Source organism: Vigna angularis, chromosome 1 (assembly GCF_016808095.1).
Source record: "Vigna angularis cultivar LongXiaoDou No.4 chromosome 1, ASM1680809v1, whole genome shotgun sequence".
Lineage (NCBI taxonomy): Eukaryota > Viridiplantae > Streptophyta > Magnoliopsida > Fabales > Fabaceae > Vigna > Vigna angularis.
The window spans coordinates 54543879-54615967 of record NC_068970.1 but is presented as its reverse complement, the minus strand read 5'-3'; the positions used below and the strand labels follow the sequence as shown (position 1 = coordinate 54615967).

At 36.5% G+C, this 72089-nt stretch overlaps 4 protein-coding genes and 1 long non-coding RNA gene across 6 annotated transcripts; 3 read left to right on the top strand and 2 right to left on the bottom strand.

Annotated features, from left to right (window-relative positions):
• Positions 1 to 5063: 5063 nt before the first annotated feature.
• On the bottom strand, positions 5064 to 6451 carry LOC108318763 (pentatricopeptide repeat-containing protein At1g55890, mitochondrial). Its single transcript, XM_017556180.2, has one exon. It carries the CDS (start codon positions 6387 to 6389, stop codon positions 5247 to 5249), a length of 1143 nt encoding a protein of 380 aa, XP_017411669.1. The 5' UTR covers positions 6390 to 6451; the 3' UTR covers positions 5064 to 5246.
• An 18900-nt stretch (positions 6452 to 25351) lies between these two features.
• LOC128195329 (uncharacterized) lies at positions 25352 to 29917 on the bottom strand. Its single transcript, XM_052872590.1, has 2 exons — positions 26355 to 29917; positions 25352 to 26174 (listed from the first exon to the last, which is right to left on the bottom strand). The coding sequence occupies exons 1-2, from the start codon at positions 29915 to 29917 to the stop codon at positions 25352 to 25354; spliced, it is 4386 nt and encodes a 1461-aa protein (XP_052728550.1).
• A 16896-nt stretch (positions 29918 to 46813) lies between these two features.
• LOC108341120 (uncharacterized) lies at positions 46814 to 47676 on the top strand. Its single transcript, XR_001833285.2, has 2 exons — positions 46814 to 47069; positions 47378 to 47676. It is a non-coding gene; the product is annotated as an uncharacterized LOC108341120 (long non-coding RNA).
• A 5571-nt stretch (positions 47677 to 53247) lies between these two features.
• LOC108336294 (uncharacterized) lies at positions 53248 to 55571 on the top strand. Of its 2 annotated transcripts, XM_017572700.2 has the most exons (4): positions 53248 to 53367; positions 53510 to 53640; positions 53733 to 53903; positions 55122 to 55571. In XM_017572700.2, coding segments are annotated over exons 1-4 (387 nt in total). In that variant the 5' UTR covers positions 53248 to 53366; the 3' UTR covers positions 55206 to 55571. The 2 variants fall into 2 exon arrangements, with proteins under 2 accessions (XP_017428189.1, XP_017428197.1); XM_017572708.2 differs by lacking the exon at positions 53248 to 53367 and having other exon boundaries at positions 53420 to 53640.
• Positions 55572 to 57803: 2232 nt separating this feature from the next.
• Positions 57804 to 62138, top strand: LOC108320835 (constitutive photomorphogenesis protein 10). Its single transcript, XM_017552421.2, has 4 exons — positions 57804 to 58153; positions 58248 to 58321; positions 61118 to 61265; positions 61858 to 62138. Exons 1-4 carry the CDS (start codon positions 57952 to 57954, stop codon positions 61953 to 61955), a joined length of 522 nt encoding a protein of 173 aa, XP_017407910.1. The 5' UTR covers positions 57804 to 57951; the 3' UTR covers positions 61956 to 62138.
• Positions 62139 to 72089: the final 9951 nt, after the last annotated feature.

Sequence of the window (72089 nt, the reverse complement as noted above, 5' to 3'; positions counted from 1 at the left end):
TGAAAAGATTCGTCATGTGCTAGGAAAGTTTCTAAAATATCAACATTCAAACCATGAAAAGTTTCCACAGTTTTAAGAGTGACCTGGATACTAAGTGGTATTCCAATTATCCTGCCCAATTGTACTATTTTGGTAACATAACAATTAAAGTTAAAGAATTTCAAGTTAGAAAAACCTCACATGAATACTTTTGAATATAGCTTGTTCAATATAATGAAAAATTATATATATGCGACTAATATATTTTGTATTATTTACTTTATTTATAATAGAAGAAATATGAGAGTCCAAAATACGAATAAAAGATAATAATAAATTAATTAAAGATAAAAGATCAATATATCTAATATTCATTCTCAAACTGATGCATATAAATTGTATGTAGCAAGCTTGATAGTAATATAATCAGTAAAGACTTAGTGAAAATATTTACTTATGCACTCGGGTGATACCAAATTGTTAATGATTTATGAAGATGACATACAAGACGAAATACCAACCCAGAAGATTCCTCCTGAGAAACAAAAAGGTCATTGTTGAAGAGCCACCACGATTATAATAAAAATAACAAAAGTCGTCTTTACCATTGGAGAATAAAGCATATATGGACGGGACAAACGCATGAGTGAGAAAAGAGAGATAAAAAGAGATAGCAGTGGAAGAAGCCGTGAATGAACAGGAGAGAGAAATCTTAAAAATTCAAGATTCTCCAATCAAGGTACCTGTTAAGACTCCGGCAAGTGTACCGAATCGTATCAAGTAATATAAACGGTAAGACCAAGTATTGTTTTCCTAGAGACTCATTGGCCTAGACTTTCATGTGATTTGTTGATTATTTAAGACTTGAGAAACGAAAATTGGCGTTTAGAATGCAAAAACGAAAATAAACATGCATGCAAAGATTGATCAATTGACCTAGAAAATACGCAGTTGAATGATATGGATGAATTGTGTTGTTAGGGTTTCCGATTTCATCTTATCCACTCTCATATATTTACGAATTCTACTCCTTCATTAATGTTAATGCCACTCTCTACTTTACCCTAAACCTGATGTCTCGGTGAAAAGAGTTTACTCCTAATTACTAGCTTACAATGTCTTGTCTTCCTAGCAATTGATCATGCATTATATTCGCACAGAAGCTTAAGGCAATGGGTCCTCTTATCCCTATGTCTAGGTAATATTGCTCCCGAGAGAATTCCCCCATGTCTAGATTTTCCCGTATGTGTCCATAACAACAAAATCAAATATCACGGTATTGAATGAATTAAACAAAACATTGTTAACACCCTGACAAGTGTACCAGATCGTATCAAGTAATAAATAAACAGTAAGTCCGAGTATCGTCTCCCAAAGGACTCTGAGGCCTAAACGTTCATGTGATTAATGGAAATCATGAGATTTGAGCAAACAATAAGTTGAGTTTTAAATGCGAAACAAAAAGTAAACATGCATGAAAAGGTTTTGATCAATTGGCAAGAAAAAGATATGGATGAATGGTGTTGTTGGGGTTTACGGTTTCATCCTAATCCACTCTCAAATATCTACTATTCTTATTAAATTCAACTTTGTTATCAATGTTTATGTCACTTTCTAGTTTACTCTAAACTCGATCTCTCGGTGAAAAGAGCCTAATCACAATTACTAGTTTACTATGTCTAGTCTCCCTAGCAATTATTCATGCAATACACACAAAAGCTTAAGGCAACTGATGTTCCTATTCCTATCTCTAGGTAATATTCATTATCAAAAGTATATGAATAAAATAAGAAATTCGATATAAGAGAGTTTCAAAGAATTATATTGTTTTTATTTTATTAGGCTTGAATCAGATTAGGTCCATGAGACAACTTATAAATACAGAGCTAAGACTAAGCCAAGGTACGTTCCATCTACGCCTCACTGATACCTAAAAACATTCAATTGTTGAATTATGAAATCTAAACTTATATTTTGGATTGTATAATTATAAACTATGTTCATTTTATATAGTTTAGAACTATATTTTGAATAATCTAAAATGTCAATTATTATTTAAATAATAGTTATTTTCCAAAACAATAAACATGTAACGTGATAGTATATTTTGAAATATTAATTTTCATCGACAGATGTAAAAGATGTGTTGTGTTTCGCACTATTGAGTATAACTTTGTCAATATGACGTTGACATGAATATTTGATTAACCTGATTTCAATATAACTAACATTTTGATAGGTCTCCGTTTTACACGCTTGATTGTTTTCCATTATCATTACAACAATTCAATAGTAATAACTTTTCTATAATCAATTTTTTAGGATTAACTATCAGAAATATTCTTTAATGTGGCATGATATTAAGGATATATATCATGTTGATATGGAAAATATATTTTTAGACACTAAGTCAGAGGAATTGAATTAATCTTTGAAATAATGGTAGATGTTTTGATATTTATATATTTAAATTGATTAGAATTTTATATTTTGACATAATAAGATTATAATATGTTATGAATTTAGTTTTAATAAGTATTCATTGAATTTTTTTTCTTGTTTATAGTTTATATGATTTTTTTTGTTTAATAGTTAATGAAAAAAATGTATTGGATTCTGAATGATATCAATGTGTTTTTTTATAAAGTTCAATTATTTTTTTTTACTTCTTTTAGTATGAAATGTGTATATGGGAGAGAACTTCGTTTTGGTTGGATGAGGTGTGACCAGATAAAATTTTGGTTTTCTCTCGAAACTTTCATACAGTAGTTTACATATTGATTTGAATATTCAAGAAAAAAAATGAGTGGTTTTATATTTTTTGTATCGTAATAATATTGAATCTTTTTCTCATTCACCCTTTCATTGTTTTTATTGTTGTCGGAATAGTTGTAGAAAGTTTTTTACTTTAGATTTTGTTGTTTAGTTTATAAAGCGTCTTTTTAGTCTTTTACTTAAAATTACAATTATTATTGTAATTATTTTAAATGATTTGAAGGATGAAAAATCGTAATACATTTCAAAATCTAATCTTATGTAATTTTTTAAATTAAAAAGTTAATACATATAAATGAAAATAAATCCAAAAAACATGATATTGGAGATGTCTCACCTTCAATTAAACTTAAAATCTCTTTATTAAGAACCAATAAAAGCTAACTAAGATGATACTTTTTTATTCTCCTTAATAGTCCCATCATCCCCTTTATCCTTTTACATTCAAATTAAATTAGGATCATTCATAGCCAAATAAAAAAATAACAATTAACCACATATATACAAGATGTTATCGAGCTGAGATGCCGTAGAAAAAATCATCCTGGCCTTCGTTAAGAACATGATTTAGATAATCAGAAGATTAAACACCCTAAATAAAACATTACATAGGAGATCCAAGATTAGGCCTAATGAAAATCAATTGAGGAAAAAAATGTAACATATGTAAAAGAAGACATTATCACTACTACAAAAAAGGTACATAGATAGCGCTTTTTTTTTTTATCATCATTGCATTTATAAAGCACTATCTATGTGTGCGCTATCTACTGTCAGCCACCAATAGATAGCGCTTTGGTGGTTAACAAAAGATAGCGCTTATTTAAAAAAGCGTCTATTGGTTTAATTTTTTTTTTAAAAAATAATTTTAAAATAAAATAAAAAATGTTGATTCTATTACGTACAAACCCACACTATCTATTGGTTCTATTATATACCAAAAAATATAAAATATTGAGAAAAATATCACAAATGTCACAAAAAGAATGTTCATTAATATCGTTAAGTCGTCTAGTACGTGTCATGACAATACATTAGTTTATAAGATAATATATAGGTTTAATACATCATTTGGTCCTCTCTTTCGGGGGTTTGGTTTAAAATGATCCCAACTTTGGAAAAAGTTCACTAAGGTCCCATATTTCATTAAAAAATGTTCAATATGATCCTTTTTGTAGACGCCATTAAAATCCTAACGGTGCAATTGCTAGCATGGCGAAACTTCAATGACCTGTTTACTTCGATGCTTACGTGGCTCTGTGAAGTCATTTTAATGTGTAAATATTTAAGAAAAAAATAAAATGAAGTAAAATAGGTTAAGTCTGGGTTAAATTAAAAAACCCTTATCTGATTCTGCTGGGTTGAAGTAAAAAACGTCATTTCTGGGTTTTTCGTTCTTGTGAAACTGGTCATTGCTGGTGATTCTGCTGCCGATTCCTTCAAGGTGTAAGTGGAACATCGTACGTAAGTGAGGTAAGTGGTCCTAATCTAAACCTAATTAGTTGATGTTCTTGTTTTGTTATTTGAGGGTTAGGGTTTAATTTGATTTTGTGTTAAATATAGGTATTTTCTTCTATTGACGATGATTTTCGGGTATAAAAAGTTGTTGTTTAAATATTTTATGATGAGTTGTTTTGTAATGCATTGTGTATTGTGTTTTAAATATGTGTTTTAAATATGATTATAGTTGTCCGGTTTTGGGTTATGGAAGACAATGTGCAAGATTGTCGACTTTTGGTGTGCATAGTGATCCCATTGTTGTTAGTTTAAGTAATTTTAGTGGTCCCCTTTGCATTAGAGTTGTAGGGATTCAGATGTCAGGGAAAAGGTTTGAGGTAGTGGCCTACCATGGTGGGAACTTGATAACATAATACTCCTTTAAGTATACATGTGGAGAGATTGGTTAATGACGTTGATCTCGATAAATGGAGTTTTTTATTATACCAAAGTAGTAACAAAAGTGTAAGCATTTCCATAGGAAGGCAGTAACAAAAGAATATAGAAATTAGTGTAAGAATTTCCATACCAAAGCAGTAACAAAAGAATATAGAATTAGTGTAAGCATTTCCATGCCACTGATATTTGTATATTTCATAGGCGATGAATCAATAATATTTTTGAAATATTATATTGTCATATGGTTATAAGAAAAACATTAAGGGTGAACGACATGTAACCCGGCAGGTAAGGCCTACTTCTATATTTTTTTATGGATTAAATTCATGCCTATTGTTCCTTTTTGTTACATCGGACTACAAAAAGAAGATGAAGAAGAGGAGTTTAGAGAAAAAGAAAATAAAGAGGAAGAATTGAGAGAAAAAAAGATTCACATTAAATAAATAACTTGTAATAAAAGTCACTCTGAAGAAACCAGTTACTAGGCTCACATTGCCAAACAAAAGCCATTATTGACAATTTCTCAATCACCATCATAACAAAACCAATCAAATTGCAAGACGAATAATAAAGTGCATCTAAGAACTAACATAACTCTACTCTGCTTTAGGTAAATTTAGCCTATTACGATAGTACTTATGGGTTTTCCATGCCTCCACAAACTCCTTCGCCTTCGAAATCAAGCCTTTGTTCACCAGCTTATCCACCACAAGTTGCAGCAACGATACATCAACACGGCCCCGTTTTTCTAAAATCTCCCGGCACAACTTAACTGTGGTCAACAAATCACCCTTCTCACGCAGGAAGGGAACAAGGATAGAGTAAGTGTTTTTATCAAGGTCAAAATCAAAGTTTGCAATCATACCTAAACATTTCTTGACCTCATCCAAGTCACCGTTATTCAAACAACATTTGATGACAGCATTGACGACAGCTTTGATGCAAAAGAGGTCAAGCTTCACACCCACCTTCTCCATTTCTCTAGAAAGCTCATCAACTTCATCCGGTTTATTCTCCCTGAACAAACCCACCAACTTAGAAGAATAACTCCTCACGTCCGGAGTAACATTCTTAGCAACCATTTGCCCCCACACTTTCTCACCATCCTCAAAACTACCCTTTGAATACAACCCATCAAGCAAAGTGTTAAACGTAATGGAATCTGGATTCACACCCTTCTCCTCCATCTCCTTAAGAACTGACAGTGCCGAATCAAAGCAACCCTTTTCACAAAAGGCCTTAATGAGAGTGTTGTACGACACCAAATCAGGCTCGATTGAGAGCTGAGTGGGGAGGGTCTTGAAAAGACCATCCACGACGTTGAACTTTCTGGAATGGAGGTATGCGGCCAAGAGGGCATTGAAAGAGAGCACAGTGCGGTTGCACTTTCGCTGGGGCATTTCGTCGAACACCATGCGGGCGTGTTTGGCCATGCCAGATTTGCCATAAAGAAATATTAGGCGCGCAGAAAAACCCTCGTTGGAAATGTCGGAATACTGTTTTTGGTGTTCGAGGATGTCGCAAACCCACCGAAAGCGCTTGGCACCGGCGAGACGCCGCACTGTCTTCTCGTAAATCCCCTTTTTTTTGCGGAACCGGTCAATGTCGGAAGCTTTCTTGAACTTCTCCACCAACCTCTTTAACTTTACTTCTTTGTATAAATCTTCCGAAATAGACTTGATGCTCACTGTTGCTGGTTCTGCGGCAGTGCAAAAAGCACGGTGAAGAATGCGATACATTTTGGGATAAGCACTGAGAAAAAAAAGATCTGGTGCTCGTACCACTGACAACCCTACGTAATGGAGTCATTGTTTTTGTAAATGTTTTAAAGTTGGGCTTGGAGAACATTCGGCTCTATTTTAGGTTTTTCCTTGTGCACCTCCAAATTCTTGAGCATCTCCCCTTTTTAGAATATGCTGAGGAATTGGGTGTCCTAGAATTTTATAGGTAGTAAATCCTCTGTTTTAGCTCCTTATGATTGTGAACAATTAAAAAGATTTTGTTTTTATGGCTTTTATTTTCTTGCATCCAAAATTTTTCTTTATGAACAATGTATATAGTAAACTAGTAAATATAACGCGTGAACTTAAAAGATTTTTTAAATGATCACAGGAGGAATGGTTACTCAGAGGAACTCTTTTAATTTGTTAAATTTTTGGAGGAATGATAATAAAGAATGGGTTGTTGAAAGTATGAGAGCAGTGTTGGAGAGAAGAGGAAAAAGGAATGGAGGTGAGGAGTTGTGGTTGAGAATAAGGTGTGAGAGGAGTTTGCATAGGGTACATTCCAGAGGGGGTTTCTTTTGTTGTATAGATATTTATGTATATGTTGGGTGTGGGTTCTACATAGGAAGGAAAAAGGGAAGAAGTTATTATTTATCATTGACTACAAGGGTGGAATACTCTCTGCTTGGAAGAATGTGTAATTTTTTTTACTAAAGTAAAGAAGATGTGTAGGGTCCACCACTATTTATTGGTATTTTGGAAGGTTGTAGGCAGAGGAGTGAGTTCCTCATGGTTCTTGATTGGAAGAGTGAAAGCTATGTTTAATTTTCCCATATACATATGACTTATATATAAGGCACGAGTACTTATCAAGGGAAGAAGAGAAGAAATGTTAACTCACTGAATGGGGCGTTAACGTTGAGTGATAATTTAATATATAGAAAAGTGGAATATTTTACTTGGTTTTGACGTGTACTTGTCAGGGAAGGGAAGAAGTATGGATTAAACTGGTATGTATTTAAGTGTGGGGTCACGGGATTAGATTTTTGGGAGAGAAAGAGGTCCTCTGTGCTGAAATCACGTACCAGCATTGTTGGAAAAATATAAATACATAGATTTTCATTTACGGGTAGCGGAAAAAGTAGAAAGAAATTGTTCTTATAATTTGTATAGTATGATATTGGACCCGCGGGTTGGTATTCAAGACGGATCGATTTATTCAGATTCAATGTTTGTTAAACCAAGCTAAACGATATTGGGTTGCAATTGGGTCAGTGTTTAAGTGATTGGGCTAATAGTCCAACAGAGAATAAAATAAATCAAGTATATCTCATTAAAGATATTTATAAAGGTGTTTATGAACAACCAATCGAATTTCCAGCGTTTAAAGTAAGTTTGTTTTTATTTTTTGGGTTAAATATGTTTTTGTCCCTTAAGTATCACGCGATTTTGGATTTAGTCCCTACTTGAAACTTTGATTGTTTTTAGTCCTCATAGTTTTGAAACTCTTACTATTAATCCTTAAAATTGGACGACGTTAACTGTGGCAAACGATAAGACCACGTCTTATGCCACCTTCTTTCGTTATTGTGTGCCATGTTGTTTTTCTTCTTCTTTTTATCCTTTGTGACTCCATCGTCACTTCCACCTTCACCTCCTTCATCTCTACCCCAGCGTCTCCCTCCGCCGACGACGCATCCTTCGCGACCTCCATCGACTCTGCTTGCTCCTCCACCGTCTACTCCTTCGACTTCATCCCTGTCATCAACCACTCCACCATCGAGTTCTCCTCCCTCGCCTTCCTCTAGTTCTCCTCCCTCACCAGGTTCTCCACCATGCCACCTAGTAGCGGTGGCGTCGGTGACAACACTCTACCCAATATATATATATATATATATATATATATATATATATATATATATATATATATATATATATATATATATATATATATATATATAACTAAATATATATATATATAACTAAATATATATATATATATAACTAAATATATATATATATATATAACTAAATATATATATATATATATATATTTAGTTATATATATATATATATATATATAAAAATATATATTTAATGTAAACTACATCCACTTTATAAAAAACATATTGAATAAGTATATAATAACTCTCAATCCATGACTTATTCCAACCTTTTGAATTGAATTCTTGAATTGCTATCAAGCTGCAATAAATTGTGATTCAAGATCTGAAAAGATTCGTCATGTGCTAGGAAAGTTTCTAAAATATCAACATTCAAACCATGAAAAGTTTCCACAGTTTTAAGAGTGACCTGGATACTAAGTGGTATTCCAATTATCCTGCCCAATTGTACTATTTTGGTAACATAACAATTAAAGTTAAAGAATTTCAAGTTAGAAAAACCTCACATGAATACTTTTGAATATAGCTTGTTCAATATAATGAAAAATTATATATATGCGACTAATATATTTTGTATTATTTACTTTATTTATAATAGAAGAAATATGAGAGTCCAAAATACGAATAAAAGATAATAATAAATTAATTAAAGATAAAAGATCAATATATCTAATATTCATTCTCAAACTGATGCATATAAATTGTATGTAGCAAGCTTGATAGTAATATAATCAGTAAAGACTTAGTGAAAATATTTACTTATGCACTCGGGTGATACCAAATTGTTAATGATTTATGAAGATGACATACAAGACGAAATACCAACCCAGAAGATTCCTCCTGAGAAACAAAAAGGTCATTGTTGAAGAGCCACCACGATTATAATAAAAATAACAAAAGTCGTCTTTACCATTGGAGAATAAAGCATATATGGACGGGACAAACGCATGAGTGAGAAAAGAGAGATAAAAAGAGATAGCAGTGGAAGAAGCCGTGACTGAACAGGAGAGAGAAATCTTAAAAATTCAAGATTCTCCAATCAAGGTACCTGTTAAGACTCCGGCAAGTGTACCGAATCGTATCAAGTAATATAAACGGTAAGACCAAGTATTGTTTTCCTAGAGACTCATTGGTGTCGCAACCGGAATCGCGACGGGACGACGATCCAATAAAAAGAAGAATAAATATTTTGAAAAGAGATTTTGGAGTCGCCACCATAGTTTATTCTGGAAAACTACGGAAAAAAACCATAAAATGATAAGGCATGGTCGAAATGAACCAGATTCCTGGTTCGGGAGTCGGTTACGTGTAGGGAAGGTATTAGCACCCTACAACGCCTGCCCTAAGGCAGTACCTTTAACTAAATGTGCGAATGTAGATGTGGTTTTCAAAGTATTTAACTTCCCCTTAAAATAAAACTCAAAAGAAACAAACAATATTTTTTTTAGCTTTTTTGGCCCGACAAGGATTAACCTTGCTCCTACGTATTCTCATGTGAGAAATCAGGGTTACGTAGTTCTTTTAGAAAACTGCTTGAGAAAATTGTTTGGAAAATTGTTTGAGAAATCGTTTGGAAAATGATTTGGATTTTGGGAGAGTGAGCCTGACAAGGACTGGCCTTGCTCCTACGTATCTCCACTTTTGGTGGAGAATCAAGGATCACGTAGTTCTACAAGGCGATATTGTTGAAATATGGATGTTTTGGTTTTTGAAGACTTTTATATTTTTTTGGTATTTTATTGTAATATCTATATTTTTGCGTAATGAGTACTAGGCTGATGCGTACGATCGCACGAGCACCCACACGGCTTTTTCCTTTATTGTTTTGCGTAATGAGTACTAGGCTGATGCGTACGATCGCACGAGCACTCACACGGCTTTTTTCTCTTATTGTTTATTTGGGCAATAAGTACTAGGCTGATGCGTACGATCGCACGAGTACTCACACCGAAATTTATTATATTAAATGTTTTTTTTTGTGTTATATATATTTTTTATTATTTACAATTTTATAATTTTTGTTCATCATTTTTTTTTGTAAATTTTATGTAAAACGATGAAACAAGTTTAACAAATATAAACAAAACAAAGGGGCGGGTACTATACAAGGAATAACAATCGTAAAAAACTAAATAAAAATCAAGGAACAAAAACAAGAAAGGTCAAAGAGCAGCGGAATGTAGGAAAGAACGGGGTACCGAAGAAAGAACCTTCATTTTTTTATCATTTTTAGACATGGATCCGAGCCCAAAAGAAAGGACAGGGGTGCGCGGGTGAAATATGAGGTATGCAGGTGAAATATGGGGGTGCATTGAAGTATCTGGTTGTCCGGCCCAATTCATTTTTTTTTGTTTGCAAAGAGTGGGCTTAAGCCCAAATGAAAAGGGGTGTAAATATGAGTTGTGCCTCAACAGAAAGAAAGGTAACAAAACACGCTAGGCCCAAAGCCTTTCTGTTCAGAAAATCATTAGGGATTCAAATGAATTCCCCATTTTCCAAAACTTAGGTCTCTTTCTTCTTCCCTTCTACCGATACCAAACACTGCAAATTGTGACCCAAGGTGTTGCGAGCGCAGCCTTCCACCGCCGAGACTATCGCTAGGTTGGACACCCACCGTCATGACCATCGTCGGCCGTCGCTGGAGCTCTTCCCCTTTTCCTTTCTCGCGTGCGATTCTCTGACACCGGCGATCAAGGGAGGGGTTCGCCTCCGCCTCAAGACCCTACTCGCGCCGGTGCAACTCCCAGCTACCGTCTCCGCTGTCTCTTCGAATCTGGCCACCACGACCCAGCCTTCACGTTACCGTTCCTCTCCCTTTTTTTTTTTTCAAGTTGCCGGGTGGTTTCCATGTGTAGGTCGAAGAAATAAATTTGAATTTGAGTTCGAAATTGGATGGTGGATGTTGTGGGAAGTAATGGAATTGGGAGTGAAAAAAAAGGCAGTGGTTTATTACGGTTACGGGTGTTGGGGTCGAAAATGAAGAAGAAAAAGGAGTGAATATGATGGGCTTGGCAGGAGCGTGATGTCCACTCCGGCGAGGGACGCTGCGGGTGATGAAGATCCAGCGGTTGGGAAACACGGTGATGGGATTCAATGGGGAAGCGATGGTATATGGAAATACGGGTGATCAGAACAGAGACGTGGGACCGGCTGGTGACGAAGGCAGAGGCGTATGGTTTCTCAGGAAATCTCCTTGTTGAGTGAGTGAGAATAGTGTGAGAGAGGGTATTAATTGAAGATTGATGTTGGCCGTGATGGCTGCGCAGTGGGTGGACAAAAATTATGGAGGTTTGGCCATGGGAATAGGTGTTTTGAGATGAAAATGAAGATGAAAAAGGATGAAGATGAAAGTGATGGCCGTGGGGATGATAATGGATGAAGATTAAGTTGAGGTTGTGAGAGGATTCAAAGGCCGAGGTTTGAGGACGGAGAGGATGCTTTTTTTTGTATGCAGGTGAGTGTACGAGGGAGGATGATGAAGGTGATCATCCCCACTAGCCGTGGGTGTGTTTGATGGATGAAGATTGTTGTTGAGGTTGGAGTTCGGCCGTGAGGTCAGGAAGAAGAAGCAGAGGGAGCCAGTGCCCCCCAGGTATTGGAGATGATGGAGAAGAAGTTGAAGCTGTTGGTCGAATGGTGATAATGAAGATGGTGGGTGTTGGGGACCTGAAGGAATCGGAGATGAAGGCAGAGGAAGATGTGGGATTCGAAGGAGGTGTTGCACGGAAAAGAAAATGGATTTGGCAGGGGCGTGTGGTTGAGCCGAGGGGTGGCAAATGAGTATGGTTGATGATTGAGGGAGGGAGAGTGACACACCGGGGGAGTTCTCGGTGGTTGGGAGAGCGGTTCCAGTGGAGGACGAAATGGTTCAGTGAGGATGAAAACACTGTTCTATTATCTTTGTCATCCCATTTACTGTTTCGATTTTAATGTTGATCGTAGGAAATGGACAAAGACGTGGAAGCCTATTTTTGATCGAAATGGAACAAAAGAAGCGGATAAGAGTGGGTCCGGGGAGATGATGATGATTGATAACAGTGAACATAAACCAAAATCCACAACACCAAGAGCAATCAAAGACAGTCGTAGGCAAACCTAGCAACTTCAACAGACATATATGCATACGTGCAAGAGCAAGCAAACAACTCATTAAAACAACATTACTTACCTCTCGAAGATCTGTTTACTATGGTAAGCTTGCGTTTCCAATGAATCCCCTTTTCCCTTGAGTGGCCGACTTCTCCCTTCTCTTTGCTGTGAATAATGTCACTGGTTGCCTCCCGGATGACCTCCCTGTCCTCGTGTCCTTGGTGCCAATGGGGTTTAGAGTTCGGCCATGGTATATAGCTAAAGATGATGGTTGAGGGGAGATGATCTTGTTGAGTTAGAAAAGCGTGAGGTAAGGATGAAGAATGGTGAGCTGTAGCCGGTAACCGTGGGCGTGTCGGTGATTGGAAATGAAGGGAAACTTGAAGATTCAGTCCCTGGTCAGTGAAAAATTGGGAGTGGAAGGAAAGGGTGGCTGGAAGGGTGTTGGTAGTAGTGTTGGAGATGAATGTGATGATCTTGGTCGTGGTGGTTGGAGCTTCTGTCTGTTTTTTTTTGGTGAGGACGATAGGTGTTAGAGATGAACATGAGGGGAGTCCTCTCAGAAGATGAAGACGTTAGCCCCCCCTTTCTTCTCTCCCTCTTTTTTAGTCTTGTAGTGGACTGCATCTTTACAGACCTGCCAGACGGAATCTGTACAGAGGTGCAAGATGGGCAGTGGCAGAATGCCCGTGGTAGACAAACGAAAGTGCCAAAAAAGATTCTCTTCCTATTTTAATCCGCATAAACCCATGCTGTGAGTGTCCTTGGTCAGCAGCCTTCACTTTCGCCGCGTGGTGTGCTTTCATGTGCCTTAGTAGCTTTTCAGACGGTTAATGGCGAACACGGCAGCTGAACGTGGGAATCTTCGCTGTAAAGCCGCAGCCGCCATCTTTTTGGACGTTCGGTCAAAACGGAAAACACAACCGAAAACGAACGACCTTTGGTACCACAAAAACGAACGCTCGGGCAATTCGTACCGAAAACGAACGTTCGTTTATTTACATGAACGAACGCTCATACCGAGCGCTCACGAGGTGAAACATGGCCGAACGTAAACAGTAGCCAAGAACGAACGTTCAGAGGATCAACCAAAGAAAAACCGAACGCTCACCTTCTGGGAATAAAAATTTAAGGACGAACGCCCGAGATCACGAAACCACAACGAACGAACGCTCGAAATTGTCCATGCTCTGGACGAACGCCTCAACACGCAAATTGCCGAACGCTATACAGGTCCTGGCATGAAAACGAACGCTGGCCGCACGATCGTCCAAAAGGTATGAATGGCCGAACGGTAGAGTATGAACAAATGAGGACGAACGTCAATAGAGGGAAGGACGAACGGGTTGAAACGAACGTTCGCATAAAGGCGAGGACGAGCGCTTCGAAACAGAGGACGAACGTCCCAAATTAACACATGGCCGAACGGCCAAATAGTGGAATACCGAACGCTCAAGCAGTCGCTTCTGGGCGAACGGTCGCAGAAAGAGTGGGGAAGGACGAACAGTCACTGTTCGGACGAACGTCCACAGCAACAATGGGGAAGGATGAACGGTCACTGTTTGGACGAACGGTTTCAGCAACGGGAAGAAACGAACGTTCAAAAGAGGACGAACGCTCACTGTTTGGACGAGCGTCCATGACAACGTTCAAAAGAGGACGAACGCTCATTGTTTGGACGAACGTTCAAAAGAGGACGAACGCTCGCAAGCTTGAATACTGGCCGAACGGTCGAATAGTGAAAAAGGACGAACGGTCGCATGAGGGAGAGGACGAACGTTCAAATGGTGAACGTTCCAGGATGACCGAACGGTATGGGACGAACGTTCCACAATTGGAGAACCAACGCTTGGGTCGAACGCAAGCCAAGAACGAACGTTCAGAAGGTAAAGTTCTTATTCTGGCCGAACGCTTAAAAGTTACCGAAATTCCAAAAACCGAACGTCCTAAACCGAACGCTCACGGAGAATTCCAAACAGACCGAACGCTTGAAGAACGGTTTACTAATAGGACGAGCGTCACAATACCCAAATGTCGAACGCTCGGTCAAAACATAAAACGAACGAACGCTCACATTGTATGAACGAACGCTCTAAAACAACTTAAAACACTGCCCTCAATAAGTTGAACGCTCGGTTAAATGAACGAACGCTCAAACCAACGAAACACACGGACCGAACATTCACAAACCAAAACGAACGTCCACAAACAAAGAACGAACGTCGCAGGCCGAAAGGGCGAACAGTGAAAAGACGAACGCCATAGGACGAACGCCAGAGGACGAACGCCCTCAGTGGAGGACGAACGTTGTTGTGATTATTATGATTTTTTTTTTTTTTTTATTTTTTTTATTTTTTTTATTTTTTTTATTTTTTTTTTTTTAGAAATAAATTTATTAATCAACCCGGACGAAATTGAGTGTTGACAGCTGCCCCTCTTTACTTAGGTTTTACTAGATCATATGATAAACAATGTTTTCATATTATCAAAGTAAAAGATAAGTAAAGATAGAAATACTAATTTCGTCTGGGTTCCAAGATAAACAAGAAAAAAAACAGAGAGTAAAACAAACGAACAAAGCTTGAGAAAATTGAAGTGGCAACCTCGCGGTGGGTAAATGAGAATTTTGAGTTTGATTGGGTTCGACCATTACCATGCAGAGGGTCATTTGGAAGATTTGGACTGACCATTGCCATGCAGAGGGTCATTTTGAAAATTTGGATTGACCATTGCCATGCAGAGGGCCATTTAGAAAATTTGGATTGACCATTGCCATGCAGAGGGCCATTTTGAAAATTTGGATTGACCATTGCCATGCAGAAGGCCATTTTGAAAATTTGGATTGACCATTGCCATGCAGAGGGTCATTTTGAAAATTTGGATTGACCATTGCCATGCAGAGGGCCATTTTGAAAATTTGGATTGACCATTGCCATGCAGAGGGTCATTTTGAAAATTTGGATTGACCATTGCCATGCAGAGGACCATTTTGAAAATTTGGATTGACCATTGCCATGCAGAGGGCCATTTTGAAAATTTGGATTGACCATTGCCATGCAGAGGGTCATTTAGAAAATTTGGATTGACCATTGCCATGCAGAGGGCCATTTTGAAAATTTGGATTGACCATTGCCATGCAGAGGGCCATTTTGAAAATTTGGATTGACCATTGCCATGCAGAGGGTCATTTTGAAAATTTGGATTGACCATTGCCATGCAGAGGGCCATTTTAAAAATTTGGATTGACCATTGCCATGCAGAGGGTCATTTTGAAAATTTGGATTGACCATTGCCATGCAGAGGGCCATTTTGAAAATTTGGATTGACCATTGCCATGCAGAGGGTCATTTTGAAAAAGTAAAAAAAATGTACTGACCATTGCCATGCAGAGGGTCATTTGGAAAAGTAAAAATGGGCTCGACCATTGTCTTACAGAGGGCCGAGATACCAATGACAGAAAGCAAAAATTGGGCTCCACCATTGTCTTACAGAGGGCCGAGATACCAATGGCAAAAAAGCAAAATTGGGCTCGACCATTGTCTTACAGAGGGCCGAGATACCAATGACAGAAAGCAAAAATTGGGCTCGACCAATGTCTTACAGAGGGCCGAGATACCAATGACAAAAAGCAAAAATTGTTTGATTGTTTTGAAAATTGAAAACTTTGAATTTGTTGAAAATTTTTTTTTTTTTGATTTTGATTTTTCTTGAAAATTTTGAAATTAAGAAATAAGGTGTTGCATTTGTACAAGTATATGGAATCTTGATACCTCAAGAGAAACTTGGTTGATGAAAAATTTGATATTTGGAGAAGAAAAGTTTGATGAATGTTGATTTTTTTTTTCTTTTTGAAGGAAGAAAATTTGATGAATATACATGGAGGCAAATTCAAAGTTGATGAAAATATGTACATGATGTATTGGAAGATTATGAACCTATGACACATTTTTTCGAGAGTCAATTTGTTTCCTTTGAAATCATCCAATTTATGACGATCTAGACTTCCAATTTCTTTTCAATGGACGTCCAAATTCTAAAGTCAACTGTGCAAAATGAAGCTTGTGTGCCACGCATTTCTTGACGAGATACTAGTGTGTACATGCTTGATATCAGGGGTTGGAAAAATATGTGGAGGATGATTGGGAGGATTTGGAGAGTACCGGGTTGGCTACTTGAGCCTCTTACTCCTTAAAACGGCTACAAAGGCCATTGAAGTAGTAGATACCCAGAAGCTGCTCTGGAACATGGTAAAAGCCTTGGTATGGACGAATGTATCTGTGAATTGAGAGGGAATAAGTCAGGAATCAGGGAGTGAGAATATCATGTGGGATTTGCAAATTGCCCCAATTTTGGTGGTTTTAGATTTCTGAAGTTCGGGGCGAACCAAGATCATGCAAGGCCCAACAAGGGATGCCCCAGTCTTTGTATGAGCTTTGAATATTCAGATGAAAAAATTTGAGATTTAACAAAATTGCTCAATACTCTGAATGGGCTGAAGCATATGAAAGTCACGCCTTGGTTTTGGGTATGAGTCAATTAAGCGAGGTTCCACAAGAAGTTGCCCCCCATTTTGGGTATACGAATGATAAGATGGACTCAAAATCATACAAAGCCCCAAAGTGTCTGCCCCTGTTTTGAGGGTGTATTTATGAATTTCAGTACGGACAAATCTGAGAGGCCCAACAAGGGATGCCCCGGTCTTGGTACGAACTTTGAATATACAGATGAAACAAAATGTGAGATTGACAAAGTCGACCAGTATTCTGAATGGGCCGGGCCGAAACATATGAAACTCACATGGTTGCCCCAGTTTGGAAGAACAGGCGTAAAGGTTATGAAGAGCTTACAAAGTTGCCCCAAGTTTGGGACTCGGGGGAAGAGTTTGGATGGGACTTGAATGTGTTCAGGAATTTGTGATGGATATGGAAAGAATTGGCTTGAAAAGATTGCCCCAAACGGTTTGATCTTCCTTTGTATAAATTTGATCAATAGGGAGTTCCCTTCATCCGAGGACATTTTTTTTTTTTATCATCATTCATTTTTTTTTTTTTTTTGACTGCATTGTTGGTCATTTTTGTCTTGTCTCAAAATTAAGCTTTATGAAAATTTAAACAACCAGTATTCAATCTGTGTGGACTTTTATTGGGCTGGTAATGTGGCTTGGGCTAAAGGGTGTTGAAAGAAAAGATATAAAGGCTCAAATAAATTTTTGTGGGTATTTTTTTTGAAAAACAAGGGTTACCATCTGCGCTTGTATAAGTTATTTGTCAAAACTGTTTTGACTACTTTGCCCTTTCTCAAATTTCATTCTTTGCTTGCCATCACTTTGTGATTCTTTGTATTTTTGCTTCACTTTTGAGGAATTCACTTCATTTGATCACTAAGTGTGTTCTTTTGCAATCTGAGTCGACTTCTACCGTGATGGTGACCCTTGTTTGTGTAAAATTTTGAAAAGAAATTTCTTATTGGCTCAAATTGGGTATCAAAGGATATATTTTGTTTTTTTTGTTTTTGGATGAAGAAAGATGGCCACACATCATTTCAAATTTTGATTGCTTTATTTTCAAAAGATTAATTAGGAGACAAGACTAAATGATCTAAACAAGAGTCATTCATTTCTTTTATTTATTCATTTTTTCCTTGTTTTTGTTTTGCCCCTACGGATTCAGGAATCTCCCAAATGAACGCTAGTGGAGGTAAAGTAAAATCTGCCCCAGTGTAAAGCTCGGTGTTTATCATTTGGGCTCAAGAATATGATTGGGCCAATCTCTTGGTATAGTGAGGGTTGAAGGACGATGATTTCAAGCAATACACACACAAATATCCCTTAAGAATATGTGATTTGATCATTTGACTCCAGGAGATTATGACATCCATTATATTTTTTTTGAAATCTCATAAAATGGATGATTTGCATTGAAAACAAATGACTCAAGCTTTCGCATATATTTTTTTGTTTTATGCATGAAGAAAAGTAAAATGAAAATGATGATACTAGTTGAAAAACATGTTTTTTTTTTTTTTTTTTTTTTTTAAGAGAAAATTACGTATGGTGGCCAGTGTGAAAACTGGGCTTGGGGGCCAGTGTGAGCTGGGCTTAGAGGGCCAATGTGAAAACTGGGCTTAGGGGGGGCCAGTGTGAGAACTGGGCTTAGAGGCCAGTGTGAAAAACTGGGCTTGGGGGCCAGTGTGAGCTGGGCTTAGGGGGCCAGTGTGAGCTGGGCTTAGGGGGCCAGTGTGAGCTGGGCTTAGGGGGACAGTGTTAGCTGGGCTTAGGGGGCCAGTGTGAAAACTGGGCTTTTGGGGCCAGTGTAGGAACTGGACTTTTATGGGCCAGTGTGAGCTGGGCTTTTGAATTCTGAGAACTTGTGATTTGAAAAATATTTGCCAGTGTGAAAACTGGGCTTAATGGGCCAGTATGGAAGCTGGGCTTGGGGGCCAGTGTGAGAACTGGGCTTTTGGGGAAATGGGATTTCTTGGCCAATGAAAAATGGAATTTTATGAGTTGTTGTGGAAATTGAAATTTTTTTGGTGCCTCTGTAGAATCTGGGCCTTGCGGGTCAATATGGAAACTGAGCTTTGCAAGCCAGTATGGGAAATGGGCATTCTGAGCCAATGTGGAAATTGAAATTTTTCGGCCATTGTGGAAACTGGGCCTCGCGGGTCAGTATGGAAACTGAGCTTTGCAGGCCAGTATGAAGAATGAACCTTTTGGACCAAAGGAAAATAGGCTTTGTGAGCTATGCAAGAATGATATGAGAATATTTGATTTAGGGAAATGTTTGAAAAAAGTTTTTTTTTTTTTTTTTTTTTTTAACTTTCTGACACAGGAAAATCCAGATCGGATCAGCCCTGAGGAGAAGTAACAATGAAGGAAGTTGGACTTACCAGGCACATTGACCCAATGGATCAGATGACCTGAGCCGTGAAAGCTTGACAGAGGAGGGTTACAAAGGAAAATAATTTTTTCATTTTTTCATATTTTATGGAACAAGCTAAAGAAAATCGATTTTTTTTTTTTTTTTATCAAAGGATTTCAGAAAATTGAAATTTAAAGAAAGCTTCACAACACTCTCGACCCAATGGGCCCAAAACTATTTTTCTTATAGCCATGACAAAAATTCTTCAAACAAGGTAAGAATTCCTCTATCCTTATTTTTCAGCACAAAATATCTTATTCACACAAATCAAAAGAGAGATCATGAATTCGAATAAACAAAAACATGTATTTTTTTCAGTAGTTCAGATGCACTGGGTTCCAGAGAAACCACATATGGCAACTGGGCCTAATGGGCTCGGAAGCTGTTCATCTTTCATTTTCAATTTTTGACAACAAATTCAGAGAAAATCACACAGGACAATTTGGATAAATGTATAAAACATCATTCAACAGCAAAAATGTGAAAATAAAATATTTTTGACATATTTTCAAAAGAAGTAGACTCGAGAGAAAACCACGAAGGCCATTGGGCCTAATGGGCTCGAGTATTATTCCCTTCTTTTTTCCTTTTTTTTTTAAAATGCAGAAGAAGAAGGAATAAAAATCAAACAAAATGGTGTGATGTGAAATTACAAACATGCCAAAATAATTCTTCACTCAAATTTATATTTCAGAAAGAATCGGGTCCAAAGAAGGCTAACATGGTAATGAGGCCCAATGAACCTGAAAAATGTCCTTTATCAAGCAAATGAAGAACAATTTTGAACACTTCAAATTTTACATCACTCCACTTATTATTTTTGAAAATTTTCCATTTATCATATTTTTTATATTTTGTTTTATTATTTTTTTTTTTTTGGTGAAATCAGATCATCCAAGAAGTCTTGAATTGGGCCGGATCGACCCAACAAAACCCTACCCGTTTTCAGATTTTCAAATTTTATTTTTTACTTTTTTTTTTTTTTTTTGAACTCAGAAAGACCCGGACCGACACCAGACGGTTGTAGTGACCGGAACTGTAGCTACAGTGGATTTGCTCAGCTATAAGTCGAGAGTTCCTCCGCGTTGGGCGACATTTTCTGATTTCGCTCTCTCTCTATCCTTCTCCCTTCCTCTCTTCCTCTCTCTTCTTCTCTTCCTTGAGCGTCTGGATTTCTGAGAGGAGCCTCTGCCCCCATGTGCTTTCGGAGGCGTCCCTGTGCTGCGACGAGCTTCTGTAAGCCCTTCCACTTCCAGGTAAGTCTTCTGAGCTCTTCGATCTTCTTTCTTTCCGTTATGCTGTTCAGTTTTTCTTCCTTCCATCCTTCCTTCTCTGCTTTTCTGTTTTTTCGATCTTTCCTTCTCTGTTTTTTTCGTTTTTCTTTTCCTTTACGACTTCTGGTTTATTTTTTACTCTCTAACTTTCTGCATCTGCCTTCCTTTCTTGTTCCCTTTTCTGTTTTTTCTTTTCTGCTTTCCTTTCCTGCAAGCTCTTTATTTTCTTCTGCTTTCCGCTTTGTCTGCTTTTATTTCCGTCTTTCTCTTCTTTGCTTTTCTTTCTAAGTCCTCTTTTCTCTTTTCTCTTTTTTTTTTAAATTTAAAAAAACTTAAAACACTTAAAAACACAACTATCCTAAACTTAAGGGGTATATAGGCTGGAAACCAGACGTTAATCTCCCTTCGATTGAAGGTATGGCAGAGACAATCGGGTAGAACAACGCCACGTACCCCATAAAATCAGAAAACTTAAAAAGAGAAATAATTTGTATGAACCGGACATGGACCAAATGGACAAGGACAAAAGGACAAGGACAAAAGGACATAGATCCGTTTAGGACCCTCTTGCAAGGACCGTGAAACAGATCCGAGACCAGACACTGAAATAACAAAGACTGACCGGACAAAATAAACTAAAAGGAAACAAAAGCGAATAAAGAAAACACAGAAAATGCTTTTTTTGTTTTATGCTTTTGTTTTGTTTTTGTTATTTTTATTTTTTATATTTTTTTTTTGTTTCAGAAAACTTAGAGAGGAAAGATGAACGAGATGGAGATGGAGAGGTACACCAGTCAGCGGTGGAGACCTACTGACGATCAGGTCAAAATGATGACCCAAATCTACAATTACGGGGTCACACATCCCAGCAGAGCCCAAGTCGTCGAGATTGCATCTCGACTAAGGGCTTTCGCAGATGCCACTGAATACAATGTGCACTGCTGGTTTAACAACCACGGCAATCGGGTTAGGCGGTGGCAAGCGGAGATAGACCCTACTGGCACTCAGTTTTCACAACTGCCGCTATACATGTATGGTAAGCACCCTGATCATCTCCATCTTTTTTTTTGAAAATTTTCTCCTCATCTTATTATTGACAAATTTTTTTGTTTTTTTTTTTTGGTTTATTATTTTTTTGGAAAGAATACGACTGGGTGATCATGAGGGCGCCGAGGCTGCTGGACTTGTTCCCCGTTCCGATCATCATTGACGACGACAGGGACGGACGACAAATCGCTCCACCCATGCTTCTCACATTCCGGACCAGAGCTCCCTCGACGGAGCTCTCCCTCAGACCACCGCAACCAGCTCGGGAATTTTTTCGCTGAATTGTTGTTTTTTTTTTTATTTTTTTTTTATTTTTAAATTTTCATGGTCTGTAATATTAACGATCACCAGTGATCGAACCCCGAACATTGTTTATTTTCCTTGTTTATTTGCTGCTTTTTTTTTGCTTTTATTTGAAATTGTAACCTTGCGTTTTTTGTTATATTTGCTTTTTTTCTCTTTTTTTTTATGCTTTTTTATTTTAATGTTAAGATCGTATGAGTGTATTTAAATTGATGTCATTGTTCAAAAAAATATCTCTCACCTTACTGTAATTCTGCTCCAAATGATGAAGTAAAATTAGATTTTTATGGTTTACTTTGATTTCAGTCTAAACAAAAATTTCTAATTCAAACAAAATGATGGAAAACCGGGCTCAAAAGAAAATAAAATTATTTACAAAGAAAAAAAACAAAAAAAAAAAAAAAACCTCAAATAAAGTGAGATCCGAAGTGAATGTCATGATCAAAAGTTTTGAACCATTATGCGTATGAGACAATGAAATGGGAAGAGAAGAAAAAGGAACTCGTAAAACAAAATGAACAAACTGAAATTTTGATGACTCTTTTTTTTATTTTATTTATTTACTTATTATTTTTTTATTTGTTTTCTTCCACGACATCCTTGAGGTCCGAGTTTGTGCTCAATGGAATATACCCGTGATGCTTTAACTATTATTACTTTCCTTATTTTACTTTGAAACTCAGTGTAATATGAATCGTGTCGAAGAGCAAAAGATGAAAAAGTCGGATAATTTTATTGAAAGAAGTAACACAGAATACAACCAAATTTTCACAAAACAGTGTTAATATCCCTTAGTAGCATCCCCTATCTCGGAATCATCATGCGTAAAACTTTTTTACCGCATCAGAATTGACCGGTAAAGGTAACTCCTCTCCGTCCATCCTTGTGAGAATAAGTGCCCCTCCAGAGAACGCCCTTTTTACTACGAATGGCCCTTCATAATTTGGTGTCCATTTGCCTCTGAAATCCCTTTGTATGGGCAATATCTTCTTTAACACCAGTTCGCCTTCATGGAAATCCCTTGGATGTACTTTTTTGTCGAAAGCCTTTTTCATCCTTCTTTGATACAATTGCCCGTGGCACACCGCTGTCAGTCTCTTCTCTTCGATGAGATTGAGCTGGTCAAACCGAGCTTGAACCCACTCAGCTTCCTCCAATTGGGTTTCCAATAAAATTCGTAGAGATGGGATTTCCACCTCAAATGGAAGCACTGCTTCCATCCCATACACCAGCGAGAAAGGTGTGGCACCAGTGGACGTTCGTACTGAAGTACGATATCCATGTAAAGCAAAGGGAAGCATTTCATGCCAATCCTTATAGGTGACCACCATCTTTTGCACGATCTTCTTGATATTCTTATTAGCAGCTTCTACTGCCCCATTCATTTTTGGACGATAAGGAGAAGAATTAAGATGATGAATTTTGAACTCCTCACATAACTCTGCCATCATCCGGTTGTTCAGGTTGGTGGCATTATCAGTGATGATTTTGTTAGGCAACCCATATCTGCAGATCAACTCCCTTTTTATGAATCTGGTCACCACCTTTCTAGTCACGTTGGCGTAAGAAACGGCTTCGACCCACTTGGTAAAGTAATCGATTGCGACCAGTATGAAGCGATGTCCATTTGACGCTTTTGGCTCTATAGCTCCAATAACATCTATTCCCCACATTGAAAACGGCCATGGTGCAGACAACACGTTCAAAGTCGTGGGCGATACATTGATATTGTCTGCATGCATCTGACATTTCTCGCACCTCCTTACATGTGTACAACAATCATTTTCCATGGTTAACCAGAAGTAACCAGCTCTCAGGATCTTCCTCGCCATGGAGTGTCCATTCATGTGTGTGCCGAACGTACCTTCGTGCACTTCTTTCAATATCAATTCGGCTTCTTTTGTATCTACACATCTGAGGAGAATCATGTCATGATTTCTCTTGTATAAAATGTCCCCACTCAAAATAAAGCTACCAGCCAACCTTCGTAACGACCTCTTATCGTTTTCAGATGCTTTTTCAGGATATTCTTGGGTCTTAAGATAGTGCTTGATATCGAAGTACCAAGGTTTACCATCCACCTCCTCCTTGATGAACTGGCAATATGCTGGCTCCGTATGGCTCTTCATTTCAATCACTGGTAATTCTGTATTCGGGTCAACCTCAAACATGAATGACAAAGTAGCCAACGCGTCTGCTAACTGGTTATCTTCCCGTGGTATGTGGTTAAATGTGATGATGTCGAAACACTCCATTAATCCTTTGATGTATGCCTGGTAAGGGATTAATTTTGCGTCTCTTGTTTCCCACTCTCCCTTCAACTGGTTGATGACTAAAGCTGAATCTCCATATACTTCCAGAATTTTCACTTTGAACTCTATTGCCGCCCGAATACCCATAGCGCAGGCCTCATATTCTGCAATGTTATTCGTGCAATCAAAACACAGCCTTGATGTCATGGGCATATACTGCTGCTCTGGAGAGACTAGTACTGCCCCTATGCCATGCCCCATCATATTCGATGCTCCATCAAATAGTAATATCCATGTTTCTTCGTCTCGGTATTTACTGCCTTCTTTGAATAGAGTCATGATATCTTCATCAGGAAACTCGGGTTGCATTGGCTGATAATCGCTGATGGGATGATGCGCCAGGTATTCCGCTAATGCACTACCTTTGACGGATTTCTGAGTGACGTATACGATGTCATACTCTGACAATAGCACCTACCACCGAGCTATCCTTCCGGTGAGAGCGGGCTTTTCAAAAATAAACTTGATAGGATCCATCTTGGATATCAACAATGTAGAGTGACTCAACATGTATTGTCTTAGGCGATGAGCGGCCCATGCCAATGCACAACAAGTTCGCTCTAACGATGAATATCGTTGTTCGCAGTCTGTGAATTTCTTGCTCAAGTAATATATCGCATGCTCCCTTTTTCCAGCTTCATCATATTGACCCAATACACAACCCATTGACCTTTCCAATACAGTTAAGTACAAAATGAGTGGTCTTCCTGGCTCGGGTGGACGCAATACAGGTGGGTCTTGCAGGTATTGTTTGATTTTTTCAAAAGCGGCTTGACAATCCTCATTCCAAACCATAACTTGATTCTTCCGCAGCAACTTGAACATTGGTTCGCAGGTAGCAGTTAATTGGGAGATGAATCTAGCAATGTAGTTCAATCTACCTAGAAAACCGCGAACCTCCTTCTCTGTGCTAGGCGCAGGCATTTCTGATATCGCTCGCACTTTGTCAGGATCCACTTCTATCCCCTTTTGGCTAACCACAAAGCCCAACAACTTCCCGGATTTTACTCCAAATGTGCATTTGACAGGGTTTAACCTGAGTTTATACTTTCTCAATTTCTCAAATAATTTCTTCAAGTTGAGGACATGTTCTTCTTCTGATTCAGACTTTGCAATCATATCATCCACTTAAACCTCGATCTCCTTGTGCATCATATCATGAAAAAGTGTCACCATCGCCCTTTGATATGTTGCCCCGGCATTCTTGAGCCCAAAAGACATTACCTTATAACAAAAGGTCCCCCACAACATGATGAAGGTCGTCTTTTCCATGTCCTCAGGCGCCATCTTAATCTGATTATACCCCGAGAAACCATCCATGAACGAAAATAGTGAGTACTTGGCTGTATTGTCAACTAAAGTGTCGATGTGTGGTAACGGGAAGTTATCCTTCGGACTTGCACGATTCAAATCACGATAGTCGACACACATTCGAACCTTCCCATCTTTCTTAGGCACTGGTACAATATTTGCCACCCATTGTGGGTATTTAGCCACAGCCAGAAATCCTGCGTCGAATTGCTTCTGTACCTCTTCCTTAATTTTCAATGACATTTCTGGTTTCATTCTTCTTAGTCTTTGCTTGACTGGAAGGCATTCTTGCTTAAGTGGGAGTTTGTGTTGCACAATATCGGTATCCAATCCTGGCATGTCTTTGTAAGACCAAGCGAAAACATCCTTAAACTCCTTTAGTAGGGCTCGCAGCCCTTCCCTCACTTCCTTTTTCATGCTAGTACCGATTTTTACTTCCTTTATCTCTCCTTCCTCTCCCAAGTTGAGTACTTCAACATCCTCCTGATGGGGCTTTATTTCTTTAGACTCTTGTTCCACTAATCTCAAGAGCTCTGGAGAGGGTTCCGGGTCATCTTCATAATCATCTTCCGTATTATCGATAGGGTGCTCAAAATTAGGAATATCGACATTGTTATTTTCAAAACTTTCATTGTCATATCTGCATTTTTTGAATTTTAAAAAAAGAATAAATAAAAAAGGAAAACAAACCGATGACGAATGCAAAATGATGATAAACACAAACAAACACGATTTGATTATCACGCTGAGCAAAACATCAACCCGTAAGTCTTGAATCCTAAAGCCCCGGGTAAAGCCATAGGATTAATTAAACTATTACATTTTATTCAAATTAAGCATCACGGGTAGACTCAGAGTTTCCCAATTGTTGAGTGGTGCAGCTGGGGAGCAAGCCCGCACGAAACTCGAACATTCAGAGCTATCTTCATCCTCCACGGCGGCTATATGGCTAGTGTTCACCCATCCAGCACTGCGAAAACTTTCTTTGATACCACAAATGTGGATTTTCTTTGCCCTTGGTTCCCTTTTCCCCATTCGAGCCAGACTGCGTTCCTTCCTTTCCTCAATCAACTTCTTGTCATCTTCCTTGTTGGGTTTATACCCCAGGCCATATCTGTTTTTGTTCCCAATCATCTCCAATGGGAATGTACGTCCTTGTCCATACTTGCCTAAACCATTCCCGTACTTATAACCTTCTTTCAGCATGACCTTGGCTGCCATGATAGAGGTGCATGATAAATGTGGGTTCATAGAAAATGGCTCAACATAGGTGTTTCCCACAATTTCTAATGATTGAAAAGCAGTTTCCAGAGCTTCCTCGGCTGCCTCAATATATCGCGTGGACGATGGTCTACTCACAAGGAGGTCCTCCTCTCCTGATATTATCACCAACTTATCTCCCATAACATATTTCAGCTTTTGGTGTAGTGTGGAAGGCACAACTCCTACGGAATGGATCCACGGGCGACCCAACAAACAACTATAAGCCGGGAGGATATCCATAACTTGAAAAGTCACTTGAAAGACACAAGGACCGACTTGAACGGGCAATTCAATTTCTCCCATCACTACCCTTTTACTGCCGTCAAATGCCCTCACAATCATGGAGCTCGGTTTCATATGCATTCCTTCACAGGGTAGCTTTTCCAATGTCGATTTTGGCATGACATTCAGAGAGGAACCATTGTCCACCAAGACACGTGCTATAATGTGATCTAAACATTTCACGGAGACATGAAGAGCCTTGTTATGACCTCTCCCCTCAATGGGTATCTCCTCGTCAGTAAAGGTGAGGTAATTATTAGCGATGATGTTGCCAACGATACCCTCAAACTTGTTCAACGAAATACCATGCTCGACATGAGCCTCACTGAGTACCTTCATCAACAACTTTCTATGAGAGGTAGAATGCATAAGCAATTCTAACAAGGAAATCCGAGCAGGCATGCGTTTCAACTGCTCCACCACCTTATATTCACTCTGTTGAATGAGTTTTAAAAATTCGCAAGCCTCTTCCTCAGAGATTTCTTTCTTGTCTGCCTTGTTAGAGGTCTCCTCTACTTGCACCCCTTTCCCCTTTAAATGCTCCTTAGTATTTGCATCCATTGGTGTTTCATTATTACTAGCTTCTCTTCCCGTCAAATTTAGTGGCGTGAAGATTCGACCACTCCTCGTCATTCCGCCGATACCTGATATATTTTCAACAACTGGATCCCGGCTAGAGGAATGGCTTTCAATGCACTCTCCTTCATCGACTACATGTGTCCCATACCTCCAAGGGACAGCTTTATCGCTTTTGTAAGGAAAAGGAACTGGTGCATGGATGACAAAGGGTGATCTTCCTTGAATTACTGGTATAGGGGTGGTTCGAGTGAAGCGGATTATCAACGGCTCTGGCAAAGCTACATCTGGCTCCATACCAGTTTGTGCAAACACCTCCTCATGCTTGTCTTCATAGCACACTTGCATCAAATTCCTATCAAGCAGATCTTGTAGGAACTTTTCGAATTCAACGCATTCCTCGATAGAGTGCTCCGTGCATGAATGGAGTCCACAGGTTCTTTCCAGATCATGACCCCCGTTTAAAAATCCCAACTTTAATAATTCCTTGAAAATAAACCTTCTGGAACTTCGGATCTTACTTGCATCCCTTATCAGTTCATGCTTCTTAACTTCAATGGCATTTGTCGAGGCATTACCATGTCCGGATAACGGATTAGTATCAATGCTAGGTTTATCTTCTTGGAATTTTAGCCACCCAGCGTTAATCAGGGCCTGCACTTTGTGTTTAAAAGCCAAGCACCTTTCAGTTGAGTGACCCACGCCTTCCCCATGATAACTACACTTAGCATCTGCATCATAACCTCTAGGGTATGGAGGCTGCAGGGGTATCATTGGACATATAGCAACCAGACCCCTTTTGATGAGGTGAGGTAATAATTCAGTGTAAGTCATGGGGATGGGGGTGAAGTGGACAAAGTTTCTTTCCTGGGTTCTTCCCGGATAACCGCCTTGACCTGCATTCGGATTTGGATTTACACTTGGCCCAGTCCTCCAAGCATTGCTCGTAACGGGTTGTGATTGGTAGAATCCTTGTTGTTGTTGAGGCCTGATTGGATGAGCAAAAGCCGCATTGGCTGAATATGGAGGTTGGCCCAAGAATGGTCTATAATTGTGAGAAGGAGCCTGACCTCTCCATACAGGCATTGCCAATGTTGCATGCACGTCTCCCTCTTTTTTCTTTCCTGGATTGAAAGAAGGCTTCTTTTTAGAATTCTCCGTCGTAGATGGACCACTTGCAATCTTCCCGCTCTTTATCCCAATCTCTATCCTCTCGCCGATTATGACGACGTCAGCGAAATTGGCGGACACATTCCCCACTATATATTCATAAAATGGTGGCTGAAGCGTATTTACGAACATTGCCACCATTTCTTTTTCAAACAAAGGCGGCTCCACTTGCGTGGCCAATTCTCTCCACCGTTGGGCATATTCCTTGAAGGTCTCATTGTCCTTCTTTCCCATATTCTGTAATTGCAGACGGTCCGGTGCTATATGCGTGTTGTATATATACCGTTTTACAAAGGCGTCGGCTAGATCTGCCCAACAATGGATTCGAGAGGGCTCCAAGTGAGTATACCAGTTTAATGCTACCCCAACCAAACTGTCTTGGAAAACATGGATGAGTAACTGGTCGTCATATGCGTACGCAGCCATTTTTCTGCAATACATGGCCAGATGGTTCTTAGGGCATGTATCACCTTTGTACTTCTCGAATTCGGGCGCCTTGAACTTATACGGTATTTTTACTCCAGGAACCAAACTTAGTCTTGCAACATTTCCGAACCCATAGTTTTTCATCCCTTCAATAGCCCTCATTTTTTCCTCCAGAATCTCCAGTCTGTTTTTAGCACCGTTACTGATGTCGATTCCTGCACGCGCCGCGGTTTGTGATGCGGCTCTTGCTGAAGAATCGTGATTAACAATTACGTGCGGTATCGTAGTCACTCGTGTTCCTTCAACTGTGATCGGTTCATTCGTTTGAGCACTTACCAAGGGAGCTGACACAGAGGTAGGTCCATGAGTGGTGACTGGCGGGATGTCAATAGTTGTAGGAATGGGAAACGACACGTGCCCCCCTTCGATATATTCTCCTACGGAAGGAGTATATCCCGGGGGTAACCCATACAACGGGAAAGGAATCGATTGGCTAGTAGCATTGAAAAACGGGGGATAAAAATGGGCATTCCCGCCAACCAGCGTAGATGAAGACTCTCCAGTAGCCTTCAGGGCTTCAAGGGCAACCAAGATTTGTCCAACCTGGTCCTTCAACTGACTCATTTCAGCTTTGATGGATTCTTGTGACTCTTCCCAGCTTTCCATGATCCTTGAATTGGCTCGAGTCCTGTAGGGATGTCGTGGAAAGTTGGCCGTTTTTTTTACTGTTTTATTATTACCTTAAGTTAGATGAAATGCTTCAAACAAAAAGGAAAGAAAAAGGAAGAAAGAAATAATAAGGAAAAAAATGTGGTGCATGCTAATGATAGGTGGAAATCATAAGATCACGATAATGTTAATGATGGAAATCGATACAAGTTGATACCATACAAAACATCTTAAGTCTTCCATATAGAGAAAATCTAACAAGACATGAATCACTTCCTAGCCCGAGCAATGAAGGCCTTCATTTCGCCTACTAGCCATTTACAATGATTAATAAAAAGCATTATCTCGGGAGGCGGGTTAAAAAAGTGGGTCGTGGCTTCGGCGTCCAACACCATCTTTGGGATATCTTCAATTGCTCCATTCGCCAACATAGCCAATTGGGAAAAACTTCCCTTCCAATGCTTCACAGCCTCTTCTTGCATCACGACGTGGTCTTTCATTTGTTTTACCAAGGCATGATGCCTTTCTCCAAACTCCATTGACCTCCACCGTTCCTCTTGCTCTTCAATGTACTCCTCCATCTGTTTTATCATGGAGCGATGCTCTTCTTCAGCCTCTGTCAGCTTCCAACGCTCTTGGTTCATCTCTGTCTCAAAAGACAAGGCCATTTCCTTCATCTCATGTCCCGCCTTTTCTACTTGAACCTGCGCTTCTCTTAGTCTCTTCAGAGCCTCTCGCTTATCTCTTTTAGCCTCTTCATACAGGAGCCTCCATTGTTTTCCCTCTTCTAATGCTGTGTTCTTCTCCTTTACTCTCATGGCCAGCTCTTTGCTCGCGGTTAAGAGGTCTTGTTTCAATCGGAATGTATAAACTCTTTCAGCCTTCTGACTTTTGACAATTTCTTCATAGGCCTGTGCTTTTTCTTCTTTATCATTCCTGATATCAACCAAATCGTTGCGCGCAGTCTGCAATTCTTTTCCCAACCTATCATTCTGCTCCCTCAGTTTTTTCATCTCTATCTTCAATTGCTTCACCTCATCGCTTTCTAGTTCTTGGGATGGCCCTTCGTTAGCTAGCTGATGAACGATCGATTTGAAAGGCAATTTGACTTCCTTTACTCTTTCCCAAATCCAGGTGTGATAATTAATTTTGTCGTCCATCACCCCCAACCGTAAATCCTTTTCTGCTCGCATAACATTCTCCCAAGCACTTCTGACTTTCCTCAATATCTCAGTGAAGTGTCCATCCTCATAATAGATGAATAACGTTGTAAGGTATTTCGGCGAGGGTGCCCCTTTCATGGGATGTCCGAATTGCCTTTGAACCAAGATAGGGTTATAATTTATGCAATATCGAGTACCTATGAGGGGTACATTGGAAAATGGGCCACAATAATGGATGGAGGGCTTAGTCTCAAGCCAAGGGAGACGCCATCTTACTTTTCCTCCATTCAAACTGGCAAAGAATTGGGCCCACTCATTCCCTCCTTTGTCTTTGAGCCCCTGGTGCAAAGGATCTTCCAACGGACACCTGTTATCACCCGATCCCTTACACAGACGCGCAGTCATCCACACATACAACGCCGATAGACAACAAAGTATTTTCTTCCCTTTTCTCTCGTGGCAAAAACTCATGGTCCCATAAACATCCGCAAGGACCGCTGTTACGGGATTCTCAGATCTCGTCTTTTTTGCCACGAAAACATCAATTGCGGTATAATCCACAAAGCTCTCTACTTTAGGAAACAACACGATGCCATACACGGTAAGAGCTAACACATCCATGAAAGTCTCCCAATCTTCCCCTTCTGCTAGATAATGCAAGTGCTGCTCCAAAAATCCTTGTGTCAGTCCACGCACTTGATTCCTTGTTACCAATCTGTCTTCAAGTTCTTTGGGATGTAGTTTTATTATGGCAGCAATAGTCGCGATAGAGGCATTATGTTCCAAATGCTGATATGGCGTGGTACCCTCAAGTGGCATTCCCAGAATGTGCTCAAACTCCTCTATAGTTGGTGCTAGCTGAAAATCTTGAAAGGTGAAGCATCTTAGCGGGGAATCATAATACTGTGCGAAGGCTGTGATAGCAGGCGACGACACTTCTACCTCCATTAGACTCAACAGGTTACCATATCTCTTCTTAAAGGTTTGTCTCTTTATGGTTTTTAGCCTTCTGCCCAACTTTATCAGACTTGTCAAGTTCCCACTGTGGGTCTTCAGGTGAGATTTATTTCTTAACATGAGGGACCCAGTATGTTGTGTAGCACCAGATCTTATATTGACTTCCATCTTCGCGATATCAAGTGAATACTGGATGATTTCCCCTAAAATTAGCATGTTACCGAATGATGCATGTTAAAGTGAGGTAAAATAAAATGATTAACAAAAAGCATGCACAACACGAGAATGCAAAGACATTATGATTTATTTATTTATTATTATTTTTTTTTTGAAAATGGAATGAACAGTATGAGGGTTAGAGGAATACACATTTCTCCCTTTTGTGCCTTATCAAAGGTTGGATGACTGAAGTTCTAAGGCCAAATATATGCACTCACAAGGATAGCTTCCTAATGCTTAAATCAGGCCACCAGAGCTATGGCTCTTTTCACTGTTTCTCCACAACAGTCAGAGTAATCAACTAGGTGTGGAGACACAAATGAAAAGAACAGACTCTGGTTGGGGTTCTCACGATAGCCAAACAGGAAGTACATCCCAGAGTGACACCGCTACACAACCCCTCTATTTCTAAGTTGCGCTCAGACCCGGGTATAGGGCCTCACTCATGATATGCATATGATGTGTGTGTGTGAAGGGAGAATGCAATTTATACACCCCAAACCCTCACCTGCAAAACAACCAGAAAATTCCCAGGCAGATATAACATGTTTTCTACCCTAGGGTTCAATATAATCAAAACAACATGTAAACAAAATGACAAATATCAAACAAAGATAAAGAAAAAGAAAGGGAAGAAAAACACAAAGAAAAACCACATTAAATTCGCACATTTAATTAAATGGCCTGACTCTCTGGCAGATTCTCCCCAGTGGAGTCGCCATCTGTCGCAACCGGAATCGCGACGGGACGACGATCCAATAAAAAGAAGAATAAATATTTTGAAAAGAGATTTTGGAGTCGCCACCATAGTTTATTCTGGAAAAATACGGAAAAAAACCATAAAATGATAAGGCATGGTCGAAATGAACCAGATTCCTGGTTCGGGAGTCGGTTACGTGTAGGGAAGGTATTAGCACCCTACAACGCCTACCCTAAGGCAGTACCTTTAACTAAATGTGCGAATGTAGATGTGGTTTTCAAAGTATTTAACTTCCCCTTAAAATAAAACTCAAAAGAAACAAACAATATTTTTTTTAGCTTTTTTGGCCCGACAAGGATTAACCTTGCTCCTACGTATTCTCATGTGAGAAATCAGGGTTACGTAGTTCTTTTAGAAAACTGCTTGAGAAAATTGTTTGGAAAATTGTTTGAGAAATCGTTTGGAAAATGATTTGGATTTTGGGAGAGTGAGCCTGACAAGGACTGGCCTTGCTCCTACGTATCTCCACTTTTGGTGGAGAATCAAGGATCACGTAGTTCTACAAGGCGATATTGTTGAAATATGGATGTTTTGGTTTTTGAAGACTTTTATATTTTTTTGGTATTTTATTGTAATATCTATATTTTTGCGTAATGAGTACTAGGCTGATGCGTACGATCGCACGAGCACCCACACGGCTTTTTCCTTTATTGTTTTGCGTAATGAGTACTAGGCTGATGCGTACGATCGCACGAGCACTCACACGGCTTTTTTCTCTTATTGTTTATTTGGGCAATAAGTACTAGGCTGATGCGTACGATCGCACGAGTACTCACACCGAAATTTATTATATTAAATGTTTTTTTTTGTGTTATATATATTTTTTATTATTTACAATTTTATAATTTTTGTTCATCATTTTTTTTTGTAAATTTTATGTAAAACGATGAAACAAGTTTAACAAATATAAACAAAACAAAGGGGCGGGTACTATACAAGGAATAACAATCGTAAAAAACTAAATAAAAATCAAGGAACAAAAACAAGAAAGGTCAAAGAGCAGCGGAATGTAGGAAAGAACGGGGTACCGAAGAAAGAACCTTCATTTTTTTATCATTTTTAGACATGGATCCGAGCCCAAAAGAAAGGACAGGGGTGCGCGGGTGAAATATGAGGTATGCAGGTGAAATATGGGGGTGCATTGAAGTATCTGGTTGTCCGGCCCAATTCATTTTTTTTTGTTTGCAAAGAGTGGGCTTAAGCCCAAATGAAAAGGGGTGTAAATATGAGTTGTGCCTCAACAGAAAGAAAGGTAACAAAACACGCTAGGCCCAAAGCCTTTCTGTTCAGAAAATCATTAGGGATTCAAATGAATTCCCCATTTTCCAAAACTTAGGTCTCTTTCTTCTTCCCTTCTACCGATACCAAACACTGCAAATTGTGACCCAAGGTGTTGCGAGCGCAGCCTTCCACCGCCGAGACTATCGCTAGGTTGGACACCCACCGTCATGACCATCGTCGGCCGTCGCTGGAGCTCTTCCCCTTTTCCTTTCTCGCGTGCGATTCTCTGACACCGGCGATCAAGGGAGGGGTTCGCCTCCGCCTCAAGACCCTACTCGCGCCGGTGCAACTCCCAGCTACCGTCTCCGCTGTCTCTTCGAATCTGGCCACCACGACCCAGCCTTCACGTTACCGTTCCTCTCCCTTTTTTTTTTTTTCAAGTTGCCGGGTGGTTTCCATGTGTAGGTCGAAGAAATAAATTTGAATTTGAGTTCGAAATTGGATGGTGGATGTTGTGGGAAGTAATGGAATTGGGAGTGAAAAAAAAGGCAGTGGTTTATTACGGTTACGGGTGTTGGGGTCGAAAATGAAGAAGAAAAAGGAGTGAATATGATGGGCTTGGCAGGAGCGTGATGTCCACTCCGGCGAGGGACGCTGCGGGTGATGAAGATCCAGCGGTTGGGAAACACGGTGATGGGATTCAATGGGGAAGCGATGGTATATGGAAATACGGGTGATCAGAACAGAGACGTGGGACCGGCTGGTGACGAAGGCAGAGGCGTATGGTTTCTCAGGAAATCTCCTTGTTGAGTGAGTGAGAATAGTGTGAGAGAGGGTATTAATTGAAGATTGATGTTGGCCGTGATGGCTGCGCAGTGGGTGGACAAAAATTATGGAGGTTTGGCCATGGGAATAGGTGTTTTGAGATGAAAATGAAGATGAAAAAGGATGAAGATGAAAGTGATGGCCGTGGGGATGATAATGGATGAAGATTAAGTTGAGGTTGTGAGAGGATTCAAAGGCCGAGGTTTGAGGACGGAGAGGATGCTTTTTTTTGTATGCAGGTGAGTGTACGAGGGAGGATGATGAAGGTGATCATCCCCACTAGCCGTGGGTGTGTTTGATGGATGAAGATTGTTGTTGAGGTTGGAGTTCGGCCGTGAGGTCAGGAAGAAGAAGCAGAGGGAGCCAGTGCCCCCCAGGTATTGGAGATGATGGAGAAGAAGTTGAAGCTGTTGGTCGAATGGTGATAATGAAGATGGTGGGTGTTGGGGACCTGAAGGAATCGGAGATGAAGGCAGAGGAAGATGTGGGATTCGAAGGAGGTGTTGCACGGAAAAGAAAATGGATTTGGCAGGGGCGTGTGGTTGAGCCGAGGGGTGGCAAATGAGTATGGTTGATGATTGAGGGAGGGAGAGTGACACACCGGGGGAGTTCTCGGTGGTTGGGAGAGCGGTTCCAGTGGAGGACGAAATGGTTCAGTGAGGATGAAAACACTGTTCTATTATCTTTGTCATCCCATTTACTGTTTCGATTTTAATGTTGATCGTAGGAAATGGACAAAGACGTGGAAGCCTATTTTTGATCGAAATGGAACAAAAGAAGCGGATAAGAGTGGGTCCGGGGAGATGATGATGATTGATAACAGTGAACATAAACCAAAATCCACAACACCAAGAGCAATCAAAGACAGTCGTAGGCAAACCTAGCAACTTCAACAGACATATATGCATACGTGCAAGAGCAAGCAAACAACTCATTAAAACAACATTACTTACCTCTCGAAGATCTGTTTACTATGGTAAGCTTGCGTTTCCAATGAATCCCCTTTTCCCTTGAGTGGCCGACTTCTCCCTTCTCTTTGCTGTGAATAATGTCACTGGTTGCCTCCCGGATGACCTCCCTGTCCTCGTGTCCTTGGTGCCAATGGGGTTTAGAGTTCGGCCATGGTATATAGCTAAAGATGATGGTTGAGGGGAGATGATCTTGTTGAGTTAGAAAAGCGTGAGGTAAGGATGAAGAATGGTGAGCTGTAGCCGGTAACCGTGGGCGTGTCGGTGATTGGAAATGAAGGGAAACTTGAAGATTCAGTCCCTGGTCAGTGAAAAATTGGGAGTGGAAGGAAAGGGTGGCTGGAAGGGTGTTGGTAGTAGTGTTGGAGATGAATGTGATGATCTTGGTCGTGGTGGTTGGAGCTTCTGTCTGTTTTTTTTTTGTGAGGACGATAGGTGTTAGAGATGAACATGAGGGGAGTCCTCTCAGAAGATGAAGACGTTAGCCCCCCCTTTCTTCTCTCCCTCTTTTTTAGTCTTGTAGTGGACTGCATCTTTACAGACCTGCCAGACGGAATCTGTACAGAGGTGCAAGATGGGCAGTGGCAGAATGCCCGTGGTAGACAAACGAAAGTGCCAAAAAAGATTCTCTTCCTATTTTAATCCGCATAAACCCATGCTGTGAGTGTCCTTGGTCAGCAGCCTTCACTTTCGCCGCGTGGTGTGCTTTCATGTGCCTTAGTAGCTTTTCAGACGGTTAATGGCGAACACGGCAGCTGAACGTGGGAATCTTTGCTGTAAAGCCGCAGCCGCCATCTTTTTGGACGTTCGGTCAAAACGGAAAACACAACCGAAAACGAACGACCTTTGGTACCACAAAAACGAACGCTCGGGCAATTCGTACCGAAAACGAACGTTCGTTTATTTACATGAACGAACGCTCATACCGAGCGCTCACGAGGTGAAACATGGCCGAACGTAAACAGTAGCCAAGAACGAACGTTCAGAGGATCAACCAAAGAAAAACCGAACGCTCACCTTCTGGGAATAAAAATTTAAGGACGAACGCCCGAGATCACGAAACCACAACGAACGAACGCTCGAAATTGTCCATGCTCTGGACGAACGCCTCAACACGCAAATTGCCGAACGCTATACAGGTCCTGGCATGAAAACGAACGCTGGCCGCACGATCGTCCAAAAGGTATGAATGGCCGAACGGTAGAGTATGAACAAATGAGGACGAACGTCAATAGAGGGAAGGACGAACGGGTTGAAACGAACGTTCGCATAAAGGCGAGGACGAGCGCTTCGAAACAGAGGACGAACGTCCCAAATTAACACATGGCCGAACGGCCAAATAGTGGAATACCGAACGCTCAAGCAGTCGCTTCTGGGCGAACGGTCGCAGAAAGAGTGGGGAAGGACGAACAGTCACTGTTCGGACGAACGTCCACAGCAACAATGGGGAAGGATGAACGGTCACTGTTTGGACGAACGGTTTCAGCAACGGGAAGAAACGAACGTTCAAAAGAGGACGAACGCTCACTGTTTGGACGAGCGTCCATGACAACGTTCAAAAGAGGACGAACGCTCATTGTTTGGACGAACGTTCAAAAGAGGACGAACGCTCGCAAGCTTGAATACTGGCCGAACGGTCGAATAGTGAAAAAGGACGAACGGTCGCATGAGGGAGAGGACGAACGTTCAAATGGTGAACGTTCCAGGATGACCGAACGGTATGGGACGAACGTTCCACAATTGGAGAACCAACGCTTGGGTCGAACGCAAGCCAAGAACGAACGTTCAGAAGGTAAAGTTCTTATTCTGGCCGAACGCTTAAAAGTTACCGAAATTCCAAAAACCGAACGTCCTAAACCGAACGCTCACGGAGAATTCCAAACAGACCGAACGCTTGAAGAACGGTTTACTAATAGGACGAGCGTCACAATACCCAAATGTCGAACGCTCGGTCAAAACATAAAACGAACGAACGCTCACATTGTATGAACGAACGCTCTAAAACAACTTAAAACACTGCCCTCAATAAGTTGAACGCTCGGTTAAATGAACGAACGCTCAAACCAACGAAACACACGGACCGAACATTCACAAACCAAAACGAACGTCCACAAACAAAGAACGAACGTCGCAGGCCGAAAGGGCGAACAGTGAAAAGACGAACGCCATAGGACGAACGCCAGAGGACGAACGCCCTCAGTGGAGGACGAACGTTGTTGTGATTATTATGATTTTTTTTTTTTATTTTTTTTTTTTTTATTTTTTTTTTTTTTTTTTTTAGAAATAAATTTATTAATCAACCCGGACGAAATTGAGTGTTGACAATTGGCCTAGACTTTCATGTGATTTGTTGATTATTTAAGACTTGAGAAACGAAAATTGGCGTTTAGAATGCAAAAACGAAAATAAACATGCATGCAAAGATTGATCAATTGACCTAGAAAATACGCAGTTGAATGATATGGATGAATTGTGTTGTTAGGGTTTCCGATTTCATCTTATCCACTCTCATATATTTACGAATTCTACTCCTTCATTAATGTTAATGCCACTCTCTACTTTACCCTAAACCTGATGTCTCGGTGAAAAGAGTTTACTCCTAATTACTAGCTTACAATGTCTTGTCTTCCTAGCAATTGATCATGCATTATATTCGCACAGAAGCTTAAGGCAATGGGTCCTCTTATCCCTATGTCTAGGTAATATTGCTCCCGAGAGAATTCCCCCATGTCTAGATTTTCCCGTATGTGTCCATAACAACAAAATCAAATATCACGGTATTGAATGAATTAAACAAAGCATTGTTAACACCCTGACAAGTGTACCAGATCGTATCAAGTAATAAATAAACAGTAAGTCCGAGTATCGTCTCCCAAAGGACTCTTAGGCCTAAACGTTCATGTGATTAATGGAAATCATGAGATTTGAGCAAACAATAAGTTGAGTTTTAAATGCGAAACAAAAAGTAAACATGCATGAAAAGGTTTTGATCAATTGGCAAGAAAAAGATATGGATGAATGGTGTTGTTGGGGTTTACGGTTTCATCCTAATCCACTCTCAAATATCTACTATTCTTATTAAATTCAACTTTGTTATCAATGTTTATGTCACTTTCTAGTTTACTCTAAACTCGATCTCTCGGTGAAAAGAGCCTAATCACAATTACTAGTTTACTATGTCTAGTCTCCCTAGCAATTATTCATGCAATACACACAAAAGCTTAAGGCAATTGATGTTCCTATTCCTATCTCTGGGTAATATTCATTATCAAAAGTATATGAATAAAATAAGAAATTCGATATAAGAGAGTTTCAAAGAATTATATTGTTTTTATTTTATTAGGCTTGAATCAGATTAGGTCCATGAGACAACTTATAAATACAGAGCTAAGACTAAGCCAAGGTACGTTCCATCTACGCCTCACTGATACCTAAAAACATTCAATTGTTGAATTATGAAATCTAAACTTATATTTTGGATTGTATAATTATAAACTATGTTCATTTTATATAGTTTAGAACTATATTTTGAATAATCTAAAATGTCAATTATTATTTAAATAATAGTTATTTTCCAAAACAATAAACATGTAACGTGATAGCATATTTTGAAATATTAATTTTCATCGACAGATGTAAAAGATGTGTTGTGTTTCGCACTATTGAGTATAACTTTGTCAATATGACGTTGACATGAATATTTGATTATCCTGATTTCAATATAACTAACATTTTGATAGGTCTCCGTTTTACACGCTTGATTGTTTTCCATTATCATTACAACAATTCAATAGTAATAACTTTTCTATATTCAATTTTTTAGGATTAACTATCAGAAATATTCTTTAATGTGGCATGATATTAAGGATATATATCATGTTGATATGGAAAATATATTTTTAGACACTAAGTCAGAGGAATTGAATTAATCTTTGAAATAATGGTAGATGTTTTGATATTTATATATTTAAATTGATTAGAATTTTATATTTTGACATAATAAGATTATAATATGTTATGAATTTAGTTTTAGTAAGTATTCATTGAATTTTTTTTCTTGTTTATAGTTTATATGATTTTTTTTGTTTAATAGTTAATGAAAAAAATGTATTGGATTCTGAATGATATGAATGTGTTTTTTTATAAAGTTCAATTATTTTTTTCTACTTCTTTTAGTATGAAATGTGTATATGGGAGAGAACTTCGTTTTGGTTGGATGAGGTGTGACCAGATAAAATTTTGGTTTTCTCTCGAAACTTTCATACAGTAGTTTACATATTGATTTGAATATTCAAGAAAAAAAATGAGTGGTTTTATATTTTTTGTATCGTAATAATATTGAATCCTTTTCTCATTCACCCTTTCATTGTTTTTATTGTTGTCGGAATAGTTGTAGAAAGTTTTTTACTTTAGATTTTGTTGTTTAGTTTATAAAGCGTCTTTTTAGTCTTTTACTTAAAATTACTATTATTATTGTAATTATTTTAAATGATTTGAAGGATGAAAAATCGTAATACATTTCAAAATCTAATCTTATGTAATTTTTTAAATTAAAAAGTTAATACATATAAATGAAAATAAATCCAAAAAACATGATATTGGAGATGTCTCACCTTCAATTAAACTTAAAATCTCTTTATTAAGAACCAATAAAAGCTAACTAAGATGATACTTTTTTATTCTCCTTAATAGTCCCATCATCCCCTTTATCCTTTTACATTCAAATTAAATTAGGATCATTCATAGCCAAATAAAAAAAATAACAATTAACCACATATATACAAGATGTTATCGAGCTGAGATGCCGTAGAAAAAATCATCCTGGCCTTCATTAAGAACATGATTTAGATAATCAGAAGATTAAACACCCTAAATAGAACATTACATAGGTGACCCAAGATTAGGCCTAATGAAAATCAATTGAGGAAAAAACATGTAACATATGTAATAGAAGACATTATCACTACTACAAAAAGGTACATAGATAGCGCTTTTGTTTTTATCATCATAGCATTTATAAAGCACTATCTATGTGTGCGCTATCTACTGTCAGCCACCAATAGATAGCGCTTTGGTGGTTAACAAAAGATAGCGCTTATTTAAAAAAGCGTTATCTATTAGTCTAAATTTTTTTTAAAAAAAATAATTTTAAAATAAAATAAAAAATATTGATTCTATTACGTACAAACCCACACTATCTATTGGTTCTATTATATACCAAAAAATATAAAATATTGAGAAAAATATCACAAATGTCACAAAAAGAATGTTCATTAATATCGTTAAGTCGTCTAGTATGTGTCGTGACAATACATTAGTTTATAAGATAATATATAGGTTTAATACATCATTTGGTCCTCTCTTTCGGGGGTTTGGTTCAAAATGATCCCAACTTTGGAAAAAGTTCATTAAGGTCCCATATTTTATTAAAAAATGTTCAATATAGTCCTTTTCGTAGACGCCGTTAAAATCATAACGGTGCAATTGCTAGCATGGCGAAACTTCAATGACCTGTTTACTTCGATGCTTACGTGGCTCTGTGAAGTCATTTTAATGTGTAAATATTTAAGAAAAAAATAAAATGAAGTAAAATAGGTTAAGTCTGGGTTAAATTAAAAAACCCTTATCTGATTCTGCTGGGTTAAAGTAAAAAACGCCATTTCTGGGTTTTTCGTTCTTGTGAAACTGGTCATTGCTGGTGATTCTGCTGCTGATTCCTTCAAGGTGTAAGTGGAACATCGTACGTAAGTGAGGTAAGTGGTCCTAATCTAAACCTAGTTAGTTGATGTTCTTGTTGTGTTATTTGAGGGTTAGGGTTTAATTTGATTTTGTGTTAAATTTATTCTTTACATTATTATATACATTTAACTCACTGTAAATGATGTATCAAATGTTCATTTATTTATTCATATGGACAGGAGTTGATGCCAACTATTCAAGAACTTTTGCCTGGGCCAAACCAAAGATTGTGCATGAGGCACCTCTACCCAAATTTTAGAAAGAGGTTTCCTGGTCAGATTTTGAGGAATTTGATGTGGAGGGCTGCCACTAGCACGTACCCCCAGGCATGGGAGAAGGAAATGCTAAAAATAAAAGAGGTCAACCTAGATGCATATAAATACTTGATAGCAATTCCCCCCAGGTACAATTTTTCTATAATAAGCACATTTCAAAAAGTTTTGGTATGGTTTCTCATTTTCCACATTTATATTCATAACAAGTATTGGTCAAGGTCTCGATTCACAACACAAGCTGCATGTGATTCCCTTGACAATAATATTTCTGAAGCTTTCAACAGCGTTATTGTGCTTGCCAGAGGAAAACCAATTATCACAATGCTGGAGGAGATAAGACTTTATCTAATGAAACATTGGGCCACCAATAGAACCAAGGTCGCATCTATGGATTTCAATATTTGCCCAAAGATAAAGAATAGGCTTATGAAGGAATCAAATTTGTGTAGATATTGAATCCCAAGGTAAAATTGTTATTTATATATTATCCAAAATGATTTAGGATTTATGTTGATGGTCTGGACGAAAGTTGAATGGTTTGGATGAAATTTTATTTGAATGATTTTATCTAATGATTTAGGAATTATGTTGATGGTCTAGACGAAATTTTATTTGAATGTGCTTTATTTTTGTCAGCTGGTCTGGACGAAAGTTGTTTGAGGTTAGACACACTGCAGTTATGGCAAACAAGTTCACAGTGGACCTTGAGAGTCAACACTGTAGCTGCAGGAAGTGGATGATAAGTGGCATCTCGTGTTGTCATGCAATTGCCGCAATGAACTACTCAAATGAAGACCACAAAATTTTATACCATCTTGGTTCATAAGATTCACATATGAAGAGACGTATGCCTCTATGATTTATCTAGTCAATGGGCAGTTGCTATGGGAAAGAACAAGCTATCATGATGTCCTGCCACCAATTACTCGAAAGTTGCCTGGGAGGCCAAAGAAAAAGAGAAAGTTGGAGGCATGAGAATTGGCAAAGAATGCCACCCAAATGAGTGTTGATGGTCATAGAAAGAAATGTACCATCTGCCGTCAACTAGGACACAATGGAAATAAGTGCCCCTTACGTCTAGACATCACACAACCAACTGAACAACAACCTACTCAGGAGTCCATTCCACATTCAACTCCACAGCCACCCCAACCTACTCAGGAGTCCATTCCCAATTCAACTCCACCAATCATAAGGAAGAAGTTAGATATCAGAAGAAAAGTTTAGATGTCAATTACAAAGACTTTGGATGTATTTTGAAGTTATACAAAACACCAGAATTATGTACTATTTTGCTGCATTTCCTATTTTGATGAAGTATTTAACTTATGTACTTTGACTGTCAAGTAATCAAGTTTTATGATGTACTTTCTAGCTGCACTATGTTACATGTGTTATTATGTACTTTTGTTAGTTCATTATGTGCTTGTGTTAGTATATTATGGCAGATATGTTACATGTGTTGATGTTCATTTGGAACCAAAAGTATATCAATTTAAATTCAAAAGGGGACCACTTTGGACATTTTAAAATGAAAAGGGATACTAAATTTAACATTTCACATGAACACCTTCACATTACATTAACCTTTACCCTCACATTACATGAACAAAAACATTCACTTATACTTCAATGTAAACATTGAGCTTCACATTACATCAACATAAATACTGACCTAGACCTGAACGTAAACCTACAAAGATCAACCTAAACAGAACCACATTGTGACAATGTTCACCGCAATAACAACACACATAACTCCAACTAACAATTTTATCATTTTCTGCAACTTTTGGACTAAAATTTCCAGATCAGATATCCTCCTCCTTTGTCTGACAGTGTCACCATCTCTTTCGTCATTATTTTCTTCATTACACCACTTGAAAAAGTTACAGTACATCCCTCTTGAAGATTCACCCTGTTATGTACCAAATAAGCCACCAAAATTGGTTCTAAGTCATCAATCTATTAACAAATTAATTTCAAATAAAGTGAGGAGGGTTTTCAAAAAATCTTGTAATGACGACATCCCCAAAATTGTATGCCAGCATTCTGTGAAGTTTTCGCCACTTTGCTCATAGCATAATCACCACATTTGCAACAAGGGATTACCCCACATCCCCTCCAAGCACTATTATTTGAGGATTGCGAATTTCTTTCCCACCCTATTTTGGAACAAGACGAACACCCTTGGGAAGAAGCCATCTCTATCTACCCTAGGGAAGAACATTGTGCTGAAAAAAGGGAACCCTAACCACCCATTTGGACGAACCCTAACCACCCCTTTTAATACATACAATAACATCAACTTTACCTATTTCCACCACCTCACTGAACTACAACGTGCCACGTAATCATCAAACCTCACACCTCATTCAGGTTAGGCCACGGTGGCATTGGCACTGTTAGGTTTTTAACGGTGTGAGTGAAAAGGGCACTAATGAACCTTTTTTAACAAATTATAGGACCTTACTGAACTTTTTTAAAAGGTAGGATCATTTTGAACCAAACCCAAAAAAGGTGGGACCAAAATAGGTATTAAACCTAATATATACAACCATAAAATATATATCATATCAATACTTATAAACATGTACATCACCCTAACATAATCTATAAGCATGTATTAATTACATCTAAACACTAATTTTTCCTAACTTCAATGATTTGACTTTCACGATATTGTTAACATCTGCAACTAGAAAAGTACTACAAGAAAGAAAAATAATATAGAATTAGTTAATTAAATTTTACTACAAAATAATTATGACAATGAAGATAACTTACATCAGTTGTAATTGTTTCTCCTTCATAGTATGTGATAATTTCCTTCATATATTGACACACGTTATACCCATACATTGTCGTTGGGTTGTCTTGGACACTAGAAAACCAAAATTAAAAAACATCTTTATGATGTGAACATCAAAGAGAACCAAAACTCTAGTATACTCCAAACAGATTCAGGGCATGATAACAAATAACTATATTCAGTATAGAAGTTTAAACTCTTAATAGTAAATCATGCTTTCATTACAAGCGCATACTCCTCAAACCATTTTCACAATAATATAAGTTATTTAACTAACAAATACCATACAATAAGAAAATAAGTCTTTAACCATTCAATACAAATTATTCACCTAACCAGTAGAATGCAAGCAGCCATAACCTGAACTAAAGGTCACATAAGGTCATTCAATAATTTAATTATAGGTTTGTATAACCCTAGTAAATAAATAAAATTAAAGCATGTATAAATAAAAACAATACAACTAAAACTATACATATAATACTGATAAAATAAACTTTCACTGAATATATTTGTTTCTGCAAAGAATTTTTAAAAAATTACTAGAATATAAAAAGAAAATTCTCAATTGCTACTTATGAATGACAAATCTACTTCTGAAGAGTTATAGTATTTCAAACCAGGGAAAAGAAATTCACCTACTTTAAAACATTAAAAATTTAAAACTATCAACGGTGATACAAAATAGTTCTTAGGTTATTATAACTCACTAGGGTGGGCCTATATATCTGGTATGGAGACAAACTATAAAGAGTCGGTGATTCCCACTCTTAAGTTTTCATCCCATTCTTAATCTTCTTCTCTAACAAACAGGATGAGTCACAACCAATATACATATGATATGCATGAAATTGGATGACTCAAAGTCGTTCAGATCAATGATCCACAATAGAGGAAGACTCTGGCTTGATTAACGATTAACTATTAATAGGTTTAACTGTTAAAATTTAGCAATAAATGTTATAAGTTTAGTTCCAAGTTTGGATTCGATTCAGGAATACTTAACATCACTATATATTAAGGAATACTTAGGGATGGGTGACCTTTTGGGAAGTTTTCCCGGAAAGTGTGCGAGTGAGGACAAAGTACACTAGAAAGCCACGTGGTGATGTGTGGGGGCAGTCGACATTCCCTATAGGTTGCCGGGGCGTTACAAATGGTATCAGAGCCTAGCCTCTCCCAGTACGGTGTGTTTCTAGGACGAACCAGTCGGAAGCTGGTGGGCATGTGACGCCCGGGCACTGACGAGGGCAGGGAGTGATCGCCGGTGCAAAGCGTCACGGACAATGAACGGCTCCTGACAGGCTTCCACCACCACTATAGCAGCAAAGATCTAGAACCTTTATTGATATAAACTGCCCATTCTCACGATGATCTGCATAAACCGAGGATATTTAATATTATATATTAAATCAGTTTGGAAAAGAAAATTCATTAGTCCAATTAATCATTAATTCACCATGAAAATAGTTTGGTTTAAAATTTAAATCCAATTCAATTGACTCGAGTTAAAAGCATTTGGGATTTGGATCATTTTTAAATTTCAGCCTTACTTTCATTTTTCTTTGAAGTATTCAAAAAATTACTAAGATATGTAATTAATATAAAAAAATTAAAAACATGAAGTATCTAATCTGCAAATCATTATAAAGCTAACAGTTGTATAACTTTTAAAATCTATACTATTAAGTTCACAACTTGAAAAATGATTATATACTTTTATAAAATAAACGTAAATATAAGTGATCTCATAAATTTATAAATAAAAATATAAGCATATTTACAAGTTTGTTTTGGATTAGATTGATTTTTGAAATCAAATCCAAACTCCAATATAAAAAATATGTTTTTTTCTTTTTTCAGTTTTTCGCACTTGTTTTTTTATGAATAACCATACATAAAACAGTTCAATAGAAAAGTCAATATTAGAATAAATAATATCTCCCTTCTTTGATCGTAGTGTAATACAACATCTCGTGGTTTCAGTTTCATTGCTTAATAGTAGTTACTGAATTAGAGCGACAGTGTCAATAAGCTGCACTTCAGTTGTCTAATAACTTGTTATGTAGGCCTAGGTAATTACTATTGACTGGCTGCATATCTTTGTGAGTGTTGTCATATCTTTGTGTTGAGGAATTGTAGGAAGTTACTTAACCAATTAATTCTGTGTACTTTGTTTCAGGTTCTTCATCCTGTATATTTACTGGAAGGTATAGAATCTCAATCTTTATACATCCTTCATTCATTAGACTTAAGCTCTATCGGTGAAATTTTTTCTGTAAACACTTTTAATAGAGAAAAAGAACAAGAAAAAATGATTTTTTTATTAACATAAGTTACTTTATCTACTGGAGTAGCTATAAGAAATAATAAACTACACAAATTAACTCATGTATAATTGAATTTAATTTTTCCTTTATTTTTCTTTCCTAGAACTATTTATGTAAAAAAGTTTTCAAACAAGAATCAATTGGTGCGTTTTGAATTTGTTATATGTTGATGGATTTTTTTTCATCAGTTCAAACTCGAGCACTGGTGGATTGAGTATACCTCCAACAGCACTAGGGCCATCAGGCCCCTTTGGTGGAAGTGTGAACCTGCAAGTGTGTAGCCTTAAGTATTTGATATCTGCAATTGCTGTATTTTTGGCTCTATGAATGCTCTTTTAATGGTTCGTGTAATGTGTTCATCATCGATTTTGTTTTTCTTTTGTCCATTTTATTCTTCAGATGTGTCCCATCTAGTGCATTTGGGATCATTGTAATTCATCACTCTTAAGATAGGTAGTTATTAAATCTAGTTTTTATTTTTATTTTATTTTTTTATTAATGTTTCTTCTAATTCATCACTCCGTGCTTCCATATTAGGTAATTAATTGATTACATCTTAATCAAAGGTTAAGGCAATATTCAGCTGTCAACATAATACACTTTTGCTTTAAAAAAGTTTCATCATTAAAGAAACAATGGAAGCTCCTTAATTGCTGATCCTTAATTGCTGATCACTTCACGAAAGGAATCAAAACTAAACCTCTAGTCAAGATAATAGTGCAAAAAGTATATAAATTTGTGTGAAAAACATAATATGTCAATATGTAGTTCTTAAAAGTCATAATAAAAGACAATTAATTAACAAATGTTTTTGAGGAATTTTGCCATGAACTTGGTATATAACATGCAATCAACTTGATGGAATGCTCTTAAATAATTACGCAAGTTGAAACTACAACAAGGTCATATTGTTTGGATTCGAAAAACTATGAGCAACAAAAGAAAAGTAGGTTGAAGAGTTGTTAAAAGGTATTTTGAGCATATGCACACACCTTAATATCGATGAAGTGAATGTTATGATTCTGATTGAGATTGACAATTCATCACTCCATTGACAATCATTTAATTTAACAAACAATTTGAAAGAATGAGCAATGAATGAATGTTGAACTAAATCTTGTTAAAGAATTATGAGAGAAGACTAAAATTTAATGAGACATGCAAAATAAGAACAACTTACGGATATAATTCTAAACTTAAAATGATATCATCCCAGTAGAAAATTTGTGTGACAAAAAAAAAGATGTAGGACCCATTTTACGATAAAATCCACTCAAATTGAAAAGAACCATATTAAATTAGACTATTATAAATTAAAACACTTATATAATGAAACAATACCAAGAATTTAAAAAAGTAAGTCATATATTGTTTCTACCATTGATTTTGTTAGAATTAAATCATGACCCCACAAATGCTTTAAAGATGAAAACAAATTTGTTTGCACTTGAATTTTTCAACACCTACCAAAAGTGTGACATGTGAGTGCATTATCAAAAGCTTGTATCATTTTGGTTTGTTTGCTTGTTACTTTCAAAAATAAGCTACTAAGGTGATGTATAATGTAAGTAAGCTTTTTAATTAAAACAATATAGTTTGTGTTTAGGAGAGCAAAAGTGTGAGTTCTTGAATTTCTTATATATGTCCTCTTAGTATCAAATTGGTATCAGAATAAGTTATATCCAACATTGGTTTCGTGAGTTTGAGAGAGAATTAGTAAAACAAATTGAGTGTGCGAAGAATGAAAAACATTTCACTTTATCAAATTTGTAGAGTCTATCGAAGAGAGAGAGAAATTTCCACAAATTACAATTTTGTTTGATCCAGTTCCAAATTAGATGAGAAACTAGAATGCAATTATTGGACATTGTTGATGTCCACCCATTTGAAAGCTCACAATAGTTGAAGCTTTATTGAACTAGGTTTACACCAAGGAGTTGATGATACAACTCAAAGGAAGGATCAACCGATGTTATCGCAAATTCACCAAGGTGTAGGCTATTCAATTTTTGGCAAAATAACAAATGCCAAAACAAGCAAAGAAGTAAATAAAGCTTTGAAATCCAAACTGCAATCCATGCGTTGAGAATATGAAAAATAAGAGATGTCTAATTCAAAAACCATGAAACAATATTTTTCACGGGTAACATACCTTGTTAATAAGATAAGGGTATACGGAGAAGATATTCTCGAAAACAAGGTGGTAGAGAAAATTCTACACATCATGCCAATCATGTTTGATCATGTGGTGACTACAATAATTGAGTCCCACGACACACACACCATGACATTTGCAGAATTGCAAGGCAGCATTGAAAGTCATGTAAATAGAATTTTGGAGAAAACTGAAAGAGTAAATGAAGACACATTGGAAAGCCAGGTTAATTTTACCAACATAGATAATTCAGTCGAAGTGAAGACAATAAAGGTTGTGAAGGTGGAAAGATAAATTTCAAAGGTAGGGGTTCTGACAACTTTAGAGGACAATCAATAATGGAAAGATAACATTTTCAAGCCACCTAATCAAGAAATAAGTGGACATGATTTCAGATTTATCAATCATGGAAGAGGAAGATGAGACTTCAACTACCAAGGAAGGAAAAATTTCAGTTGATACTAATGTGGAAATTTCAAACACGGAATTGTATATTGTAGATTCAAACAATAGGCAAATATAGTAGAAAATCAAGATCATCATACTGGTGAAAGTTCTAATAACCCACATACTTTACTTCTAGCAATAAATAATTTTGCAAGTGATGAAAATATTTGGTATTTAGATAATGGCTGCAACAACCACATGTGTGAGAAAAAAAGAGTTATTTTCCTCACTAGATAAAACAATAAAATCTATCGTGAAGTTCGGGAGTAATACAGATATTCCAATTTTGGGGAAAGGAAGAATTGGTATCAAATTAAAAGATGGTTCTCATAATTTCATTTATGATGTTTTCTATGCTTTTGGACTTCATCAAAACATTTTCACTATAAGACAACTATTAGAAAAAGACTACAACATGCAAATTAGTAACGACTCTTGTACATTGATGGATGAAAATAAGATATTTATTTCCAAGGTAAAAAATGACTTCTAATCACTTGTTTCCTTTGAAAGTTTAGCTTAAAGAACTATCCTACTTAAGTTCTTTTGTACCAAATGATGACTGCCTATGGTACATGTGATAATGTTAATTCTTACCATTATCTAAACATCAATTTAGTAGCAAAATCAACTCTTTTCTAGCTTGTAACTTGCTTAATCCTCTCTTTTATCTTAGTTTTATGAATAATTGTGTTTTGGGCTACTTTGATGTAATTTCATCTATAATTCCTTTATTTTGTAGCTAATAATGTGCTTGGAAGAATCTCCAACAATGTAAAGAACAGAACCAACCACAAAAGCAAGCAGATCTACAGAAAAAGAGAAAAAGATGCAGTGCAACAGAGTCAGGCTGAGGACCCTAGGTCAGGGGCGCTGAGCGCCACTTGCACAAACTGCACAAAAGCTTATTTTTGGTGTGCTCACGCTGAGCGCCCCTTAGCAGAGGGCGCTTAACGCCATTATGCTGTCAGAATTTCTCGTCTGGGCACCCCCTTCAAGGGCGCTGAGCGCCACCTTTGCTGATGTGGCAATTTGAGCTTATGTAACCCTAAAACGTGAAGGGGTTTGGGTCTTTGGTTCTTTGGAGGTACGATTCTACTGCTGGATCTCATGGAGGGTGCAGGGAGCTTGTGGGAACATCTCCTCCTCTTCCTTTGGGTCTCCTTCTTCTTCCATCCACCATGCTTGTAAGCTTTAGGGTTCTCCATGGACGTGGAGAACCAAATTCATCTTGTTAGGGATTGTTGTAGACTATGAATTCTTGTGTAATGGATGATTGATTCGTATTTATATATGCATTTTCTATCAATTGCTAGTATTCTTGTTTCCAATCTTAAAGCTTGCATGTAATAGGAATGTTCATGGCATGATTTTGGGGTTTCATGGGTTATGGGAATGTAAGATGAAACCTAAAACTAAAACAAGAGTCCTTGTGGTTCATTGATTCTAGGGATGAAAGATGATTCACATGTTGACTTAGATCCTAGTTCTTAATGCATTGTTAATTAATCAAGGGATTGATAGTTAATAGGTAAAAGCTAGGCTCTTTAACCTAAGGGATTAGGGCTAGAGTGTTTTAGCGGGTTGACATTAGTGTTTGATGGCGAGAAGATGAAATTGGGTATACACAAGAGTGAATTGGTGAAAACTAACCTTAACATTGCCATTTCATACCGTTTCTAGTCTTTTCCATTTCTAAGTTCCTTTAATACCAAAGTCCAACCTTGTAATTATTTGTGAATTTATCTATTTGTACTTGTTTGTCAATTGATATGTTGTTCTTGAGTCTAAATGAGTTGTTAATAGTGCAATTAACTAGTGTTACACGAGTTTCTTGGGAAACGATACTTGATCTTACCATTTTATATTACTTGAACGATTCAGTATGCTTATCGAAGCCTTAACAACATGCGCTGTAAACATTATCACTTTTCTGAATTAATGTTTTTATCTAGAAAAGAATATGTATATGACTTGCCTGTTATAAACATTCCAGAAAGTGTTTGTGAAACATGTGAAATTAAAAAGAAGCATAAAGAATCTTTTCAAACTGGACAGTCCTAGAGATCAAGAAAGATATTGGAGATTGTTCATTCAGATTTGTGTATGGTAGAGATACCAACCCATGGCGGTAACTTGTATTTCTTCACTTTCATTGATGACTTTAGCAAAAAAAGCTTAGGTATATTTTTTGAAATAGAAATCAAAAGCATGTGATGCCTTAAAGTCATTTAAGGAATTTATGGAGAAACAAAGTGTCTACAAGATTAAAGCACTGAGGACAAACAAAGGCCAATAATATCTTGCTTGTGCAAATTTCTTTAACCACCATGGGATTTGACATCAACTAACAATCATATACATTCCACAACAAAATCAAATGGTAGAAAGAAAGAATACAACCATCATGGAGGTCTTATATATTTGACTGCTACTAGACCAAACATACTACAAGAGCTTGATTGGAGATCTTATGTATTTGATTGCTACTAGACCAAACTTTATCTTTGAAGTATGATTGTTTAGTAGATTCAAAGAAAAGCCATGTGCATGTAATCTACAAGGAGTAAACAAAATTCTCAAATATATCAAAGGTACTTTGACAAAGAGAACTTTTGTGCTAAAACTAATTATATGAAGCTTGTTGGATATACAAATAGTGATTGGACAATAAATGTTGAAATAAGAAAAAGCACGTCAGGGTATGAATGATCTTCAAATAAAGAACCTCTTCTTGCTCTTTCAATCTCCAAAGCAAAACATGGCAGCAACTAATTGTGTAACTCATATAGTATAATTATGAAGAATTCTTGAATTGATGCATCAGAAACAAGATACTCCCACATTGATATTTTTTTAATAAGAAATTAGTAATTGTATTATGCAAAAATCTAGTATTTTTTGAACGGTGAAAACACAGATATTTAATTTCACAAAATTCGAGAACATGTCACCTAAAAAGAAATGATAATCAAGTATAGTTCCAATAAAATAAGTTATGGTATTTTTACAAAATCACTTAAAATTGAGTTATTTTATAAGATAAAAAAAAACTTATATAAGAGAGGCAATGCTAGAATTAAATAAAAAGAATAAGGTCTACAATTAATTTAAAGATGAAAAGAAATTTGTTTAGACTTAAGTTTTTCAAACACTTATCGTGACTCGTATCATCAAAAGATTATATTATTTAGGTGTATTTGTGTCTTCATCTTACTTTCATAGAAAGCTACCAAGTGATGCATAATATAAATGAGTTTTTGAAGAACAAAAGACAAAAATATGAATTTTCTTATGCATTTCTTATATATCTATTTTGGTATAAATGTTTTTTTCTTTATATAAATCACAATCAAGACCCGTTAATTGGATAAGTTGAAAACGTATTTAAATCAAAGTAAATATTTGTCTTGATAAATTAGCATACTATTATATTAAATAATAAGAAAAAAAAATGCTTAAAATAGTTCTGGTTCAGATGAAGAAACTTGTACCAAAAAAAAAGTCAGTTTGGTTTGTCATTAGAGAAGAGAAGGGATGTTATTCAAGATTAATCATTGCAGTAAAGGGAAAAAAGTAATCTTGTTTAAGTATCTTAATATTTTATTATGATATTTTTGAATAAACGCGTCTCAGCAACAAAACCTGTTGCCAAATTTGGAGCTTCCTTTGCAAAAGAACAAATCCCATAATAATAATTTGCCCTAATTTGAAACAGTGATCGATCAGAATCGGATCATGGAGAGAGTGTCAGGTTCAGGCACTAACGGAAAAGGATACGCGTGGGCTGTTTCTGCTGGATTTAATGCCGCTCTTGCAGCCATTTCCGTAAAGCTCCCTCTTCAACAGGTTCGGTTAACCATTCAGATTTCACTTCTGCATTTCATATTATAATCAATTCTCTTTCCTTCAATCTTTGTTACTCACTGCGAACTGAACAGTTTCTCAGATACGGGATGGTGTTATTGTTCAATGTAACGATGTGGGCTTGTTATGTCAATAGTCTTAAGGCTCTCTCCTCTCTTCAGGCAACTGTCACCAATTTCGCTACCAATTTTATCTCTTCCGGTTTAGCAGGTTTCTTCTTTTTTAGGGAATCACTCTCTTTCCAGGTACCCTTTCTCTTATCAATACTATAATTGCAATTTTTGCACAATCCTTTCTTTGTCCATGTTTGAAATAATTTCTCAAGAACACTTCCAATACAGAAAAATAAGAAGAAAAAAATCAAAATTAGTTTATCTATTAGCTAATCTACCCAGAAATTTTTTTTGTATGATTTTTCTACATTTTCATGTTTAACTTCTATATAAACTAATTTTAAAATTTATGGACAAGCTATGAAGTTTGAAGTTTGGTTAATTTATAAAACTGCTAACAATTTTATTCATTTTAAGACACTTCATTTTAAACAATTAAATACCTCCCACACCCCGGAAACATTCCACATTACAACACTTGGAGTAGAAGATTGAAGTTTGAATGTTTTCCCTCAAAGTAACACACAATGCTGTTGAAACTCTCTTGTTACTTGCCACTACATTTCAAGGGATTCAGAATCACACTCTAACTATGAGTTGCTCTGCAATAGCAGTATTCAGCCAGAAACAAGTGTTATGGCCTGTCTTTAAAATCCCTGGAACCTTTACATACACCATTTTTGAACTATTCTCTCTGTTTGGAACTTGGAATTGTTATTGGACTAATAATTAATCAGGTTAACCTTCTAGATACTTCACGTTTATTGTGGCTCTGGACTAGAGTCAGTTTGGGATCCCTGTAAATTGAGCTGAACTATTCTGGGATAAGTTTATGATGCACTTTAACACATCAAGTATATCTTTGGGTTTTAGTGTGTTTGGTTTGGATTCGCATGAGACCATTTAAGATCACGTTGAAATACCATTTAATGTAATTTTAGTTAAACATGTTTGGCTAATGTCGATGAATTAATTGTGTCCAAATTCATTGAGTTTAAAAAACTGTATATACCTTACATGTTGCAATAAAACAATAATGGAGCTTTTCTACTAACTTGATTTTGCAATAAAAAAATCCGAACATAAATCTCTTCACTTTAAAAGCAATTTTACAAAAGGTCTCCGGGACACAATTTTCAAGGGGCACCAAACAGATAAACTTAAATGCTGTTTTGCTCCTGCTTTTGTTGTGCTAACAGGGTAAAGGGATGCTTGTCTTTTCTTTCTTTGCTACTGATGCTGACAGTGCTAAATAACTAAACCACACCAATACTTATAGCTGGTTATATACCTCTTGTGTATTCCACTTCTTCAATTGTACATTTTTCTGATGCAAAAACCTTTCCACAGTGGTTTGCAGGTGCCATACTTATAATAATTGGTGTAGTAATACTTAGCAACTCAAGTATTGAGGAGAAGGTTAACACAGATTAGGTGTTAAGAGTTCAGCATGATACCTTTTAAGGTTTGCTTGTTGAAGACGGAGGCTAGCATCTTCAGCTGCATGGAAGCATGTTTTGGACTAGAAGTTTGAAATATCAGTAGTAGTAGTAAAGTTAGGTAGTTTACAGAGCTGTTCACTTGACATGAAACAAACACAGCAATATCGCTTCTTGCCTTCGCCTATTTAATAACTCTTGTTATATGTCATTCAGGTTCAGGCAGTTATTAGCAGCAAGCAGCTTTTAGTTCCATCATTTCTTCCTTAAATTTAGTTTTGTATTATGATCGCAAGGTTCAATCTGCTATAGATTTCTGAATGTTCAAAATTCATCTGCAACTACAAGTTTTCTTGCTGATCGATCTAGCTCTCCATTTCTTTCATGAATTTATTTATTTCAGCATCAATGTAAAAATGATTTTACATATATGAGAGAGTATTGCTGCTACCCATCTGATAAAACAGCATGACACGCGATACACTTGCTACTGATGTTTAAAAACAAAAGAAGCACATGCAGTGGGGAGTTGATTGTTTATTCATCTATACATATATAAAGGAAAATTTACTTTTTAGTGTCTATTTTTTTTTTAATTTTTATCTTTCAAATTTTCGTTTTATTTAAGTTTAATTGATTTTTTAAATTTAATTATCTTTTAAAATTTAACTATTTTTTAAAATTAAATAAATAAAAATTATTTACTAAATGATAAGTGTGAAAAAGAGTTGTTTTTACACTTATAAATGAGCTCAATTTTGTAATTATTCATGTTGTTCCTTAGTGAAAAGTTGCAATAAGGAGTAGATTGTTATGTAACATATTGTACAGGAAAGAGTGTGTTATTTGGATTCTGTTAGCCAATTTTCGCACAGCGAAAGTCAAAATTCGCACTGCCAGAAGAAAAAAATTCGCATAGCGCACCAGTACCTGTGTGCTGAGCGAATAACAACAGTTAAAATGCAGCAGTTAAGAAAATTCGCATAGCGCACCAGTACATGTGCGCTGAGCGAATTAATGAAGTAAGTGGCTTTAAAAGACGTGACAGAAAGACAGTTCTGGGAGAAGTTCCGGACAAAGAAAAGAAACGAAAACATCTCAGGAACTTCCGGACACTACTTCAAGGCATCAAGACACCATTTTTGCAAGGGATTGCTTCAAATGTGTATGTTTAGATGACTAAGAGTAGTTTTTCTTTTGTGGAATTGGATGTAATGAACTCAATGTGATGTAACTTTCCTATTCAATATATCGTTATTCGTTCATATGCTCTGTCTTAAATTTATTATCATTGTATGGAAATATGATGTTATTTGAATGTCTCTGATTACTGGAAAGTAACTCTGAACATGAACATAGACAGAGCACCTAAGTAATTTGGGATCTAGGGATAGACTCAATAACTTGGTCATTCTTAGCATCGAACTTAATGCAAATTATATATTAAATTGACTAAGGGATTAGCATTTTGATATATAACTTTAGAACTAGTTGATAAGGGATTAGGACTAGTATGCCTTGATGTGAATGTTTGAATGAAATAATGATATATTGTACAGAGTTTTATCTTCATATGATTCATGAAACTCAATTCCAACAAAGTTTCTTTTAAATATAATTCCTTGCACACCAACTATTTGATAAAATACCAAAAAGAGTTTTTTGTGTTGTTTTATGCATTTTGATGTCTAATTGAATTATAAAAGGAAGAATTGTCATGTGTTGCACAAGTCCCTTGGGAGACGATATTTTTACTTATTCACTGTATTACTTGTAACGATTTGGTATACTTGCCAAAAAGTTATCACTAAATAAATAAAAATCATTTACAAAATAAATAGAAATTATTTATATTTACTTTTATAATTATAATTTTATTATTTTTTGTTATCTCACAAAAGTAAATACATGTGATTTTATATCTATATATAATTTATAACCAATCTATAAATATTAAGTAACCGTTTTCTTTAGTTTGCAGTTTTATTGTTGTGATTACAATTCATTTTATTGATTTTATTATTTGTAAAAAACTACTGATGATTCATAATATTTATCATCTAGTGGTATGAAATTACAATGTCATAAAAGTTAATAAAAGTATTTATATTTTTATAATTATTTTGTCTACTTTATTTCTTTATAGCTTCAATATAATTTAACATAAGTTCTTATTTTAAGAATTTTTATTATATATATTTATTTTTAATTATATTTTTGTTTTTTATTATCCTTAGTGGATACTCATTTCCATAGATGCAAGCAGTGTCACTACTGTCGAATTTATTCCGATAACTTTTTGGTTCATTTTCTTTTGAAAATATTAAATTGTGTACATGGATAAAGAGAAATTGTAAATATTAAAAAGTAAGAGGTGATTATTTCCAATCTCAAAAAACTTTAGAGTTGTAACATAACCCTTCTACTTCCTTTTAATATCTATAACTGTATCATATACTGAGGTATAATGCTGTAATTTTTTCAACAATTAAATATATTTTTGTTAAATAATCCATTCTCATTGACGAGAAAATTACTTGTTACATTATTATGATATAAAAGTATAGTAACTGGCATCATATTAATCCAAATAACATTGGAGTTGAAATTCTTGAGATAAAAATGTAGTGCTAGTGGGAAGCAAAAGATGGGAGAGGATGAAATGAAACACTCTGGTCCTTGGTTGTGGAAAGTTTGAAGAAGAAGAAAATTGTCGAGTTTGTTTGGGGTTTGAGAGATTGATGATGATATCAGGAGGGGGAGGAAAATCATCGTGGAGTTCTTCAACATCGTCATGGATACCCACAACCTCCGTGTCGGCTTCAGGAAAGAGGATTCAGAGGGAAATGGTGGAACTCAACAACGACCCTCCTCCCGATTGCTCCGCTGGCCCTAAGGGCGATAACCTATATCACTGGATTGCCACCATTATTGGAACCCCAGGTAGCTACACATTCCCAATTCTATTTATTAACCCTATTACTGTCCTATCATCTTCTTAACTTTCATTTTTCCTTTATCAACTTCTTCTCTTTAGGAACACCCTACCAAGGTGGAATCTTTTTCCTTGACATCAAATTTCCTAGTGATTATCCCTTCAAGCCTCCCCAGGTACATTCTTCATGTTGCTTGCACCATTCTTTTTTGTTTTCTACAAAGGAGTGAACATGTACTTCTTTTGAGTAATCCGTTTCATCTTTTTTAGTGTCAAAAATGTTTCAATTTCCCTTGTATTCCGCTATATGTGTTTGTTATTTTGTTTTAGGGGTACGTATCTGCAAAGTTAACTCTCTTTGAACTAGTGTTGTTTTCATTTTTCCTTATTCTTTTTCTTCTAATTAAGAAATTTAGCCAAACAGCCGCATTAACCACTACCTGACTTATTAGTGTGACAACTTATTATTTAGCGAGTGGTAACGTCTTTTTTCAGTTTTCTTTCTCATAATTTAGTGTTTTGATTGGCGTTTGGAAGAATTTTGCTAGCCGTCTGCTGGACTGGATCTGATAATTTTGTTGCTAGTTCTGATAGAAGTGCTTCTATCCTTTACTTTATAAGTTATGTTGTTATACAACCAGAAAAGTGTATGAACTGGGTAAATAAAATGTCGACTATGTTCTAACTTTTTCCCTTTTGGAACATGTGTTTTCTTTCTTTTCATAAGTAAAGGTGAAAAATTTGCATTATTGAACATGATAAAAAATAGGTTTAGGATTAATCTCCTTACACATAGGGTACTTTATTTATTATAATAAAGAAAATATGAATTAAACTCAATCCTTGGATCAGAACTAGACTTTGGTACCATGTTAAGAAATAAAGTTTAAACCTAACTCAATCCTATGGCTTGTAAGGTGAGGTTTGCATCCACTTATATATTGTGCATTGACCTTATTTCTAGTTTATGTGGAACTTCCAACAAATTTCCTCATGTCGAGGTATATACATCTTGTGTGTGAGATTAAACATTAATGGGTGATCCGATAGTGGGTGGAAGAATAAACCAAACAAACATCAAATTTTGCTAGTATTAACTCTAAATTATGATTCTGATACCATATTGAACATAATGAAAAATAGGTTTGAGATTAATCTCCCTTGTGTAAAAAATACACATATAGTACTTTATTTATAATAAAGGAAATATGGACTAAGTCCATAATACAAATAAAAAATAATAACAAAGTAACAGAAAATAAATTATTGAAGATAAAAGATAAATATAAGATTTCTAAGAATCTGAGATATCTAACATGCATGTAGTTGCATGCGTGTGGGTGTGTATGAATCTTTAGCCACTGGTTTTTATTTTATCTTAAAAACTACATCTCATAGGGTGTGTCTCTTTCTGATCATAAGATAACATGTGTAGTTTTTGAAATATCTTTTCATTGAATTCCTTCCATTTTCACTTCTGTCAAGTTGGATATGTGGTTTTATCTGTCATTGAATTAAGAACTCAAGGGGATCCGCACGCATTCATTTCTACAATTACTACAACAATGAGCCCAATCCGGAAAATGAAGCATAATAAACTGATCATAGTAATATTAGTTACAATACCTATTATCCAAAGAGTTTTGGTTCGGTCAACTCTTTAGTCGAGTTTATTGGCATGCCTGCTAGGTGAATCAAGAACCAGGAGGGCTAGAGATTGTCTGACAATGTAGTTAGTAAGCCAAAAGGAAGTAAGGGGTTTAGATTGAGACTAGGATTTTAGGTAGAAGAAAGGTTACTGTTGAGCTTAAATGCGCATTCTGACATGTTGTATACACGCTTGGCATGGAGCTGTATTTTATACAATGACTGGATTGAATTCCTTGAAATCCATTCTAATTGTTGACCAGAATAAAGTTGTTTATGGATCATGTTGATATTTATTATTAGGATTAGTTGTGGATCAAGACAGGCTTTATCAATTTGCACATAGGTTGCACATTTGGACAATGATTCCTCTCAATCATTTGAGTCATTCAAGCAGACAGTACATATGACTTACTCCATCAGTCACTAGTTCGGTTTTAAGGCGATGAACTTGTCTTTGTCTGATATAACGTTCCGTATTGAGTATAGGTGCTCAATGTGGCACTTGAGCCATGAGGCTCATTACCCAACAAACTAATTTTATGGAATTCATGTGCAAGGGTGACTTGAAAAGAAGCAGCTAGGGAAGTGCATACATATACATGTGCTTAAAGAGTTAGAATGAAAATCATTTAATGAGTGGTTGGGTACAGTGTTCTCTCACTTAACAGAGCAGTCTTTTGGGATGGGTTTTCTCATGGGCTTGAGTAGGAAATCTTAAAGTCAAGACCGGGGTAGAGTGACAATGTGTTTAGATTGTTACATTTGATTAATCTTGTTTGTAGATGATTTTTGATATATAAATCTTGATTGTCAGTTTAATTAATTCTTAATGATGTTCAATATATATATAAAGGTTTTTCATTTGCTTGAATGCACATATTTTTGGATTTTGATCTGGAAAATGGAAAGTTTGCTTTCTGGCTGTGCTGTTTTAGGGAGACGACTGGGTCAGTGTGAACTTCCAGCTGCCTTCTGAATTCTAGTTTCTTAAATTGAAATTTGGAGCAGTTTACTTTTTTTTTCTTCCTTTTTGAGTATGTCACTGTTACCTCTTCTATTTTTGCAGTTTTTAAAAGTATATCACCTTTGTTTTGAAATCCTGCACAACCCTTCTGTGAAATGTTCAAAATATTTTATGAACAGACTAAATTATCCTCCTTCTGTTTTTCTTGATTTTCATAAACTTCCCCTGATCAAGGAAGAGTGGTATTGGTTTTGGAAACGAAGGAGCGATATGCACAAACAAACCACAAAATAATGTGTAGGGCTGTTGAAGTGATTTCAGTGTTTTACTATTTTAAATTAAAGAAATGAGATTGCAGGTGGTATTCAAAACACGCATTTACCACTGCAATGTAGACCCTGACGGCCTTGTAAGTATGGGAATATTGAAGGATGATTGGAGTCCAGCACTAACAATTACTAAGGTGCTACGAGAAGTTAGATCAATTTTCACAAATCCTGATCATTGTAAGTTCTTCCAACTCCTTAAAATAAAATACTTATTGATATGACTATTTTGGTCATTGTATTGTATTGTCTTCATTTTCAATTTTGTTTCTATAAATGGCGGTTGATGGTGGCTTGTATGTCAGTTCATTCTTCAACCTTGCCTTGTATTGGAGATGTAGTACGTTGTAACAGGGACACCAACTAATTTATGTTTTTTGACACTTGGGATTCAACCAATTTAGAGGTTGCTTGATTTGACAATAGGATTTCTGCTTTCATTTTTTGCTCTTACAAATAATGACATGCATGTTACCTGGCTAATGCTTGGTTTCTTATTTTTAAAGATTTACCAAGAAACAACTCCTTTTAATCTGTTTTGTTTTCATGTTTCCCAAGTATTTAAAAATGAGAAATTAAAGTACTATAAAAATAGAAAAGCTTTTTGTTCTCATCATATCAACCATCTTATCTCATACTTCTCTTCCTTAATTGTTGTGGCTGTAGAACTTTTGTTTCCAAACATCTAATATTAATAACGCCAACACTTTACATCAGCATACCAAGTAGGCATTTATGATCTTGGAGTGTAAAGTTGTAATCTTTTTTGCAGATAATGCTGTTGTCCCTGGCATTGCTCACTTGTATTCGGGAGACAGAGCAAAACATGATGGTATTGCTGCAGAGTGGACTGTTCGATTTGCCAAGTGAATGTAACTGTCCTTTTATTAACTTACATCTTATGCAGTGTTCCAGTATTTATGTAAATGAGAATGATAGTTTATAATTCAATAGTAACTCCTACTTGCTCGTTCTTCAAGATAGTGCCTTAGTTGATTCTTCAATAATTGTACCTGGATAATGGTTATTTATCATCACATGTTTTTAATTGTTTTTTCTGTTCTACTTTTTATTTATTTTGTTACATTACATTTGTCTGCTTAACTAAATTTGGCTAAACAACAACAAAGATTTGTAAACATGTCTTTTGTTGAGTAAAAGAAAACACGTCTTTTAAATTTAATTTTAGGAATTCTAGAATTTTTACCGAAGTTATGGATTCTAATTAACGTATTTTTGATAATATTTGAAACATCTCATTTTAATAGCATAGTACTATTAAAATAAAACATTTTCAATTTTTATATTAAGAAAAAATGATAATCCAAAGTGTATTAGTATTTTCTTTCTATTAAACATTTTCAATTTTTATATTAAGAAAAAATGATAATCCAAAGTGTATTAGTATTTTCTTTCTATTAGGATTTTCTTACAATATAGGACTATAATAATATTACTTATATACATTCTTGAGTTACTTTATCACGAAGATGTTATAAGATTATATTTAACATGATTTAATATCACCAATTATTAAGATAAGATAGCTTGTTTCTCATCCACAAAAGGTGCTTTTATACTTGTATATTTGATTTATTCACACCAATAAGGTGATAAGATGTTATAAGATTATATTTAACATGATTTAATATCGCCAATTATTAAGATAGCTTGTTTCTCATCCACAAAAGGTGTTTTGTATCTTTGATTTATTCACACCAATAAGGTGATAAGCGTAAAGAGAAAAAAACAACATAATTTGCTCCTCATCTAAAAAGGTGTTTCTATACTTGTATCTTCGATTTATTCACACCAATAAGGTGATAAACGTAAAGAGAACAAAACAACATGCATATTCGATCTACTCACACTACTAAGGTAATAATTGTAAAGAGAAAAAACAACACAACAACCACAAAACCCATAATAGGGTAAGCTAGTTGAAAAAGAAATAACATAAATTTAAAGTACAAGGAGTCGTTCAATTTCTATATAGAAGCATACATACAACCAAACTTTTATAGATTATCATCTCGATACAAAAGTTTATATTGAATCTGAGGAGGTTTTGCAGTTGTAATAGCCTCTACTACATTGCATATGATAGGTCTCACTTCATTACTCACATGTTTAATCCTCTACTGTCATAAGAACTACATTGTTCTTTAAACTAGAACCTCATGTAACTCTCAGAACATATCTCATTCTATTCCATATGAGTTTGAATGGTTATTAGAGTGTCAAGATAATCTCCAACCCTAGAATCCCACATCATTGTGTACACCAAAGAAACATCTTCAATAGGATTTCCTTCCTGGAAATATCCTATAAGCCAATAACAAATACATTTGTTTTACGTTACAAACTAAATACAATATTAATACCATAACTAGTATCATAAGCATTAGATAACACAATCACTCAAAGATGTAGAACAAATGGTGCCCAACAGTATTAGAAGTGCACCCAACCCTAGCACTCCAAGGACCTGACACTCATCGAGAAAACCTTAGGCTTAACGAAAAAAACTTCCTAAAACACCTATGCTGAATTATCTAAATTGGTGCCCAATGACACAAGGTGGTGCCTAGTGGCACAAAGTTAATGAGCTCACTGAATTTAGTTTCACCTGATGGAACACAGACTTGCCCAACGAGAACCAAATCAAAAAGTCACTATTAAAGTAATGCTATGGAGCAAAAATGCTTCTATACTTGGGAAAAATGAACTTACACCCAACGTATCCTGATCTCGCTCAATGTTGTCTCAGAAACTAGAAGTTGATTGGGAAGACTCTAACATGATTCATTGCATCTAATTGGTACTTTCATCTTCTTCCTTGGTTCATATAGATGTAAAATAATGTTTAACTGATATCAATTAGACCAATTTCTCAATTTAAAATCCTCTCATTCAATTTAATCATTAAACCACAATCCATCAAAACCAAAAAACATATGAAGGCTTAATACCTCTGGTGGTCCCTATTTCTGTTAGATGTGTTCGATTTGGTCCCAGTTTTTTTTTTCTGTTCAATGTTGTCCTAAATAATGTTTAATTTTGTTCAATTTAGTTATTTTTACAAACGGTGTTTAAATCGTTAACGGTAGAGAGTCCAAGTGTGCACAAGACTAATGAGATTGCATTTAACTACTGTCACGTCAAAAGTAGAGTTGTTGTGGCAGCCCCTTTACCACCCCAAAATTAGGGTTCTGCATTTGGGGGAAACCTTCCTTCGCTGCGAGAAGAAGGAAAACGCTACTCGTGGTTTTGCTTCAATGGAGGATGATTTTGCGAATTGTGCGACTCATGGTAGCATGAAGAAGACGAACCTAGTTGTGTAAGAAAGAACTCATGGTGGTCGGTGGAGGCAAGCAGTGGCGCGATTCTAGGTTTCTTTGATTTGGGATTTTTCTGGATTTCGTTGTGGTTCTCTGCAAGTTGGAGAAGATGATGGCCCTAGAGCTTTGCGCGACAACGGCAAGGATTTTCACGCTGACGATGAAACTCTTGATTTGGATTATTCATGGCTGATGCGCGAGAATGAAGATTCGAATGGAGTTCGAGATTAGGGTGGCTTGCGACATTATTATCGATGAAGACTTAGTAGTTTGGGTGGTGTGATTCAACTTTCTCTGTTTCTAGGTGCTTGTGTTTTATTTGCAGGTATGAGATGCTGGCAGTGGCAGCTTGAAAAAATCCTGTGATGGCGGAGGCGCAGAGGTGATCTGGGTAAAGCGGTAGCGCGAAGGAGAGTTTCGTGATTTGGGGGAGATCGCGACTTTGATGGTGGTGGCCATGGAGGTTGTGTGTGATGGCTGCCATGGTTCTCTACAGGCGCGACTTCACGGCGGCATGATGACTTTGGACGAGCTCTATGGCAGCGGTGGCGTTAGGGTTCGATGGCGGCGCTAGGGTTAGGTTACTAGAGAGAAAGTAGAGTTTCAGTATCTGTTTGGGCTGAAGGATGAAGAAGATGGTGACATGGAAGTAGTTAAATGCCATCTCATTAGTCTTGTATGCATCTGGACTGTCTGTCGTTAACGATTTAAACATCGTTTGCAAAAAGAGCTAAATTGAACAAAAATTACATTCTTTAGGACAACATTGAAACAGAAAAAAAAATTGGGACCAAATCAAACACACCTAACGAAAATAAGGACCATCAGAGGTATTAAGCCACATATGAAAGTACAATTATATCACATAAATCAAATTTTTCACATTATATTAACATTGATTCAGGAGTACATTACAACACAAAAATTGCCATGCCATTAACATACATTATTCAATTCAATCAATTCAAACCAAAAATTTAGGAAGAAAGATTAATTTTCCTAACTTGACTAAAACATATCTAAGATAACCAAAACACCTCTAGTTCCATAGGATGCTCTATCTTCACATATAAGTATCATAAAGATGATCAGAACATACCATTATGATCACTAATCAACATAGACTTATATAGAAGATTAAAAAGATACATGCAAGCAAAAGACGACTCACATGCAACAAAAGACATAAATAGGCAAAGAAATAAATTGAAACTCAACTAGTGAGAACAAAGAAACTAATCAGTCTAAATTGAAGAGTTCGTTATGTGGATCACTCCGGTCTCAAATCTTTAATCAAATGAATATGGAGCAAGAAAAAGAACAGAGAAGCTAGAGAAATCTAAAATATCGATTTATAGAGATAATATGTTTTAAAATAATGAAACTCAATTATACTAAAATTATTTTTTCTAAATCGTTTTAACATTAAAATAATCGAGTCTTATTATTTTTAAATTTCTATCAATTCTAAAATTTCATTTTCTAAGTTTTTATAATATTTGTGAGAAGTAAGAATTTGTTATAGAAAAAAAAAATATGTTGATATATATATTATTTGAAGAAGCAACTTAAAAATTACTTAGAAAAGCTGGTAATAGCTTATGAAAACATACTGTGCCTTTTAGGTTATACAATGTAATTTATTTATCTTTCTCAATTTTTAAGAATGTTTCACAAATGGAGTAAGTTAAATTTCTACTCCTTTTCCTTGGTTTAAGTTGCTTTGAGAAACATGCAAACTTACTATGTTGCATGTGTTATTGGAGCTTCTCTTCTTGTTTCTTGTCAATCAATGGCCTTAATGGTCTATTTGGTAAAAAATCCTATAGTTTGTAAGTACAAATAGAGTTCTTTGAGCTGAGCAGTATAAGTTTTCCACTTGGTAAGATAAGCTAACTATTATCTTTTATTTTGGCTTAGAGACTTTGAATTCATGTTCATGATTGAAATGTAGTTTAATTGATGTTTAATTTAATGAGCCATTGATAATATGTACTGATTTTGGTTATTGGATGATTTATAGATGGATTTTTGGTATTTATATGATAATATACTTGTTGATTGATGTTTGTTCTTGAGGAATGTTGGTGTGTACGCTTGTGCTTGGTTTGTACTCGTTTGAACCACTTGAGATTGCTACATTGGAGTGTAATTTAGTGGAAATATGATGTTTTTTTGAGATTTGGTGAATAGATAGAGTTTAGAGTTAGATTGTAAATTAAAAATGGGGGAGAAGGGGTTGCGGTTGATAAGCGAAATTTTGAAATAACGATTGAATGAGAAAAATTGAGGTTTAAGGTTTTTTCTTAGGTGATTTAAGACTTACGTAGCTTTTAGTTCGACTAAATTTGAGGTGATAGAATCCAATATATGAGTTTTAAAGTTTTGATTTTGGTCAATAAGTTGGTATAAAGATCAATTTTGGTCAAGAAAATGAGGGGTTTTGTCATGTGAAATCAGGAAGGAATGGTCTTATGAGCAAAGTTGTTGTTAGGTGTTTATTTGGGCCATTTAGGACTTAGTTGGCTACTTAGAGTATTAGGAACCTTGTTTAAAGAAAGAGAAATGAAATACATGAGTTGTTAGTTATAGGTTGATTGGTTGAACCTTGATTCCTTAGCAAATCACCAAAGCTAATTTTGAGGTTATTACACTTCTAGTGTGGTGCTCAGCGGTAACCAGCGGTACCTACATGCCAGAAAGTCGAGTGCTTTAGCGCTCAGCTATAGTAGGGTGGCACTCAGGCTCCAGCTTTTCACGACACTCAACACTAAGGATGAGTCGCTCAATGCCAGGGTTTTTTACATACTCATTTTGTTGTGAAATTCTTTTGCTTCTATGGTTTCTCTTAAGTTTGGTTAATGTTTAAATCTTACTACAAATGATTTTTTTTATATTTATGTATGAAAAGTTTGGGCTAATGTGATGTATGTTGTGAGAGGGGAATTTCATGGGAAATTCTTGATGGTGGTTTCAAGTAGAATGATGTATTGATGTAGAGATTCAGCCTTGAAAGTTATCTTCACACTCTAATAATCGCTCCATCTCAAATAGAGAAGGGGAGTATGTGGTGAGGAGTACCAGGAGGTCCTAGTCTATGGTCTGATGCTCTTTGTCCATAGGTGGTAGATGGATTAGCCTTGTGTGGTAGCTTGGGGTGGGTTAGCTGTTATACTACTACAAGTGCAAAAACTTGTCATAGTCTGACATCAATACATAAATTCAGATTGATCAAGTTTAGAAATCATTGTATGTTGAGATTTGATTTGATTTGGAAATGAGTTATATTGTATGATGTTATAATTGCATGAATGAATTTCTTTTTTAATATCAGATTATCCTTCTTGTGTTGTGTTTGTTGTGCTTGATGTATGTTTTAATATGATCACATGATATGTGTGAACAAATATGGAGATGAGGCTTCCATGGAGTAGGCTTTGGACGGTGAAGGAACATATGTTTAGTTTGATTAGTATAGTTAGTATTTTTTTTAGTTATATATATATAAATCTTTACTTATAGTTATGTTTTGGATAACTGTAATGGAAATTTTATATATACTTTATGTTGTGTTAAATGATCATGTTTATTGGATGTGTAATATTTCATTTATAGTATTAAGACTATTTAAATGAGATGTTACATTTTTGGTATCAAAGCATTTCTTCCTTCGAACACATGTAGGTTATGAGTTTACCAAGTTTTTGTTATGTACTCTTAGTTGTGTCTAGATAGTATTTCATATTCTTTAAGTTAAATTGATGGCTTTTGTCTGTGTGAGCAGAGTATGGCACCTAGGTCTCCTCTTCCTCCACCCATAAATGTGCCCAATCTGGTAAGGATGATGGAATCTTTCGTGGTAGCGATGCAACAACAAAATGCATTTTTGGTTCAGCAGAACACGATGACCTTACAATAGTTGGAAGCTACTAGGGTTTCAGTTAAGACATCCCAAAGGCAGTACATGGCAGTTATGAATCAGAGGGGTGATGCAAAGGCAATAGTTGGGCCCTTTCACACTCCATTTTCTCAAGCCCAAGAGTGAAGTTTAGAGAGTTTTCTACAACATCATCCCGTTAGGTTCAATGTTAAAAAAGGTCCAGATGAAGCAGATCTTTGGATGAGAGACATGGAGAGAATCTTTGATGCGAAAAGGTGCCCAACAAAGGATTGATTAGCTTTTTTGGAGTATTTGCTTATTGGAGAAGCAAGCCACTATTGGGGCAGTGTGAAAATGTTAATGGAGGAGAGTGTATTAGTCATTAGTTGAAAAATATTCAACAAAAAGTTTTATGCATAATATTTTCCTGAAATTTGACGGTGACTACATTGTGTATAAATGAGTTTCTTGCTTTGGTAGAAAGGGCTAGAGTGCTGGAAAAGATAAAGAATGAAGTGGAGAATGAGCAAAGACAACCTTAGAGGGTTGGTGGACCATCTGGATCACAGAGATTTTCTCTGTGTCTCTTTTTCATGGGTTTAAAGGGTCTTCCTCTTCCAGCGTGCTTTGTCCTCACTCGCATACTTTCCGGAAAAACTTCCCAGAAGGTCACCCATCCATAAATTGCTTCAAGCTAAGCACGCTTAACCATGAAGTTCTTATGGGTCAGGCTACCGAAAAGCAAATGCATTTTGGTAATATGAGTAGCCAAATCAATTCCTTTAAGCTATCCTTCAACTGTATAGTCTCATACCTATACAGTCTTCAGATCCCTCTCATTCCGGTGTATGTTCGATTCGTCCATGTGTCCCTTCCACTAGAAGCCTGCCAGGAGCCGCTCCTTGTCAGTGCCCCCTACACTTCGTGCCTCTTGCACCGGCGATCACTCCTCGCCCTCGTCAGTGCCCGGGTGTCACATGCCCACCAGCTTCCGCATGGTTCGTCCTCGAACCACACCGTACTGGGATAGGCTAGGCTCTGATACCATTTGTGAGTCAAACATCAAAGGAAACCATTGTCAGTCAAATACTGAACAATGTAGGGAGCGAGCGCTACACATCATGGACGAACGCTCTCATTATAAAGGGGATATTTCAGAAATAAGAAGAACCGCTTAGTGTAAGACTAAGTACTTTGTACGAGCGCTTGGTGTAAGACCGAGCACTACTTAGAACGAGCGCTTGATATAAGACCGAGCACGACTTAATACGAGCTCTTAGTAGAAGACCGAGCACTACTTAGCTTATAAAATAAAGATTTGATAAGTATAAATGTCCAATAACGAACAAGAGTACAATTATGTATACTATAACGAATTTTACAATGAGACACCAAGAAATGAATTTCCTCGGTCGAACGCTTAAGGATATAATTTAAATAATAATAATAATAATAATAATAATAATAATAATAATAATAATAAAGACGCTCGGTCCTCTACTGGAATTCTCTCCAAATGAAAGAATCCAATTCAAACCGAGCTCACCAGAAAACCGAACGGTCAAAGACTATCAGTGATGAACATCAATTTTTCATATAACTTTCAAAATTAAAACTTATAATCTTTTCAATTCATTTTCCAACATCTAAGTCCATATAGTCATACATTCTCATTCATTCATCAACAATCATATTCATGCAATCATACATCCATATTAATACCATCATATTAATTCAGCAAATCAACTAACATACATTCATTGAAAACGAACGTAAAAATATCAAATTATATAAGCTTCCCTTACCTCTTAAGCGTGAACGAACGTTTATCAGGGTTGAATATAACTTCCCAACCACTGGAATCCTAAGTTTGACGATCAACTTTAAGAAACTACAACAAACACCAACCCAGAAATACTCAGAACGAAAGGATGAACTCATGCAACCGAATATCTAGGCTTGCATGTTCCAGAAACCACACAGTTTGAGGGAAGATGAACTTACCAGCTCGGAACGGAAAGCTGTTCGGTTCAAACGGACGCCCTCGACGCCAGGAATACTTATGTGTGATCTGTGGGTTGATCGGAAGAAGAAAATGGTGAGATTTTGTAGAGAGAAGGTTAAGAAATCTAGAGAGAAGGGGGAGAAAATGGTTTTCAGAGTTTTTGGAGAAGAAGGTTGCATGCAGAGAAGTGGCACGTCGTTTGAAAATGGTGCATTAACTACTGCCTTCACTCAAGGACGAACGTCCACTCTCATGCCGCCACCTGTTTTCCACTCTCTGAAACTCAGCCGCTCGTCGCGACACTTGGAATCCACTCATCGGGGTTTTCTTAGTGGGTTTTAAATTTTGGGGTTCTGACAATATATATATATATATATATATATATATATATATATATATATATATATATATAATTTTATTTATGACCAAGTTTTCATGAAATAATATTTGTATTTACTTTGTAGACATTATTTCCTATCCTTTGCACAAATATTAAAAATACATAAATAGTGTTCTTAAATTAGTGACATGAATACTGAACTATGAAACCGAAATAGAATAAAAGAACAACAGTAAAAAAAGGATTTAAAGAGATATTTTAATCAATTGTTTAAATAAAACTTAAATGAAAGTTTTCTTTAAAATGAATCTATGAAAAATACAATTTATTATATTAACTACCACAATATTTTAATTTTCATTGTAAAAATTATTATTTTATACTTATAATTAAATTTAAAAGTGTAGGATTATTAAATTAAAAAAATTATAGAAGCATAAATTAAATTCCAACTTACTAAATAATTTATAAATATTAATGATTTCCAATTAATTAAATTCTAATTTATTATTTTCAAAACCAATTAATAACCATGTTACTAATTTTACATGAATAAAATATAATTTTTTATTTCTGAATTATTATTTTATAGAAAAAATAAGAATTGTATTATATAAACATGTTTCCTGTTTTGTAAAAGAGACTAGGATTAAAAAATGACTTAAGAGTAGTTTTTTATATAAAAAGATAACATTACAATATTTTAATAACAAAATAAGTTTAAATTATATAAAGGTTTTGAATAGTTTAAATTCATTTTATATAAAATCACTACTGAAATCACTTTTTTATAATTATTTATTTTTTCTTTAAGCTTTTTATCTTTTCACTTGTCTCTTTGACGAAAGAGGTCATATTTGTAATGAGGACATTGAGTTTTACAAATTCTTTTGAGTAAGTTGATTTTTTACTCATTTCTTTGTTATATTTGTCTTTCTATTTGCATGTAGGCTTTACTTGTTTGCATGTGACCTTATATCATCAGTGTGAGTCTCTATTAATCGATGATCATAATAGTATGACTTGATTATTCTTATAATGTTTTTATGTGTAGATAGAGCATCCTGTAAAGTTAGAGGCATTCTTACTAAAACATGAAGCGGGTCCATTTTTTATAACACATGGGAACCGTCAAACCCTAGCCCCGTCGCAACTCGTCTCGAACCCTAACATCACAACACCATGGAAAATTGACGCAATGAAAGATCCTTCAATTCGATGAGCAAACTCGGAAGATTGCTCTGATTCGGCCATCTTCCGATCCAACCTTCACATTAACCTGCTTAGGGGTGAAAACTTGTACAATTGTGCGAGTTTGCGATCTTACTCACGCTTCTAACAACATTGGTTGCATGTTTCTTATAGTATACATTGAAGTAGGAATTTATAATGAAAGTTATTCTGATACTCTACTAATCATTCAAACTCATATAAAGAA

What these genes read in the sequence shown, in the direction of transcription:
- LOC108318763 (XM_017556180.2), bottom strand. Translation starts at nt 6,389, where the DNA reads ATGTATCGCATTCTTCACCGTGCTTTTTGCACTGCCGCAGAACCAGCA.
- LOC128195329 (XM_052872590.1), bottom strand. Translation starts at nt 29,917, where the DNA reads ATGGAAAGCTGGGAAGAGTCACAAGAATCCATCAAAGCTGAAATGAGT. An exon ending in ATGCTTAATTTGAATAAAAT is followed by an intron (nt 26,175 to 26,354) that starts GTAATAGTTTAA and finishes CAAAAAATGCAG; the next exon opens with ATATGACAATGAAAGTTTTG.
- LOC108336294 (XM_017572700.2), top strand. An exon ending in TAAAGCTCCCTCTTCAACAG is followed by an intron (nt 53,641 to 53,732) that starts GTTCGGTTAACC and finishes CGAACTGAACAG; the next exon opens with TTTCTCAGATACGGGATGGT. An exon ending in GGGAATCACTCTCTTTCCAG is followed by an intron (nt 53,904 to 55,121) that starts GTACCCTTTCTC and finishes ACCTTTCCACAG; the next exon opens with TGGTTTGCAGGTGCCATACT.
- LOC108320835 (XM_017552421.2), top strand. Translation starts at nt 57,952, where the DNA reads ATGATGATATCAGGAGGGGGAGGAAAATCATCGTGGAGTTCTTCAACA. An exon ending in CACCATTATTGGAACCCCAG is followed by an intron (nt 58,154 to 58,247) that starts GTAGCTACACAT and finishes TCTTCTCTTTAG; the next exon opens with GAACACCCTACCAAGGTGGA. An exon ending in ATCCCTTCAAGCCTCCCCAG is followed by an intron (nt 58,322 to 61,117) that starts GTACATTCTTCA and finishes ATGAGATTGCAG; the next exon opens with GTGGTATTCAAAACACGCAT.